We start from the raw sequence: 69,146 nt of genomic DNA, 5'->3' as shown, positions 1-69,146 counted from the left end.
CGTACCGCGACCCTTGTGAGTTTCTGAGACGGTTACTCGTGACAAGAGTAGAGAACCTCCTCTTTCTCCCCAAGAGCAGCTGTTGGTTTGGAACTGCCGACCTTGAGGTTAGCAGCCCAACCCATAACCACCCCCCAGGGCTCCCTGCTCTGTCCTCTGTTGGTGGGGCCATCGAGTTGGCTCCGACTCACAGCACCCCGGCCCTGTGCCGTCCTCACCAGTGCCCGGTGTGTGACCCATGGTCGCAGCCACTGTGTCCATCATCTTCTCAAAAGCCTTCCTCTTTCTCGCCTCTTTTTCTTTACGAAGCACGAGGTCCTTCTTCTGGGACTGGTCCCTCCTGACAACACGCCCAAAGTATGAGATGAAGTCTCCCCATCCTGGCCTCTAAGGAGCAATCAGCTGTCCTTCTCCTAAGACAGGTCTGTTGGTCCTTTGGGTAGTCCGTGGCAATCTCACGAGTCTCCACCAGCACCAGCATCCAAATGCGTGGATTCTTTTTCAGGCTTCCTTGTTCAACATTCAACTTTCACCTGCATGGGAGGGGATTGAAAATAGCCTTGTTAATGGGTCCGACGGGGCATGAGAGAGGAAGAGCGATGAGGCAATAACAACAGGAACAGGGAAACAGCAAGGGATCTAAAATTGATGGTGAGGGTGGAGCGTTCCTGGTGATATTTGATTAATCAAAATGTATCCGAGAGGAATTACTGAGAGGTGAATAATGGGTAAACATGATTATGGGGCAGGAGGAAAGTAAAAAGAAAAAGAGGAAAGAACAGGAAAGTAAAAATTATATATATGTAATATATATATAAAGATAAGTGTGTTTGTCTATGTTCAGATATATAGAAATACAATAAGAAAGCAGACGGACTTTGGGCCTCTACTTAAATCTTACATCAGTACATGAACAGTAATATGCTAATGTATGATACTCACCTTCCTGACACGATTGCGGAAGACAAAATGTGGGGAAGAAAGCTGGTGGTGCTCAGCTATTAAAAGATATAGTGTGTGGGTCTGAAAGGCTTGAAGATAAACATCTAGCTGGGAAGCAACAAAGCCCACACGGAAGAAGCACACCAGCGTATGTGGTCATGAGGTGTTGGTAGCAATAAGTACCAGAAATTCCAAAACAAGCTACCAAACTGAAGTGAAGAAGTATAGGCAAAGTGGAGACCCAAAAACTATCTTCAAGATAATTGGACAGTCCCTCACAGAAGGGCCACGTGGAAGGGATGATATGTCCAGGGTGAAGTAGAGCACTGATGAGCCACATAACTATCCTCTGGTTCTTTAATATTTCCTCCCCTACTATTAAGGTCTGAGCTTTATGTCATTAATCTTGTTAGACCTGTGTATATTCATTTGTATGATTAAGTTCGTTCAATGCATGAAATCCAAGATAGTAAACCCTTCAGAAATAAAAATGGGAGTAATGATTCCCTGAGGGTATGGGAAGAGGGGAGGGGAAGGGGGGGACAGGGAGCTGACAGCAGTGATGACTGTATAACCCCACTGGAGGGGAACAAATAACAGAATTGCAGGTGAACGGATACATTAGATGGTGTAAGAAACAGCAATAATAATATATAATATAATAATGATAAGGGTTCCTGGGAGTAGGGTGGGAGAGGGAGGGGATAAAGGGGAGCTGATCTCAAAGAGTTCAAGAAGAAGGAAAATGTTTTGAAAATGACGGTGGCAGCAATTGTACAATTATGCATGATCTAGCAATGGATTGTTATACTAGCTGTATAAAATGATGGAGAAGAAAAAAAGAAAGACAGGAAAGGAAAATAGGCTGGCTTGGGTCAAGGAAAACAGCACCTCCGGGAATGCATTTTAAGCTGCTGAATGAATGATCCCTCACAGCTGACATGAAACCAGGATTTGCAGAGAAGCTGCTCAGGCTGCCCCTCAAGCGGGGTCCCAGGCAGCTATCTGAGGGGGAGTGGGCTCAATTGACAGGACTTCACACAGGGCGTCCTGGGGTGTAGTGGTCGTTCTCAACCACCAGGAGAAAGACTGGATTTCTAGTCCCATAAACAGTTACAGTCTCCGAAACCCACAGGGGGTCTCAGTGAGTTGTGAATTACCCCACAGGAGATGGGTACGCTGCAATACCTGATTCAGCCAGCAGGGCGGCAGCCTCTGAGGCATGGCTCCATCAGAGGGTCCCAGGGCAGGAGAGCTCCATGGGGGCTGCTATGAGGCTGCCCGGAGACGAGAAGCCCTGCCCAATCCTGCCTCTACCACTCGGAGGGGCACAGCTCAGAAACTGTGGCTTTTTACCTGGACACGTGGTGCTTCCTGGCCAGGCCACAGGCAGGTCCATGGAACGGGTGGGGGCTGCAGGTTCTCCCCGCGGCCTCTGGGGGCGCTGGCGTGGCCACTCATCACCTACTTGCTGTGCGCAGGTGACTGAACCTCTCTGGGTCCAGCTCTCTGAAATGGGGACCACTAGTCCACATCTTAGCGCACAAGGTTCCCGAGGCTGACCGGTGCCGGCCCCAGAGGCCTGGCACGCAGCCTGGCACAAATTAAGCCTGCTTCCCGGGGTATGGAGGGCCCACCCAGCTGTGGGCTGGGGAGACTGAAACTCTGAACTGTCTTCCCTCCCAGGAGACCCCATTGCTCCAGGGCCCCCAGCCCAGGCTGCATGTGAGTCTAAACCCCTGATCGTCTGAGCCGCACCCTCAGGCCGACCCTGCCCCCATCACCCTCCTCACCCGAGCCCTGCCCCTGAGGCTGACCCTGCCTCTCACTCTCCTCACGTCCCGCCCTCGGCATCCTAGGGCCACTCAGACCGGTGTGCTAGTGACCAAGGTCGCACAGGCATGAGGCACTGTGACGCGGGGCCCACAGCAAGTGCACAGCACACCTTGGCTCCTAAAGCCACGTGGGGGATGGCCGCTTTCACCTGGATGGGAGGGATTTCAATGGTGTGTGACTGTGTGTGAGTGTGTGTAACTGTGTTCTGATGTGTGTGACTGGGTGTGACTGTGAATCACTACAGGAATGCACGTGTGGTGGCATGAGTCTGTGATGTGACTGTGTGGTTGTGTGTGACGGTGTGTGGTTGTGATGGTGTGTGGCTGTGTGTGACGGTGTGTGACTGTGTGTGGCTTTGTGTGACTGTGTGTGACTGTAGTTGTGTGTGTCTATAGTTGTGTGTGGCTGTGTGGTTGTGTGTGGCTGTGTGTGACTGTAGTTGTGTGTGGCTGTGTAGTTGTGTGTGGTTGTGTGTGGCTGTGTGTGGCTTTGTGTGACTGTGTGTGGCTGTAGTTGTGTGTGACGGTGTGTGGTTGTGTGTGGTTGTGTGTGACGGTGTGTGGCTGTGTGTGGTTTTGTGTGACGGTGTGTGACTGTGTGTGACTGTGTGTGGCTGTGTGTGACGGTGTGTGGCTGTGTGTGGCTGTGTGTGGCTGTGTGTGGCTATGTGTGACTGTGTGTGGTTGTGTGTGACTGTGTAGCTGTGTGTGGCTGTGTGTGGCTGTGTGTGGCTGTGTGTGACTGTGTGCGGTTGTGTGTGACTGTAGTTGTGTGTGGCTGTGTGCGGTTGTGTGCGACTGTAGTTGTGTGAGACTGTAGTTGTGTGTGGCTGTATGTGACTGTGTGTGGTTGTGTGTGGCTGTGTGTGGTTGTGTGTGACTGTAGTTGTGTGTGGTCGTGTGTGGCTGTGTGTGGTTGTGTGTGGCTGTGTGTGGCTGTGAATGTCACTGAGTATATAACTGTGGGGGGGGGTGTAACAGTGGGACTAGGGTGTGACTAATTGTGTGACTGTGAGGTAGCCGGACAGGGAGTTGTTCCTCTCCATGACTAAGGTCCCCTAGAGCAGTGGTTCTCCACCTTCCTCATGCCGCCACCCTTTCAGACAGTTCCTCATGTGGTGGTGACCCCCCAACCATAACATTATTTTGGTTGCTACTTCATCACTGTCATTTTGCTACTGTGATGAATCAGGCAACCCTGTGAAAGGGTCGGTCAACCCCTCCCCCAAAAGGGGTCATGACTTACAGGATGCTCGAAGCCTCCAAAGCATAAAGGGCGTGGGCCAAGTCAGGCTCTGAGCCAGGAAGGGGAAATACACGTAGGTGGGCCCCAATCTGGGCCAGGTGGGCTTAATTCAGCCAGTGTTGACCACACCTCCCAGCAGAGGGCCCTGAAAAAGTCAGGACCGGGAGGGAGCCCACCACCCTCTTGTCCAGGTGCCCCTCGGCTGTGCTGCGGTTTCTCTGGGCTCAGGTCGCTGCGTGTGGGCGTGAAGTGCCCTTAGGGTAAGGTGACCAGATTTTAACGTTGGTAAAGCGGGACACCATTGATAAAACTCATATCCTGGCGAAATAGCCACATGGCAGCTGAAAACTTATACCCTAGCTTGTCGTGCATTCTTTCCAAAAATCGGGACTTTTTAAAAACGCCGTGTGGGACGTGGGAAACATTGTTAGAAATCGGGACATGTGGTCACTTTACCTTAGGGGGCCTGTGTCGAATCTGAAGCCTCTTCTGCCTTTCATAAAAACGCACTGGGACCACAAACCAGGCTTCAGCGTGGCTTCTTGTGGGAAGCCACGGACCGAGGTGTTTCCACCCGATAAACCTCACATGACAGTAACTGCGTTATTTTGTGTGACTGTGTATGACTGTGTGTGGCTGTCTATGTGACTGAGTGTGACTGTGTAGCTGAATGGCTGTGTGTGACTGTGTTACTGTGACTATGTGTGATTCTGTGTGTGGCTGTGTCTGCGTGTGACATGGGGTGATGCTGTGTGACTGTGTGTGCCTCTGTGTGACTGTATGCAGCTATGTGGCTGTGTGTGACACTGTGGCCGCATGTGTGACTGTGTGCGTGACTCTGAGTGGCTGTGCACTGAGTGGGGAGAGTCCTTCCACAGAACTCCGGCCTGTGCAGAAAGCTGCCGGCCCAGGATGCTCATTAGGGACTGAGTGCCCAGGGCTTTTACTGGGGCCCAGTTGGTCACTTGGTACCCCTGCCTAGCATCTCCCAGCAGGCCCATGGGGGGTTCCACACAGGCTGCTGCATTGGTGCTCACAGTGTGGCTCTGTGGGGAGCAAGGGCAGCCCCTCCTGAAGTCCAAGTTCCCAGCCATAAGCCCAGCCCTCTGCCTCTGGCCTGCGTGAGACTTGCTGGGTGCGGGTGGGAGACCAAGAGGCTGGAGGGGCCGAGAGGCCACATCCCTGGGGGCCTCTCGGCCAGGCTTGGACTTGATGGCCAGGGTGATAGGACACGTTGTAGTGGAAGCAGAGGTATAGGTCCAACTGGTACTGAAGGGAAACCCCCATGGGGAGCTCTGTGGAGGTAGGGCCCAGGGGAGGCTGGAAGCAGCCAGCTGGAAAACGTGGGGGAAATCACCCAGAGTCATCTTCTGGAACTGGGATGATTGCAGGCAACAACACTTACTGAGAAGACCCTGAGGGGAAAGAGGTCGGGGCAGCCAGGAGGGCGGAAGCGGCCCTGCTCTGAAAGGGTCCCTAGGGAACCGTTTCCGTTGAGGGAGGGAGGGTGGCTCAGAGGTGGTCCAGGGGTCCCAGTCTCACCTTCCCCGCAGCAGACCTGGGTGCAATTCTAGCCCATGGCCCTCCGGCTGCCCACACCTGTCATGGAGGTGGCACCCAGCGTGAGGCAGAACAGGCCTCCGCGGGGCTTCCAGATGAGGAGGGGCTCTGAAGAAAGGCCTGGCAACTGACTCGGGAAAACCTACCAGTGAAAACTCCGGGCATCCCAACGGCCCCCTCCACCACCTGGGGAGCTGCCTGTCACTCTGCACGGTACGAAGGGCCTTTGTGAGCTGATGGCAGCCGAGAGATGGTGGGAGTCAGGGTGGCCGTGACGCGCGTGTGTGTGTGAGTGTGAGTGTGTGTGTGTGTGTGTGTGTGTGTGTGTGTGTGTTCTGGAGAGGGGGAGGTGCGGGCTTGGGAAGGCCCAACTGTCTGGATAAGGAACAGCCGGGGCCACTTTCACCGTAGAGCCGAGCTGCCCGAATTAAGGAGGGCAGGAAGAGGGTGGTCCGCGCAGCACAGGAGGAGAAACAGAGGGTGTGAAGAACAGGAAGACCCGGGCAGCCTGTGTGAGCAGCGTCTGCTTAACCAGCCCGGGACAGACGCCGCTGGTAAGAGACAGGCCGCTCGGTGCCACCTGCAGGCTCACACGCAGGCAGAAACACAGGCACACTCAGACGTACAACTACACAGACACACACGCAGGCACAGACATTGAAATACAGAGATATGCACATACAGCCAGACACGTCTGTACAGACGTCTAGACACGCACACATAGATCTCCATGCACAGATACGCACGCACATACACAGGCAGACACGCACAGGCATTCAGACGCACAGACACACAACACATACAGAGGCAGGGACACAGGTACACAAACACACAGAGACACACACAGGCAGACTGGCACCCAGGGATACACACAGAGACTGACACATACACAGAAGCACACAGACCCAGACATACAGGCACACAGAGACACAGAAGCCCACGCTCTCCCACTGAGTAGCCCCTGTGCTGAGCCCCCAGACTGGCGGTACAGTCATTAAGCACCCAATCGCTCCCCACAATCCTGGGGGCTGAGCAGGCCGGGGAGCAACACCCAGAGTGAAACAGGGGCCGCCTCCTCCAGTGGGAGGGGCCCTGGAGGCCCTTCACTCACCCCAGCTGGGCGGGCAGGCCACTGAGACTCAGAGAGGCAGTGATTCTCAAGGCAACCCAAGCCAAGACCACGGTCTGTCTGCGCAGTCTGCTGTGTGCGCACAGCCTGGACATGGCTGGGCCAACTGTACAGCCAGGGGAGGGATGGACGCTGTGGACTGGGCTGGACTGGGCAAGGGGCTAGCCCAGGGGACCAGGGCCAGCAAAGGCTCCAGAGACAAGACTGGCCGGCCCTGCCCCCAGGTTCTCCCCCACGGGCCGGCGAGTTCTGGCAAGTTCACCATGAGCAGTTCACTGCCCCTGCTCTTCCCCGTCTCGGTCTCTGGGCACGCCTTCAGGCCACTTTCTCCGGCAGCTTCCCAGACTCCCACGTCTGGGAAAGGAATCCAGTGTCCTGAATGGACGGTGCCCCCACAAGAGGTCTGGGGGGCCCTACCCTCTCCCCGAATACCTGGGAAGGCGAGCTTGTTTCAATTTGATCACAGGAGGCCACACTGGAGCTGTGGACCCCAATCCAGTACCAAGGGCGCCCGGATAGCCATGGAGGAGCACCCAGAGAGATTCAGAGAGAAGACAGCGCTAACATGGAGATGGAGGTGGAGTGATGGGGGCCCAGGGACACCAGAGGGTTACCAAGGACAAGCCAAGGCCCACCAGAGACCTCCGAGCATCACCAGGAGCCAGAAAGCAGGTCTGGACCAGATCCTGACCCCTGGATGGGACTTCCTGGCTCTGCCATTGGTCTCTGTGCACGTCTGTTCAAGACACTTGCTTTGTGTCCTGGGTCACAGCAGGCACAGGAAGCGCCACCCACACGGCCAGGCTGCCTTCTCCTGGGGCACGTGGACACAGCGTCAGGCCCTTGGCCTTTTTAAATAATCATTTTAGATATTAAGGGCTCAAGTAGAAAGCAAATGTTTTGAGCATGATGATGGCAACAATTGTACAGATGTGCTTGACATGATGGATGGATGGATGGATGATGATAAGAATTGTATGTGCCCCCAATAAAATGAATTTTAAAAAATCATTTTATTGGGGGCTCAAACAGTTCTTATCGCCATCCATCCATCCATTGTGTCAAGCACATCTGTACATAGGTTGTCATCATCGTTTTCAACACATTTGCTTTCTACCTGAGCTCTTGGAATCAGCTCCTTGTTTTCCTTCCCTCCCTGCCCTCCCTCCTTCATGAACCCTTGATAATTTATATATTTTTTTATGTCTTACACTGACTGATGTGCTCCCTTCACCCACTTTTCTGTTAGCCATCCTTTTCATTAAAAACTTAAAAAGTCATTCTGGAGTCCACTCATCTTTAAACCAAGAGCAAAAACAACTACTCCCGGCCCTCAAGTGGGTGCCGACTCAGGGACACCCAGCAGGACAGGGTGGAACTGCCCCTGTAGGGTCTCTTTTCGGGGAAGGAAGCCTCATCTTCCTGAGAAGCACCTGGCAGGGCAGCCTGGCATGGAGGCCACGAGGTCACTGGTACTCCCTGTCTTGACCAGTGGTCAAAATGGGATTTCTGAGATTTGTTTTCATGGGGGAGGGGCCCCTGAAAGCAAAAGTGACGGAGACATAGGAGAATCAGACGGAGGCCTTGGTACTGGGAGCCTAGAGCCCTGTGTCACCCTCCTGGGACCATGTGCTGGGCACTTACTCTGTGTGAGGACTCGAACTGAGCACCTATGGAATAGATGGGTGAGTAGGACGCCCCTTTCACAGAGAAGGAAACCGAGGCTAAACCCATGCCCGTGGCCAGCCAGCCAATCCTTCCTCAAAGCAGCCCTCCAGGACAGAGCAGAGCGCCCCACCAGGATGGCCAAAGCTCTCGTCGTTCTCCCTGGGAGCCTCTGGTGGGTTTGAACCAAGGACCTTTGGTCAGCAGCCCAGCACTCAGCAGGGTCCCACCAGGGCTCCTTCCGTCCAGGCTGAGAGACATGAACTCACTTGCCCAACTGTCAGCCCAAGTGGATCTAGATGGCAAATGTGGCCCCAGGCCATGTACTCCCTGGCCCCAATGTCCCCACAGGAGGTGGGAGCGGCAGAAGGGGGGGTGGAGGGGTCAAGAGAGCCGACCTCACCGAGGTATCTGACAAGCCTCCTCATGTCAGCTTACAATAGCTGACCCATGGACAGTGCCCAAGAAGGCCCTGGCCTCCCTTCCAAGTGCACAACAGGTCAGGCCATTCCTCAATGCCATCAGCAGACCCTGGCTAGCCCCACGCTGAGCTAGGGCCGAGGCAAGGGGTGAGTGCCAGGCCCAGCTACTAGGTCCTGCGGCACTCAGTCTCTGCAGTGTGACCTTAAGTTAGCTAGAGGTCCTATAGACCTCAGTCTCCTGCAGTGTGACCCCATGCTAACTAGAGGTCCTACGGACGTCAGTCTACCGCTGTGTGACCCCACATTAAGGTGATGAGTGGGGTCCGATGGCTCCTTAGCTATCCCTGTTCTAGGAATTCTGCACATCACCACAGTCCGGTTGGCACCCCATTGTGGGGATGGCAGACCAGGCAGCATCTCCTTCCGTGGTACACGGCCTTGCCACACACCCCATGTCAGAAGGCAACTCCACAACAGCTAACCCCAACAACAGAGCTAGAGAAAGTCGGGCAGGGAGGCTCAGCGCCCCCTCCCCTAAGCCCTGGGTCTGTCAGTGGAGCTGGGCAGAATCTCTGTCTTCTCAGGTGGCTAAGTTCCAGGTGAGGGTGCCCTGCAGACCCTGCTTACAGAGGGAGAAATGAGTATCCAGACACAGGTGCAGTGAGGGGGGTGGTGGTGGAGCAGGTAGGGATCAGGGGAGCATGGTGCAGGAAACATTCCTTCTGTCCCCTGGAAACTGGAGACCTTCAGGGAAGACATGAGCCACCCTTGAAAGATGCCTGGGATTTCCTCAGGCACCGGAACCAAACAGGGCGCTCCAGGCCGAGGGCTCGGGGCTGGTGAGGGCACAGGAGTAACGAGGATACGGGTAGGCGCAGTGGAAGAGCAAAGCTCAGCTCTAGAGAGCACCCTGGAGGCCCCGTGGGGCTGAGGCAGGAGGGCTTAGAAGTCACTCCCAGGAGTCTGGCTTCTGAAGGTCTAGAAGCTAAAGCAGATGGTTGATGTGGGGTGAAGATGTTTTGGGGGGAGCCTGTGATGACTCTGACCAAGCTGGCCCCCAAGGCCCCTAGGAGTCAGGGAAAATCCCCACCTCCCACTGGGTGTGCCCATCAGAGATGCTCGCTCTGTCCAGCGCCCCAGCTGGCCCACTTAGTAACCCGGATCCAGCCCGAGCCCCTATGTGGCCGGTCCAGTTCCTCCCGTAAAATGCCTTTGCTGCGCCTGCCAGGGTGAGGATGCTCTTTGAGCTCAGGGATGAAAGGCTCAAAACGGGGAGCTCAGGGGTGGGGTAGGGAGTGACCTCCCATCAGTCCGTGAGGACTGACTGTGGGCGCCAAGCTCCTCTGAGGTGGCTGGCCCCTCAGGCCTCACAGCTGCCAAACTTGTTCCTGCATCAGGGAACCCTGACATTAACGTGCCCTCCCCACGCCCCCGCCACGGCTGCCTGGCCTGTGAGGGACCAAAGGCAGACTCAGCCGTCGCCAATACCCTGGACACAGACAGCAGGGAGCAGAGGAGGCAACTGGATGGTTCCCCCTGCCCTTACTGGACACTGGACACAGGCCCCTGGGACAGGTGTCCAGAGGACATGGGGAAGTCCACCGGAGGAAAGCCCAAGGAGCCACCCGGTGCCCACTGTCTGGGACAAGAACCCCCTGGGACTGAACAACCCTTGGGGGGTCTCCTGCATATGTATTTGAGGGAACAGAGGCCAGGGAGCCCAGTGACTTGTCCCAAACCACACCAGCAGTCAGTATGGTGGGAAGACCCCCTTCTTTGCTTCCTTCTTCCTGGACTTTGAACCTGACCCGGAGGAAATGGTTTCCAGAGATCCAGTGGCTGGCTCGGATTCAAGGTCACAGTACAGTTTCAAAGTCAAACCCCGTTTGTCTTCAGTGATCATATCAGGAAGGTGGGCACCCACTGATGTGATTTTTAGTTCTTTGATGTCTAATAACTGGTCCCTTCTACACCTCGTGGTCAGCCAAGCTGGTGTGCTTCTTCCAGGTGGGCTTTGATGCTTCTCAGCTAGATGACTGCTTGTTTATCTTCAAGCCTTTAACACCCCAGATGCTATATCTTTTGATATCCGGTCACCATCAGCTTTCTTCACCACATTTGCTTATGCACACATTTTTTTTCAGCAATCATGTCAGGAAGGTGTGCATCCTGGAATGCCAATTTAATAGAACAAAGTGTTCTTGCATTGAGTAAGTGCTTGAGTGGAGACCCAATGTCCATCTGCTGCCTTAGTACTTAATCTATAAATATATGTACATAAATCTGTTTCCCTACACTCTTATATAAATACATTTACATATGTACATTCCAGTCTTTGAACCTCTGTAAACACCCTTTGTCACCTAGTTCTTTCCTCTATTTCCTTACACTTTCCTCTTGTCCCACTATCATATTCAGCCTTCATTTGGGTTTCAGTAATTTCTCTCAGTTACCTTGCCCTTGCTGAATCGCTACCAGGCCTCTCACACCCTCCTTGCTACTGATTTTGGGTCACTTGTTGCTCCCCTGTCCCTGGGTTGGTCAGCACCACCCCCTTACCTCCTCCTCCCCCTCTCCCGTGTCCCCCCGGAACCATTGGTCCCGTTGTTTTCTCCTCCAGACTATTCATCTAGTCTATCTTATCTAGATAGATCTGTAGAGATAATAATATGCACCAAAAATCAAGTCATAGTAAGATAGGCGATGAGTGAGAACATAGCTATGACAACAAAAGGGAAACCAATTACCCATAGAAAAATAAACTAAAAGAAAAAAATTTTAAAAAGAAAGACAAACCAAAAAGAAAGAAAGAAAGAAAAGCCTGTAAATAGATCAAGGTCTGGTTTTTAATCTCTAGGCGTGTCCTTCAGTCAGGTCCAATGGGTGACCATGCTCTGGCCCCAGAGTCTGTCCTTTGTACTCCCTCAGGGACTCCTTGCTCTGCTCCCATGGTTGCTCTGCCGCACACTTTTAGTGGTTTGCCTCGGTGTCACAGGGTCAGTCTGGGCCAGTCCCAGCCCTGAGTCTCCAATGTTGTCCCTCTTAGGGCCCTGAGCCATCAAGGGATGGTGTGTCTCATAGTAGGTTCAGCCATATTGTCCACTCTGTCCATTGGCTCTTCAAAGCGGGGATATCGTCCTCCAGGCCTGATGGGCCAGGATGTGCTCCACTCTCTCTCCCCCCACTTCTTTACTCCCCTTTGCTCTGATCAGACATGCCCCTCTCCCCCAGCTGCAGCTTCCGTGCCGTCCTCTCAAGTAAATTCTTCTGGGGTGAGGGGCAGTTGTCCACGTGGCCGGTATGGGGGCCGAGCCCTTAGGTCCCTCCACTGGCTCCCCACTCCTTGCTGGTACACTGCATTTGTCTGGCATGGCTATATCTGGTCCCTCTTTCCCTGTGGAGACACAAACAATACCCTCCCCTTGGGTGGGTCAGTGCCCTATTCCCCCATCACACATCTTTTTTCCTTTCCCCTTTCCCTCCACCCCCGTTTTAGTTGGCTACCATATGAAGACAAATGTGTGCATAAGCAAATGTAATGAAGAAAGCTAATGGTGCCCAGCTATCAAAAGATATAGCATCTGGGGACTTAAAGGCTTGAAGACAAACAAGCGGCCATCTAGCTGAGAAGCATCAAAGCCCACATGGAAGAACACACCAGACTGTCTGACCACAAGGTGCAGAAGGGACCGGTTATCAGACATGAAAGAGCTAAAAATCATATCAATGGGTGCCCACCTGCCTGATACGATCCATGAAGACAAATGTGTGCATAAGCAAATGTGATGAAGAAAGCTGATGGTGCCCAGCTATCAAAAGATAGAGCACCTGGGGTCTTAAATGCTCAAAGATAAACAAGTGCACATCTAGCTCAGAAGCAACAAAGCCCACATGGAAACAACACACCAGCCTGTGTGACCACAAGCTGTCGAAGGGATCAGGTATCAAGCATCCAGGAACAAAAAATCATATCATTGAAAATGTGGGTGAGTGCAGAGTGGAGACTCAAAGCCTGCCCCTCCATCTGCACCAATTTCCAATGCCAGGTCTTGAACTCAGGGAGTCTCCATCCAACCCTGGGATCAAAATGGTGACATTGCTGTCTCCCAAGAGCCCTGATGGTGTAGTGGTTCCGCATTGGGCTGCTAACCATAAGGTCAGTGGTTGGAAACTACCAGCCTCCCCGAGGGAGAACGATGAGGCTTCCTTCTCCCATAAAGAATTACAATCTCAGAAACCCACAGGAGCAGCTCTACACTGTCCTGCAGGGTTGCTACGAGTCACAATCGACTGGATGAAGTGTTCGGTGCTTTGGGGTTTGGCTGTCTTCAGGACAATAGAGGCGAGGCCCCTCTACTCCAGGGCAATGAAGACCTCGGAAGGGGGTGGGGGACAATGCTGTCTAGACACAGGGTGAAGTAGACAGCATGAAGGCTTCAGGCACATGAGCACGCGCACACACACACACACACACACACACACCGGTATCTTTCTGTGCCTGCTCAGTGGTTTTGTTATTACTTGTCCCCTTCCTTCTTGAGGGCCCTGGTGGCAGAATGGCTATGCGTTGGACTGCAAAACAACGTCAGCAGTTTGAAGTCATCAGCTGCTCCTTGAAAGACAGGGCTTTCTACTCCCATAGTTCCATGTCTGGGAAGCCCACAGGGGAGTGCCGCCCTGGCCTGTAGGGTTGCTGTCAGTCGCCATCAACTCGATGGCACTGAGTTCTTGGCACTTCAAAAGTGAAGGAACAACACTCTCAACCTTCCTTCTGGAGAAGGCACAGGAAACGACCCCTCCCGCCTTGTACCCTAGTAGTCATAAAACTGGCCCTGGGCAGCCAGGAACAAGGCCCCCAGTCCAGATTCCACAGGGCTGCCCTCTCTCATCACGAGCTGTGCTTCTGCGGAGAACCTCCTGGAACCCCAGTCAACCCCAAGAGGCAAAGGACTGGGGCCTGGAAGAACATCTTCCAAGCTCTGACTGTGCCAGTCTCCTAAATCCTCTATGCACCTGCTTCCTGGCCTGCATCGCAGTTGTAGAAATGCCTGGTTACAAGGACAATTGTGTAAGCGCCAAGCATTTAGCAAGCCTTCAGCAGTCCTTTACTGAGTTGCCTGAGAGTCAAATGCCACCCTCCTCCACTAGGGTCTCGGTACCGCGTCTTGTACGTGCCCTACCGCCCTTTTCCACGACCATCCTCAGGAAGGCTGTGTCCCCAAGACCTTTAAGGCTCTAACATCCGCGCCTTTTTAGTTTGCTGGTGGGAGCTGGGATGCTCAAAGGGCGCCTGGGGGCGCGCGCGCCCTCCGGTCGGGGGGGGGGGGGAGGGACGAAAGGGGGGCGCGATGAACACGAGCAGGTGCTCAGGACAATGTGCCAGGTGTTTGATGCACAGATTGGGGTCAAGTGCGCAGCCCGGCCCGGCGGCGCCCGCACGGCAAACCTCCCACGCTCGGGCCCCCGGGGCGGGGCGCGCCGAGCCGAAGCCCAGGCCCACGCGGCGGGCGGGGCGAGCCGGGGCCTTTGTGTTCAAACCAGCCAATGGGCGGCGGCGGTGGGCGGGGGCGGCGGGCGGGGCCTGGCCAATGGGCCGCGGCCTGTCAGCGTTGACTGACAGGCGCACACATACACACTCGGCCACGCGCGCGCCGCCTGGCCCCACTCGTGCCTCGCGGGTCTCGCGGGCCGCATTGTCCGCCGTCCCGCTCCGCGCAGCCCGCCGCCCGCGCCCCGGCCCGCCCCGCCCCCCGCTGCCTCGGCCCCGCGCGCATTCCGGCCCAGGAAGGGGGCGCGCCCGGCCGCTGCCGCCCGCAGCCTGATCAGAGGAACCGCGCAGCAGGTACCAGGGCGCCCGCCGGGGGTCACCGGGGGCGGACGTGGGGGGCAGGGGTGCTGGCCCTGCGCGCGCTCGCCTCCCGCGGGCCTCGGGCCCAGCCTGACTCCGGGGTCATCGTCGGGCCGCTCCGGCCAGGGTCGAGCTGCCCTGGGCCTGGCTTTTCCTCTCGGGCCAGGCCGGGCCGGGCTCCAGCCCGCCGGGCGCACTCCGCTGGGCCCGGTGGTCAGGGCGGAGCGGTGCCCAGGCCGGCCGCCCTGACTCATCCCCGGGGCGCCCCACTGGTCAGCTCCGAGGGCAGCCATCTCCAGGCGGGACTTCCCCGGCTGAGCCTCCGGGAGGCGGGGAGCAGCCCCCGGGCTGTGCCTGCGCGCGTTGCCCGTGCCAGGCGGGCAGTTGCAGGGACAGGCAGTTCTCTGGCCTCTGGGGACCCGGCTGCCGGAGGAAGGTCCGTTTTGTTCCACTCTTAAAAACCCAAACAAATGGGCGGAGCGCCGGCGTTTGTGACTTAGGGCGGAGAGCTTTGGGTAAAAACCTCCACTGCTTCAGCCGGCTCCCTGGACTGGAGTGAACGGGAAGTTGGCACCCCGAGGCGTTGCAGGCCCCACGGGCGGGCGAGTGTAGCGTGGAAATGTCACTTGGAACCGACCCCAGATCGGGCTGAGGTGAAGGCTGGATGGGCCCTAGTGCCCGTGATGTGGGCATGGAATGGGGAGGGAAGGGCAGTGTGAGTTGAGAAACAGAAATCCCTCCAATGAGTGGTTTTATTCGAGAGTTTCCGTGTGTGTGTGTGTGTGTGTGTGTGTGTGTGTGTGTGTGTGTTTTGGAGGGCGGGTCTTTTCTGACTTGCAAAATATGTGAGCTGCTAGAAACTTTTTTCTTGTTGGAAGATGGAATCAACCTTGACCTCTTTTCACTGGTGAAGCCCAGACTGCAGGGTGGAGATTCGGGTGTGTGGCTTTGTGACTTGTGGTTCCCAGGACCCTAGAGGAAGGAGCCTTGAGGGCCCAGTGGTTGGGGCCTTGAGCTGCTCTCCTCAGGGGCAGCAGTTCAAAACCCCCAGCCCCTGCAAAGAGGGGGCGTTCTGTTCCCATACCGAGTCAGGATCTCCGACACTCGCAGGGGCAGGTCTCCCCTGGCCTGTTGCAGGTGCTTCTTGTTGGACTGGACTGGATGACAGCAAGTTTGGGTTTTTGTCTTTTTTTTTTTTTTTTAAGGGAGAGACTAAGCGGCTTCCCCCAGAGGGTGGAGGCGGGCGCTGACAGTTCTTAGAGCCCCCCCCCCCCCACCTCTTCCAGGATATTTAGAGCAGCCCTCAGCAGCTGGGACACTGCTGCTTTGTTTCTGCCCCAGGGGAGGGTGGCATCTACTTCAGCAGGGCAGGGGTTCAGAAGAGCCCCGGGTGGGGGCATCTGGGCGGTGCTTCTTTAGGGATAGTGGGAGTAGGAAGCCAGGGGCGCAACCATTAAGTGCTGAGCTGCTAGGCTCCTGGGGGAGGGAGGCCCCTGTGGGAATGACACCCTAGAAAAACTGGAGGCAGTTGTGCTGCACCACCAGGGTGGCTCCTTGGCCATAGCTGACACTATCAGAAGGGGGTGGGGTTTCCGTATAAGGAATGGAATATGGGAATGGAACGAGGCCCACTTCCAGGGGGGCCGTGAGCAGCAATCCTATCTGTCCCTCTACATCACTGGCCAAACCCAGGCAGGGCAGCCCCGTGGGCAGCGTCCCTGGGAAGAGAGTTGTGAGGCCAGGGCATGTAGCTGCTTGTTTTTCTAGAACTCTCTAGCTGGACTAACCAGACCTTCTGGTTTCTCAGTCTGGGTTGGGATGCCCACCACACAGCCCAGAGAGATCCAAAGTCACCTCACTGATGCCAGGAAGCTTAGTGGAGTCCAGGCCTCCTCAGTGGGTTGGTGACAGGGGCAGACTGAGGTGGTGAGTTCAGGTCTCTGGAATGGGAAGGCTTATTCATCACCCTCCGAGTGATGGGAGAAGGACGTTGGCTGCCAGTTCTGTCCGTGCCTATCTGTCTCCTCAGGATCCACATTATCGGTCTAGGAGGCTTGGTTTCCCGCCCTGTTAGCATTGGCCGGGCTGCACACGGGCTGTAATTTCACCCTGGCTGTCCCATCTTTGCTTGGTTAGTTTGTTAACAAATCTCTGCTGTGTAACTCCCCAGTCTACAGACCATTTGGGCTTATAGTGGGATACATTCCTGAGGCAACGTGACAACTTCCTAGTAGTATTTTAAGGTCCAGGACGGGTGGGGGGGGGGATGTTGGGTTGCTGTGAGATCCTAGCTCAAGCCCTGGCTTTGTCACTGACAGGCTGGGGGACCAAGCTGCGGTCATCTCCCCGGCTCAGGCTCCTCCTTTGTAAAAACCTACCTTGCTCACTCACTCTTGAGCAGGGAGTAGCTGGTAGGCATGTATCACAGGAACGCCCCCCAATCGTCATCATCATAGCGAGAAGTCTGGACTGCTGAAGTACAGTATCCAAGCAGTGTCCGGTGGAGACAGGCTAACCAGGGGAAGGTTCTCAGGGGCGAAGGTTTGATAGAGGCCCGAGGAAGCTGTAGCCTGTCTCTGGGCAGTGGCCTAAGTTAACAGAAACCCAGCTGAGGGAGTGGGCAATGTGGAGGACGGTTGGCCTGCAGGGCCCTGGCAGGGTGGTTCACTCACTAAGCATACACTCGGGTGCCCACTGCATGCCAGCTTCTCTGCTGAATGTCCAAGGCATACAGCCAAAGGAGGCCCGGTTTGGCTCTCTAGAAGCTGTGCTCCAAGGAGGACAAAGACGAGTCGACACAAGATGACAGAGCCTTGTAGAAGGCACCATGAACACACTGCTGGTGGCTGCTGACTGCCTCCCAGGAAAGCCCGTGCACCGAGGATTGAGATGCCCCCCTCTCGGGCCTGCCCCATCTGCCAGATCATTTAAGGATCAGACCCCTGCGGCCCACAGGGTTTTCAGTGACTTGATTTTGTTGGAAGTAGATTGCCAGGCCTTTCTTCTTCATCTAGATGCAGTGGTTCTCAACCTGTGGGTCGCGACCCCCTTAGGGTCAAACGACCCTTTCACAGGGGTCGTCCGATTCATCACAGTAGCAAAATGACAGTAATGAAGTAGCAACGAAAATAATGTTCTGGTTGGGGGGGGGTCCCCACCACATGAGGAACTGTATGTAAGGGTCAAGGCTTGAGGAAGGTGGAAAACCCCTGGTCTAAAGAACCTCTGCCCCCTGTTCAGCACCATAGCCACACTGACGGACAGGCAGTGACAGGACACACTCCCGGTGGGAAACTGGACCAGCATTATGCCCGGGAAGTGGCCACATGGTGCTGAGCAGGCAGGGGAGTCAGATTGTGGGTATTCAGGTGGTGGGTAGAGGGTGCTGAGCAAGGGCTGTTTGGGGTTAAGCCAGTAGGGGTGCCCCGTTGTTCCTTGCTGCAGGGAGCTCCTTCCCCCTCTCTCTATCCCCTGGATGGACTGGGGACCAGCCCCCCTCATTCCCACTCTCGCCTGTCTGTTTTCGTCTCTAGCCTCTCCTCCCTCGTTATGTCTCGACGAAGCCAGCGCCTGTCTCGCTACTCACAGGGGGACGATGACGGGGGCAGCAGCAGCAGCGGCGGGAGCTCCGTCATGGGGAGCCAGAGCAGCCTGTTTAAGGACAGTCCTCTCAGGTAGGGGACCGAGAGAGCCCTGCAGACTCAGCCTAGCCCGCAGCCTCCCACAGCCGGATGCACGTTTCCTGCTGCCGCCTCTGGTGGGCAGGCAGGAGGCCCTAGCCAAAGCTGGTTCAGGGACCTTTCCTGTGTTCACACCTAGCTGGCTTTCAGGACCCAGTTTCTCTCCCCGCCCCCCAAGCGGTCACGAGGGCTGCCCTCCTGTGCAGAGAACAGGAAGTGGGGAAAGGCAGGCCGGAAACCCTGAGAGGCACGGCTGGGCTCCCAGATCCTGCATTGCTGTGGGTGGCTGTACCCTCTAACCCTGCCGGCCTGCAAGAGCTCGCTGGGCTGGCTGGGTCCTCTGCAGCTGAGGAGAGAAGCAAGTTGGCCCACCCACTGGGACAGGGAGGTCTAGGGTGGCCACCTCCTGGGTCGCCCCGCCCCCCAACCTGGGCAGATGTGGGGACCAGATAGGAGCCTGGGGCTGTGCTCGCTCCTTGGGCTGTGGACAGGCCTGCTCGATTCGATTAGGGAGCATGGTGGGAATGAATGCCTGAGAGTTGAAGGGAGAGAAGGGAGCCTGGACCAGACCAGACCTGCCCTCAGGAGACACTCAGAACTCAGCAGCGCCCCCTCCCCCTCCCCCCCCTCCCGCTGCTGGTTGCCTGGCAACAAGACTCCTGTACTAAGTTGGCTGGTGACACCAAGAATAAGAACTCATGGTACCATCACCCCTCCCCATCACTCGCCCCCCTCCCCATCACTCGCCCCCCTCCCCCAGCTCAGCTCGCCCCGCCCTGCCTGCCCCCGCCCCTCGGGCTGGAGTGAGACAGGGTGATGATGAATGTCCTGCCCTGGGTGTCCGGTGGCCCCTCCCCTTTCATTATCGCCCCTCCCCTGCTGCCCCTCCCCTCCCTCACGGTGGGCCTCCCCAGGACCTTGAAGAGGAAGTCCAGCGTGAAGCGCCTCTCCCCAGCGCCGCAGCTGGGCCCCGCCGCGGACACGCACACCTCCTACTACAGCGAGTCGGTGGTCCGGGAGTCGTACATCGGCAGCCCGCGGGCCGCCGCGCTGGCCAGGAGCGCCCTGCTGGGCCGCAGCTCAGCCCTGGACGCGAGCTCCGCCCTGGACGGCCAGCTGCACAGCGACACCTGCTGGAGTGAGTGCCTGCCCACGCTGCCCCGCGCGGCGCGGCCTGCCTTTGCCCGAAGCGGGCTGGGCCGCCATCCTCGGGTACCCGGGTTCGAAGCCACCAGGCAGTCCGAGGGAGAAAGGCGAGGCTCCAAGTCCCGTAAAGAGCTACAGGCTCGGAAACCCACAGTGGCAGTTCCACCTTGTCCAACAGGGTTGCTATGGGTCAGAATTGACTCCATAGTGGTGAGTTTGGTGTTTGGGGTTTTTTTTCCTGGCTCCCTTTGAAGGTGGAGCTTTCTCAGAAACCCACTCCTACCAGGGTTGTTATGAGTCCGCATCAAGTCCATGCAGGCGGTTTGGTTTGGATTTTGCCGCCTTCAGGCCTCAGGTGGTGTGAACCGTTTGCTCAGGACTACTAACTGGTGGTTGGTTCTAAACCAGCCAGCAGCACTGGCGGAAACAAGGCCTGGCCTTCTGCTTTCCAAAATATCTCAGCTACCCATGGGCTGCCAGGAATTGGAGGCAGGAGACTTGCCGGCAGCAGGCTTGGTGGCCTGAGTGGGCTTCCTGTATTTCCTGATCGGCCACAGTGTCCCACAGAGGGGCTCCCCGACCATCACTGGGCCTGAGGGACAGAGTGCTCACCCCGGGTCCCTTTCGGTGACAAAGCAGCCACAGAGCCCTGTCCCAGCTCAGATCCCTGCCAGCCCCAGGGTCAGGGAGGTCCTGGTGTCCCTCGCCTCCAAGCAGCTCTTTGCCCCTCCCCCAGGTGAGGAACTGCGGGTGCGGAGGAGGAGGGGCACCGGTGGCACCGAGAGCAGCAAGATCAACGGGCTCACGGAGGGCAAGGGCTCTGAGGACTTCCTAGCTTCCTCGTCTGGCTACTCCTCAGAGGACGACTTTATAGGTACCGGGGTCCCCTCCCCTTCCCTCCCTTCTCCCCAGTAAGGTCCTGGGGACCCTGGGGAAGAAGCTGGGGAAGCTGATGGGGATGCTGGGTCAGATGAGCACCTCGCAGACTGGTGGAGACTCCCTCCTGTGCCCACCAAGGTCTCCTGGTCCCAAGCAGTGCCATGACTAGTCACTTCTTTGTGCCCCCACTCTCCCACCACACTTGCCTACGCACATGCATCTGCACATATGCACCCACAGAAACATACACGCCCATCTGTGGCAGTCACCTTGGGTGACAGCACTGTGGGGTGGCTCAGTTTCATCCCAGCCTTTCACATACAGCAAGGGGCCTGACGATCGCATGTTAATGTCCAGTGCTTCCCGGGGGTGGGGTGGGAGCGCACGCTAACGATCCGGGGCATTGCACAAGCAGACACCTACACTTGATCCTAATGATGGGCTAGAGCACAGGAGTTTTTCATTTCCAGGGCTGGCAGTTGGGTGGGTGCGTAGGTGGGGCTGAGCCTTTTTTTTCTCTCTCTGAGAAGGGGCTGGTGGGCACAGCCTCTGGCCACAGCTCTCCTAAAGTCAGGGCTTCCCTGGGCTTTCCTGCAGGCTACTCCGCAGGGCTAGACCAGCGGGCTTCAGGCTCGGGACTGAGGGGTGCTGCCTCGCGAGTGGGCTCTTTTCTCTGGACGGTGGTCACTTCTCCAGGTGAGTGCTCCAGCTCCCCACCGTGGGCACCCAGGCCTCCTGAGAGGAGGACAGTGACCAAGGGCCACTGGAGGACCTCACCCAGGAGGAGAGGCGCCACTGCAGAGCAGGATGGGTAGAGGTGGTGGGACTGGGTGCCTCGGGGCCGGATGGCACTGGCAGGTTAGTGGCGGAGTGGAGACAGGGAGGCCTGGGTGCAGGGTGGAAGCTGAGGCTGAGTTGTGGGGAGGAGGACGGGGAGGACTGATGGGCCCAGGGCTGGCACAGGGAGGAGTCTGAAGATGTGCTGTCCCTTTGCAGGCAGGCTCCTTGGGCTTCTCTACTGGTGGGTGGGTACCACCTGGTACCGCCTGACCACAGCCGCCTCCCTCCTCGACGTCTTCGTGCTGACCAGGTCAGTGGGACGCCCGCCCTCCCAAGGAACTGAAAAGCCGGGATGGAGGAGCCGGCTAATGTGCCTGCGGCCGGGCCACAGGGGGTCGTTCCCACACTGGCTCCATCCCAGCCCGGCTCACAGCAGTCATTAGGGGGCACCTGGGCTGGACCCAGAGTTGGGGTCACTTCTGCTCCTCAGAGGGCCCTGCATCTAGGACTCCTGGCACGGGGAGAGTTGCATATCGAGCACTTGACCCTGAGCCCCTAGCCAGCCTGGCCACTTTCTAGCTCTAGGGCCAACCTGCTGGTCTTGAGCCTGCTGGTTAGGCCTCTGGTCCCAGGGGGGAAGTGGGGTTTCCTAGAAGTTACGCTTCCCTGTGGCCTGGGCCAGGCTGGGCCCCTGCAGTCAGAAGGGCAGCAGGGTTTGGGAGCCTGCCTCCTGGGCAAGGATGACTGAGCCAGGAAATCAGTCCCTTTGGCAGTCACCTGGATCAAGGTAGGCACCAGCTAGGCCCTGAAGTGGGGTAAACATGCAAATGTGTCACCAAAAATGAGCCCCTTTAAAAAAAAAAAGCAAGTATTAAGTTTCTTGAAGGCGTTACTCATGTTTACAATGTATTTGTCTGCCCACCGAACCAAGCGAAACCCAGCCAGTCGCTCTGCCTTCCTGCTCTCGGAGTCTGCCTGAGCAAAGCTCTGCTCCGGCGGTTTGCAGGGACTGGTTTTCCTAGGGTAGCCAGGCCTTGCTCCCTAGTCTCCCCAATCCAACTGGGTGGCCCCAGCGCCACCTGTTCAGTCAGCAGTAGTGCCTTGGCCCTTTACAGCACTCCGGGCTTCCATGTTTGCCTCCTTCAGGAATGGCGGCTCTGAGGCCAGGTTTTTCAAGGATCGTGCAACATTTCCGAGAGCATCACACCATTCAGAGCTCAGCGGTCCCCGCCACTTTAAGTCCTACAGCTTGGGAGTGCCCCCGAGGGAGGGCCGGGGGCACCAGGCACTTGGCTCTCTTCAGCAGGGAGTCCTGGGGACTGACAGTGGTGGCTGGTTCTGGAACATTCCTCTCACCCCACTCTCCCCTGTGTCCAGGCGTGTCTCATCCCCCAGAACCTTCTTCTGGTTCCTGTTGCTGCTGCTGCTGCTCAGCTGCCTGACTTATGGTGAGCATGGCCCACCCAGGGGCGGGGGCGGGCAAGGGCTGGTGCTGGGCAGGACTGGGACACCAGCAGGAGTGTGCTGGAGAAAGCAGTCGCTGAACAAGCGGGCCAGATGCGCCCACAGAGCACTGGCCCTCCCTGACTGCAGCTGAGGGGTCGCACGGGCCCAGGGAGGCCCCGCTGCTCTGTCCTCGGTGTGAGGGGCCACGGGGCAGGCCCGCAGCCTAGTGCAGGAGGGTTCGGGTACGATGCAGGCACTCTGGCCGCTTTCTGAATGGAATGGCAGTAGCCTTTGCTCCGCCCCAGAGCCTGGTGAGTGCAGTGGGGCCTGCTTTCCCAGCGACTCCAGGACAGGCGCACTGCCCCACAGGGTGGCCCACAGGGTGGCCCACAGGGTGGCCCACAGGGTGTATGTCTTTACCAAAGCAGGCTGCCCCGTCTTTCCCCCTGGGGAGCAGCTGGTGGATTGACCTTTCCATTAGCGGCTGAGCGCTTAACCCCAGCACCACCAGGATTTCTCAAAAGAGAAATCAATACCACCCCCCCAGCATGGACCCTGAAGGGACCCTGGAAGCCGAGTGGTCACGTGCCCAGCCGCTCCCTCCGAGGGAGAGGACCGGGCTCTCTGCTCCTGTAGAGAGTTGCCGTCACAGAGCCCCGCAGCGGCAGTGCTGCCCTGTCCTGCAGGGTCCCGGGGTCAGCAGGCAGTGACAAGCCTCCCTTCGGGTCTCACTGGGCTTTCCGAGGGTGCACGCCGTCACACCCATGACGCTGGCAGACCGATGGTGTGCTTGACCTTCACGTGCCAGTCTCACACGGAGTTTCCTACCCGTGGACACGGGCCACTGTCAGGACAACACCCGTGTATCCTGAGAGGTCATGCTTTGATTTCTAGGGAGCCACCAGACTTAGCACTTAGTCAGCCCTTTCCTTCTGGAATTGCAAAGTGGAAACATCCCCCGCCCGGATGCCCCTCCCCGTGGATTTTCGTTTGTCCTTTGCGGGTTTGCTCTTCCAAGAGCTGGTCTTGCCAGGGGAAACTGGGCTTGGCCTTCAAATGACAGGGGTGTGTTCACCTGCCCTTTGCAGTTGAGCGGGAGAGGGAGGCCAGGGTCGCTTGGGCAGCACACGGCTGTCTGCTGACCCCCGCCTGCCCCAGAGTGACCTCACAGCTGAGTGGGCTCCAAGGGATTCGGATGGGCTGCCAGGGCTGACCGTGGAAGCAAGTGGGGCCGTGAGAGATGAGCGTCATTGTCCCCTCACGTGGACGGACCTGTGGACAGGCGGGGTGGCGTGACGAGCAGCCGGTGCTGCCTCTGATGGAGGGCCTGACTCCCCACACGTCTTCTCTCTAGTTCAGTAGGAAAGGCTCCATGTCCTCGTCCCCTGGAGTCATCACGGCATGGGGGGGGGGCGATGCATCTGAGCCGCCAGACCGTGCACTATCAGGCTCCACACAGTCCCTGGCTCCACTCGTCCATCTGTGTCTCCCCTCCTGCCCCTGAACTCATACCCCCCAGACCCACGGCCATCGTCAAGGCCCTGCTCATTCAGCAACCCTGCAGGACAGGGAGAACTAACTGCCCGGAGGTTCTCCGGAGCTGTGACTCTTCCCATCTTTGTCCCAAGTGACTGAGCGCCCACCTGCCCACTGTGCCACCAGGCCCGCGTGCATCACGCACCAAGCCCGAGGGGCCCGCTGCCAGTGTGTGAGCGCATCCTACTGTCACGCAGTTGCTTCCAGCTCACGGCCACCCTCCAGGGCAGGGTAAACCGCCCCCGTTGGGTTCCAAGCGGAGACTCTTCACAGCAGTAGAATGCCTCGTCTTTCCCCCTCGGAGTGCCTAGTGGTTTTGAACCGCCGTCCTTGTGGTTAGCAGCCCCTAAAGCTTCAAGGGTCAACACAGGCACTTACAATGCGTGGTACTAAGCCCCTGCTCTCCCCCACCCTCCGAGCTCCCTGAGGGAGGCCAGGTTTTAAAAGCTCCCCAGGTGCCTACTTGTCACCTGGGCTGAGGATGTGTGTCCCACCCCAACATCACCCCTAAGTTCTTAAGGCTCATCTTGTGTCCCAAGTTTTGCTACTTCCTGGAAGTAAATAACTTCCTCAGGAATGTAGGACACCCCCCACCCCAAACTCCCAGCAGAAGCTGGGCCTTTCAGGAGACCGGAAGGCACACCCTCCCTCAGGCCTCTTCAAGTAAGCAGCCTCTCCCATGAACAGGTGCCTGGCACTTCTACCCCTTCGGGCTCCAGATGGTCCAGCCTGCCTTGGTGTCTTGGTGGGCAGCCCGGGGCCACAGCAAGCCGCGGGAAGTCTGGGAGTCCAGGGACTCGGCCCTGCATTTCCAGGTGAGTGCCTCAGGTGCCGAGAGGCCACCAGCAATCCTGTGATGGAGTCACTGCCCCCTGCCCCCGCTCTCCCTGTGGTCGGCGGTCCCCACACACAGAGCTCGCTGCCCTCTGGTTTTAACCGCTTGGTCTTGGCCTGCCTCCCGCTGAACTGAGTGTGCTCTCACCTGGTCAGCATTTACCTGTGTAGACACTGTTGCGTGGAGCTGAGCTTACACGGTCGTTCGTAATGTGCGTTTACAAGAAGACGCTCTCGGGACTAGGTGCCTTGTCTGGGAGGGGCAGAGAGAGGAGCAGGACGTTTTTAGGCTTGGTTGGGTCTGCAGAAGTATAGCCAGTCAAAAAAAGCTAGCAGAGCCCCACCCCCACCTGCCCTCTGACCGACAGACGGCAGACAGACTGCGTGCTTGCCTCTCTTCTTGGCCAAGCGTCTGGTTAGGTCAACGAGGTTCTCAGAAGTCATGGTGCTCCTATTGCATGCCACCTCCCATCCGGATGACTTGTCTCCCACCTTCTGGTGGGGGGGGTCTGTGGGGGGGCAAGAAGAGGGGAGAGGCATCCAATTAAAAAGGAAAGAAAGTCCCTTTAAGGACCCCGTGGTTCAAGGGCCCAGCTAACAGCCACAGAGGTTAAAGCCCCCCATAGATCCACGGGAGGAAGACGTGGCAGGCTGCTGCTTTTGTAAAACTTGACCGACCTGGACACCCAATGGGGCAGCCCGGCTCTGTCCTGTAGGCTCACTGGGAGTCAGGAGTCACCGGGGCAGCAGGGGTCGGGGGCGGGTCACAGGAGCAGTGATGGTTTGACAGCAAGCCACTCTGCCGTTCTCTCTGCACCTGCACAGGTGGGTAGGGGAGGGGAGACGGGCTTTAGCAAGCAGGTCCCTGCAGGTCCCAGCTCTTTGAGAACTGCCCCTCCCTTGGTCCACACTCACTTCCCCATCAGACCCGGGGACCCTGCTTGGTACAGGGGACCCTCCCCACCTCTGCAGGCCCCTGGGCTTCCCTCTTCAGGATGTCCACTTCTGCACATCTATCTGCCACCAGGGTGGTGGACACGTGTTAACATTCCTGATGTGTGTTACCATTTGGGTGTTCAGCCTCTCCTCCGTCTCTGGTCTGTCCCCTCACCTGCCTGACGTTTCCCAATCCCCCCCTCCCCCAGACTGAGCAGCGCATCCTGTCCCGGGTGCACTCCCTGGAGCGGCGCCTGGAAGCCCTGGCCTCCGAGTTTTCCTCAACCTGGCAGAAAGAGGCCCTGAGGCTGGAGCGCCTGGAGTTGCGGCAGGGGTCAGCCGGCCAGGGTGGCGGCCTGAGCCACGAGGACACACTGAGACTCCTGGAGGGCATTGTGAACCGCCGCGAGGCTGCACTGAAGGAAGACTTCCGCAGGGACATGGCCACCCACATCCAGGTGGGCCTGGGCAAGGGACTGCATGCCTGGTGTGGGTGGCACCCTGGGGGCTCCTGTCAGTGTGGGTGAGACAGTACTGCCCGCCGGTTGCTCAGTCAGCTTGCCACAGCCTCTCTCAACCTTAGTCTCTTCGACGTCTTTGAAACACCTAGCCCACGCAGTGTGAGACCCTAAGTAAGGTGCCACGCAGGTGTGGGCCACGGCCAGGTGGGAGGCCTGCAAGGTTCAGAGACATGCGCTGGTGCCAGGAAAGCGCTCGGGCTCTGAGCTGGGCAGCATGAGCCTGCACAGTGCCAAACCTCTGCTCCACGTTCCACAGGAAGAGCTGGCCGCCCTGAGAGCAGAGTCCCAACAGGACGTGGAAGACCTCTTCAAAAAGATCGTCCAGGCGTCCCAGGTCTGGCGGGTCTGGGGGCACCCACTCCAGGCCCTACCTGGGGTCCTGAGCCAGTTCCACCTGTGTCTGGGGATGGAACAGGCCACCCTGCATCGTCCTTGGCTTACTTAGAAGCAGAGTGGGGGGTGGGGGACGGCAGAGTGGTTGCTTTGACTGGGCTCAGCTCAGCAGGAGCACTGCCAGGGCACTGCTGGGGAGGGTGTTGTCAGGGAGGGCTGCTTTCGAAGGGCCTGCTGGGAACACAGGAGCCAGGATGAGAGCCTAGGGGAGTGGGAGTGGCATGGGGGGTTTGGACACTCATGTGACCATTTGGAAATAGACTGCAGGAGTCAGGGGGGATACCAGGCTGGAAGGGATGTGATCAACAAACCCCCCTCCAGCATAGGACAAACGTCTCCCTGGGTGACTGATTTCTCTGAGCTGGCCATCTCTTATGTTTGTCCGCCCCCCCCCCCCACTTCCTGCATCCAGGAATCTGAGGGCCGTCTCCAGCAACTCAAGTCAGAGTGGCAAAGGTACTGCCCCCTCCCCCTGGCCCCATCTGCTCCCTTTCCCCTCACCCCTTTCCTGGGCAAGACTGAGGGTGGTGCCTCAGAGCAGAGGAGGGGACTGTTGAAACCTAGCTCAGGCCCTCCACCCCACCCCCTGCCCTGTCCAGGCTGCCTCTCCACCCCCACGTGCCCCGGGACATCGTAACTATCTAGGAGATTCGAGGGGAGGGATTCAGGCTCAGACTTTTCCCAGGGGGGCTGAGGGGCCAGTGTGCCCTTGAACAAACATGCCAATGCCAAGAGCCGACCCAGGACCTCTGGGTTTCCTCAGCGTAGCCTCACTGCCTCGGTAAAAAGGCCCCAGCCAAGGCTTCCTCCTTGCTCTCTGGCACCAGGACGACCCAGGAATCCTTTCGAGAGAACGCTGTGAAGGAGCTGGGACAGCTGGAGGACCAGCTGGCAGGTCTCCGGCAGGAACTGGCCGCCCTGGCCCAGAAGCAGGACTCCCTGGAGGGCCGCATGGTCCTGCTACCCCAGCAGATCCAGGCCATGCGTGATGATGTGAGTTGGAACCACGCATGCCACGCATGCAGAGGTGCTGGGCCCTGGCCGGGCTCTCCCCACCCCGGGAACCTACACAGTCCACAGTGACAGAGGCTCTTCCTGTTTTCCCACCTGTGTCTGGGGCGCGGGTGTGGCATCCGGTGGGCTTGTGCTAGCCCTCCCTGCAGGCCTCCCTCCCTGGCCCTCGCCCAGCTGGGCCCTGGCCCTGCCAGTCAGCTCCCGCCCCAGGGAGGGCTCCCTGACTGAGGCTGCTCCTGCTCCCCAGGTGGAGTCGCAGTTCCCTGCCTGGGTGACTCAGTTCCTTGTCCGAGGTGGGGGCACCCGCTCGGGGCTCCTGCAGCGAGAGGAGATAGACGCACGCCTGCAGCAGCTGGAGGCTAGGATCATGGCCCACGTGGCGGAGACACAGGGCAAGTCGGTGAAGGAGGCAGCAGCCAGCCTGGGGCTGGCACTGCAGAAGGAAGGCATGATTGGAGTGACGGAGGAGGTAAGTGCATGTGGGCACGCATGCATGCATACATGCATTGTGCAGCCCTGCAGGCATACACGTGCACTTGCACATGCACGCACATACACTGTGCAGCCCTGGAGACACATGCACGTGCACACACACGTACACACACTGTGCAGACCTGGAGACACACACGTGTGTGCACATGCACACACATATACTGCCGACCTGGAGATGCACACACATGTACATGCACATGCACGCACACACACTGTGCAGCCCTGGACACACACACACACATGCACGTGCACATGCGCACACATACACTGCAGACCTGGAGGCACACGCACACTGTGCAGCCCCGGGCATGCTGCAGCTCCTTGGAATGTTCTAGCACACTGGTGACAGGCAGAGGCCCTGCTACCTGCTTTGGAGCTGGCACGGGTTGAAGGTGGGTGGGTAACTTGGTGCAGGTGCCCTGAGATAAGTGGAATGGGTACCCCAACACCCAGCTTTGGTGGCACCTGTGTGGTGTGAGCATGTGGGGGCACCTTGCTGGATGGAGGGGTGGGTGGGGCCGGGGCAGCCTCGCTGAGCCGGTCCCCGGGTGCCGAGACAGCAGGTGCAGCGCATCGTCGCCCGGGCCCTGAAGCGCTACAGTGAGGACCGCATTGGCATGGTGGACTACGCCCTGGAATCCGGAGGTAGGCCTCCTTCCTCTCCGTGCCCGCTCATCTCCGGCACGAGCAGTGGGCAGACATGCTGGGCAGGCAAGACTGGAGGCCGGAGGGGATTGGCCAGTCCAGACCTGACCACCAAGCCACAGCTGGCCTGGGAGGGGTTCTCAGAACAGCACCAGGGGATGGGAAGTGCTGGCGTCTGCAGGTTGCTCTGTGGGGCAGCGGGGGTGCCGGAGAGGCACTGAGAGGGCACTGGCCTTTGGCATCAGTCCCCTCTGGCCAAGGAGCCGGGCTGGCTGCCAGGCCTCCCTCCTCTGGGGCTGGTGCCCAGGCCCCAAGGTCCCCTGGGCCTCTGCTCCCATTTCAGGGGCCAGCGTCATTAGCACCCGCTGCTCTGAGACCTACGAGACCAAGACGGCCCTCCTCAGCCTCTTCGGCATCCCCCTGTGGTACCACTCCCAGTCGCCCCGGGTCATTCTCCAGGTAGGCCTCACCAGGGGTGCCCGGGCCCCCCACTCACAGCACCCTGGATGCGTGAGGGCTGCATGGGTGGGCAGGGTCCTTCTTCCTGACCAGCCTCTCACCCACTCCAGCCCGACGTGCACCCAGGCAACTGCTGGGCCTTCCAGGGCCCCCAGGGCTTCGCCGTGGTCCGCCTCTCTGCCCGCATCCATCCCACGGCCGTCACCTTGGAGCATGTGCCCAAGTCCTTGTCACCCAACAGCACCATCTCCAGTGCCCCCAAGGACTTCGCCGTCTTTGTGAGTCCCTGAGGGGCTGTGGGAGGGGGATGGACTAATACTGGAGGAGGAGGTGTGTTCAGAAGGCAGAGCCAAGAGCAGACAGACGGGAGCGCCTCTGGTCCCAGCTCTCGGGCTCCTGGGGAAGTGGCTCAGGCAGGCAGGAGCCGATGAAGCGACTGGTCACTGGCCACATGACACTCAAGCCCCTCAGTGCCACGGAGGAAGGCCGGAGGGGGCAGTCGTGCGTTTGGGAAGGGGGTGGGGGGGGATCAAGAACACCTCATTGCAGGTGCACACAGGTGCTCTCCCCCTAACATCCCCCAGCCGTGCCCTCCTCGTGGCTGGCAGCACAAGCCAGCCCGCCCCCAGTGACCCTTCGCTGCCTCTCCAGGGCTTCGACGAGGACCTGCAGCAGGAGGGTACGCTGCTCGGAAAGTTCACCTACGACCAGGACGGGGAGCCCATCCAAACCTTCTACTTACAGGTGCGGAGGCCCCAGGCTGCATCTTACTGGCTGGCCAGGCACGGCTGGATGAGGCTTCCCACAGCTCAAGGGATGGGCGCCATTGAGGCAGGGTTCAGGGGACCTGGAAGGGAGGCCTGGCCGTGCCCTGGGAGAGGCCCTTGTTAGACACGTGGGTTCCTGGGCTCCACTCCAGGGGGCCCTGATCCCCAGGGCTTCGGGAACTGCATCTTACAGTTCATTGGGGTCTGGGGCAGATGGCTGCTTAGAGGAGGCCCTGCTGGGAGGGCTTGGGTGGAGAAGCCATGGGCGGACTGGGGAGAGGCAGGTTGGGCCTCAATTCAATCGTATGGGACAGGGATAGGGGGCGGGGGGCGGTGGATATTTTAGGTAGAGAATTGGCCATATGCTGGCACTTGGAAAGGTCTGTGACCCTGTGGATTGAAGGGGCCCCGCCTGGAGGCAGGCAGGCTGGTGCAGACGGAGGTCAGGGTGAGGGGCCTGGGAAGGGGGTGTTAGGACCCTGTACCTCAGAGTCACAGCCTCGGGGCAGTTCTACTCTGTCCCCTGGGTTGCTGTGGGCCAGAGTGGCCCTGGCGACAGTGAGCTTGGGGTTCTGGTCTTCCACAGTGGGCAGTCCTGTAGTGGGTCCAAAGGCAGTGACTTTGGAAGCCCCCTTCTCTGGAGATCCAGGGAACCTCCACCTCCCACCTCTGTCCGTGGGCTCCCCTGAAGCCTGTCTTCTCCACCCAGGACCCCAAGCTGGCCGCGTTCCAGGTGGTGGAGCTGCGGATCCTGACCAACTGGGGCCACCCCGAGTACACCTGCATCTACCGCTTCCGGGTGCACGGGGAGCCCACCCACTAGCCTTCCTGCAGCCAGCCGCCGGGAGGCCACCCATGGCCCCTCTTCTGGGCTGGATGAGCAGTCCCGCCGCCACCACTTCCCCACATGCTTGACAAGCACCCCAACTCCCAAGAGCAACACAGGATTGGCCTGATGGATATGAGAGGACCCCTAGGGCTGACTGGATGGGAGTGGGCTGGTGGCTGCTCCCTCCCAGAAGGCTGTATATATGTACCATATCACCGTGGGGACGGCAGTGAGCAAGCCTGTTCTGAGAAGGCTGGGGCAGCCGTGGGGCTTGGTGGTGGGGCTGGCACCTGGAGCTTGGGCAAAGCAAGGGCCGCACCGGTGGGTGGGACACACCGGGCAGTGAGTGGTTCGGAGTGAGTGGGGTTGCCGGTGGGTGAGGGAGGCCAAGGCCCAGGCTGCCCGCAGTCCTAGCATTTTCAGCGGCACCCCCCACCCCCATTCAGAGGGGCAGGTATGCACTGTCTGTCCTAGGGCTGCTTGTGCCCTAGAGGGCGGCTGTCCTGCGTGGCTGAGTACCCGGAGCCTGTCTGCAGGACTCCTGCCCCCACACCTGACCAGATGTTGGAGGCCTGAACAGCAGGGGTAGCAAGCCCTGGTGGTGCCACGATTGAGTGCTTGACTGCCACAGCAGCCACTCCTCAGGAGAACGCTGTGCTTCTGTCCAGGCCAGAGCCTGGGAGACCCTGTGGCCGGTGCTCCTCTGTCCTTCAGGGTCACTGAGCTGGGCATCTGGGACAGCAGAGCGCGGGGAGCAGCAACCCCCCGGCTCCCGCGGGGTGGTGTTCAGGGCGTCGTAGGGGCCCTGCCGCAGGACTCTCACTCTCACCCAGGCTACCTGGGCCTCCTTCAGCTCTTGCTTGAATTGTCTTTTCTGGCTCGCTGACCATGGGGAAGTCGGGGCAGGGGCTGGAGCGCTGGCATTCACATTGGGGCAGGGAGTGGGGAGGGGACTTCTGAACCCAGCAGAACCTACTGTATTATGTACATATTTTTCCAGGTCTGTTTTTAAATGGAAAGAAAAGCTAAGGGCTTGACTCCTGGCCCCGTTCTGGGGGGCTCTGGGCACCTGGTTGCCGTGGGCTGGGGGCAGTGGCTCAGGCCATATCATTGGTTCTGGTCGGAAGAGGGGCAGGCCCGGGAACCCGGAGCCCCACAGGCCGAGCCCAGGGCCCAGCCCTGGCCCGAGACAACCAGGTTTGGTTTTCTGCTCTCCTGTCACAAATGCTGCACTGTTGGTTCGGAATTCTCTATCTCCAGATTCTAATGTATGCCTATGCAAAAATAAATAAATAAATGCCGCCCAGCATGTGGAGTGTGTGGCGGCTGCTGGATAAACTGCTCCTGGCCAAGAGGAGCAAAGGAGAGTGGAGTGGGGGCCAAAGTCCTGCCCCGGGCTTGCTAATAGGCAGCCACAGCCCTGCCCCTCAGCTGAACCCCAAGCCTGGCAGGGATGGGGCGGGCGGGCCTAGGGCTTGGAGTTGGCTGGTGAAGAGGGAAGAGGGGAATGAATGTGAGCTGTGGCTGGCTGCCCACTAGGAAGCAGGAGGCACTTCCTGCTTTCTTCAGGATGACAAAGTTCACTCTTAAAGGAATTAGGTATTTGCCCATGCCCTTTGGATGGGGCAAGGAAGTATCACACTGTGGGTCTTCTTAGAGCCAGGATCTACCAACAGGGAGGATTTGGGTCTTGAGCCTTCCTTGCAAACATGTCCGGAGTCCCCAGACCTGGACCCAAGAACCTGCTCCCGGGCTCAGGCAGCTCCCCAATGGGTCTTGTGGCCTGACCGCAGCACCTGGCCCTGGGCGGGTCACTGTAACAGTTGAGAACACAGGAAGTCAGCCTGAGGGCACACAGACACGGGCGAGGGGGCTGGGCAGGGTGCTCCCAGGCGGCCCACCTCAGCATGCAGACCCACTCTCTGGCCTGGCCCAGGCCAGCCCTAGGTGTCCTCACGGCCCAGCCCCCACCACCTTCCCCCAGGAAGTCCCACCACACTCCCTGCCCCCTCCCCCACCGGGGCCACCGCACACTCCTGGCCCCACCCTCCCTCTCCTGTGCCCAGTGGTTGAGAAGCAGGGCAGCCGGGCCTGACTTGGACCTGCCCCATGACAAGAAGGGTCGCCCAGGTCTAGGCCATCTCTGTCCTGTACACACACATGACAGACTACAGAAGGGCCAAGGCCTGCCAGTAGGTTTGGATCAAGAACTTTATTCTTCGTCAACTACAAAAGGGCTGGTGTCTTGTTCCAAATGGAGGTTGGTTGGCTGCAGCCTTTGTGGTCTCGCGGACGACGGTGAAACAGTCCACTAAGCCGCCTGCCAGCGGGCACGCACTGGCGACCTCAGCCCACACAGCCCTCGGAGCTGGAGGCCAGGATAGTGGCCGTGGCATCTGGATACAGCATGGTTACTGCAACCCCACCCTCCCAGGGCCCAGGGAGTTCCCACCAAAGGTTCTGTCTGCTCTGGGAGCAGAGACTAGAGCCTGTGGGGGCAGGCGGTCCACAGCAGCGACCCAGGGCCAGAGGGTGCCCGCAGGGGGACAGTTCCCAGAAGGCTGGGCCAGGGGCAGTTCTCTCAGGAGCCCAGCAGCAGGGATGGCAGGGCTTGAACGAGAAAGACCAAGCTGCTGACAGAAGAACCGAGGGGGCAGGGGCCATTGCTGGGGGCACGTCTCTGAGATGCAGCTTCCTCTAGAGAAGCCCAACCGCCAGCACCTCCCTCCAAGCAGCAGGCCAGCGCACAGTCCCAGCCACACAGCATGTTTCCTGGCGTCTGAGCTCAGCGCGTGGCCTCCGTCAGCACGGGTGGCAGAGGGTGGGCATCATTTATAGGCTCCCGCCCCAGGTCAGAGCACCCGTGCCAGCCCTCACTAACCCCTGGCCTCCCCAGGGTTGCTTCGAGCTGGCAGCTCAGAGACGGCTGGGGGAGAAGCTGTGCCTGCCTGGCAGGAGCTGTCCCCCACGGCCCCTACCCGGCCTGCTCCGGAGGCTCTGGGCACTCGCTCATGGGAAGACAGCCACAGCGCTGCCCCTGGTCTGCACCTGCCTGGAGGGGCCAGGCAGGGACCAGGACACCAGTGACTTGGAACAGTTTTATTGTGTATGCTGGTCTGAGTCGCTCACGGCCACAGGGAACTAAGGGAGGGGGAGAAGGGGAAGGGTCCAGAAATGGGGGGAAGATGGGTGTGGGTGTCTGTCCCGGCTGGAAAGGGGACAGCTCTCAGCCCATCAATCCACCCTACACTGGGATCAGGCCGAGTCACCACCCCTGGCCTTGCCCTGGCAACCTCCTCAAGGGGTGATTCTGCCAGGGCCCTTGGGCCCTGTGTGTTTCTTCCACGCCCCCCCATCCCTGCCCGGCCAACCGGGGCTCCCAAACCTGACCCAGGCCCAAATCAGGGCACCCGCCACCAAACCCAGTGTGGACCTGGCCCTGTCAGGTTGGGGCGCGAGCATCAGCCGCAGCAGCTGTATTGGGGCAGGGAGGGGCGAGGCTGGTCCACCTCCACCCCACCGCTCCAGGGGCTATAAAATGTGACCCCGAGCAGGCCCAGGCCCAGCACAGTTCAGAGCCGCTGCCAAGCAGGAGGTGGCACGGCTCCGGCTGGTGGGGCGTGGCAGGGCCTGAGGACCCGGCAAATAGGATTGTCTCCAAGAGAAACCCACCCTTGGTCTTTGGGTCGGAGTTGGGGTCCCCTCCTGCTAACACCTCCACAGGCTGACACTTAGCAGCTTTTGGCATGCCCTGTTCTTGGGCTTTCAGGGTCAGAGGTGACTGCAGCAGAGGACGGGACAAGAAGCTCCCCGCGCTGACAGCAGCAGCCCTGCGCCGAGAGCCGGCTGCACAGATGCCCGAGTGCAGAGGTGCGCGGGGCAGGGCGGTGGAGGCAGGGAAGGTGAGGCACCCCCTCTGCTCCCTGACCGCTCCTACAGGCCCTGAGGGTCTTCACAGAGATGGACACACGGACGGAAGGGCAGAGGGGGGCTATTCCTGGAGGTTGGTGGCCAGCCAGGGAGGGAGGTGACAGGGCCCCGAGTGGCCACACTGGCCACCTCACACGCGCACATACACGCTGCATGAGATCAAGATCTATAATAAAAAGGATAGAAACGAAGGGCCGGATGTACAAAACGCGTGGGTGGCAGGAAGGTGGGAGGGAGTGGCGGTCAGTCCTCAGGAAGTCTAGCCACGTGTGTCAGCTTATAAATTATAGCCCCCTGGAAAGCGGGGCTGGGGGGGACAGGACGGGACGGCTCTGCCGTGGCCAGAGTGAGGCTCCCTCGGTGCTGGAGGTGGGCTGGCTGAGTCAGTAGCCGCTGGCAGGCGTCACACAGGCTCCCTGGGACTTGACCTTGTGCCGCTGGCCACCCCGTCGCCGGCCCCCACTGCTGGGCTTGGGCTGGAGGGGAGAGAGAGGAGGTGGGAAGCAAGGGCCTCAGGGCTGGACCAGGCAGCAGGGGCCTGGGAGTCTCTCTGTCCCTGGCAGGGAGGCGAGTCCTGAGTGGTAATGGTTAGGGGTGCATCCAGAGCAGCACCAGGAAAGCAGGACTCGCCACTGGTGCTGCCCGCGGGCGGAAGGAGGGCCTGAGACCCCTGAGGGAAGGGGGGAGAGCAGAAAAGCCAGACCCGGCAGAAGCTGCCCTCCCAAGGAGAGAGGAGGGCACGCTGGAAAGAGAACGGATGGACGGACAGACGGAGAGAGCACCGAGCTCCACAAGTTCACACATTCCGGCAGCGTGCTCTGTGGAGGGACACAGGGACCCCTGAGAGGGCCTCTGCACACCTTCTGGGCAGCAGTGTCCCTCCCACTTTGTTTCCTCGAAACTAAGTGCCAGGCAGAACCACATCAATGGACTCACCGTGCAAAGGGCACAGCTATCAGGGCAAACAGCCCTGGTGGTAGTGTGGGCAGTTCAAAGCCACCTGTCGTTCTGCGGGAGGATGAGGAGGCTGTGTGCTCCGGGAGGGTCACTACTGGTACTGGTCAGCTAGAGGAGGACTCGGCCAAGGCTGCCCCACTGGTGTCTACTCAGCCAGTTCCGCCACAGCATGTGCCCACGGCCCGGGCCAGGACGCACACCCACCTGTGATTGGAGACCGCTGGCTGCAGCTGGCTGCATGGCCCCTGGAGAGGCAGCCTCGTCCCCAGGTGGGGGGACCCCAACTGCTGGCCCGCCACAGGCGCCTCCCTCTTCTCGTTTGCTCAGGGGGCCCTTTTTCGTCGACTGCATTTTAATCTGCTGGGGCTTGGAGTTCATCGGAGAGTTGTTGGTGGTCTGCAGGAGCTTCAGGAGCCGGGGAGGGGGGTGAGCGTGAGGGTGAGGCAGGCACAGGGCAGAGCTCTCTGCTCAGCTGCCCACTCCCCAACCCAGGACTTACGGAGCACCCTCATCCCTTACCCCCTTCAGTACCACTCCGGGCAAGGCTCACCCTACTAGAGCACATAGCCCCCATTCTCCCCTCCACCCAGGGTACCACCCATCCCCCACCCCAGGGCCCCACCACCCTGCCATGGGTCTGGGGCAATTCTCTCATCCGCTGACAGCGTTGGAGTCTGGCTATCAGAAACCTACAGGGGCACCTGACCCAGAAACTTCCTTTGTGGCCTCAGTCCCAAGGGCAGAAGGAGGCAGCCCAGCTGAGCCCGAGTTGCCACTGCCCAGCTCTCAGCCAGCCCCGGAGATGACCTTCCTTAAGCCCAAATGCACAGGGTGAAGTCCCAAGCTCACCGTCTTAGGAAGAGCATACTGGAAGCAAGGCAGAGGCCAGCCTGAAGCTGCCCTACACGAGGCTGTGAGTGGGGTCTAGGGGCACAGGGAAGGCACGCCAGTGCCCCGATGCTGCCCAGCACTCACTGCCCGCAGGCAGCCCTGGGGGATGGGTCTCTCCCTGGGGAGGCAGGGTTCTTATGGAGAGGCCCCAGGAGGTGGGCAGCAGTACCTTGGTAATGGTGCCCACAGCCTTGGTGCGGCCTTCCCGGAAGACCAGTCGCTGGTCGATGTGCAGATACTCAGGGGTCTTGATGAAGCGGAAGTGTACTGTGGCCTTGTCCCCAGTGCGCAGGCAGTCCTTGTCCATGCTCAGGATGGTGGCCGTCTGCCGGATGCTCCCGCAGTGCACTGGTGCGAGGCCGGGGATAAGGGGGAGGCCCAGCCTGGCAAGGGAGCTACAAGCCTTCTCTGCTCCGAGTCTGCCCACCCTGCCACCTATCTGTCATCCCCACCCCCCACCCACGCCCTGACCAGACACTGCCTGCTCCCTCACCCTGGGAATCCTCCCCCCACCCGGAAGACCCTTCCCTCAGTCTGCAAGGCGTCCAACACCCTGATGAGTCCACTTGGCACCCAGTGTGTCAAGGCTGCCCAGAGAGGGCCCTTCAGACCCAGCCCTGAGCAGCAGCTGCCAGTCAGGGTGAGGACAGGGTGCTCCCTAGCTGGGTGGGATGGCTGGAGCCCACACTGGGGGCTCGGGTGGTTGGAGCACCTAGGGGTGGCCAAGGGCCCCAGACACCTACCCATTGCCTGGTACCGAGGGCTGATCGTGGTGGGGTGGTGCAGAACGAGGATCTCCGCCTCAAACTCCCAGGAGGCTTGGGGGTTCAGGCGCGGGGAGACCATCACCATGCCCTTCCGGATGGACGAGCGCTTGATCTGCAGGGATGGGGAAAGGGGGCGCCTCGCCCATCAGTGCTGTGTCACCACATCCCGGACCACCAGAGCCCCTGACTCAGGACCCACCCCACTTGACCTGTCCCTGGGTCACAGGGTGAGCAGCGCAGGGCACAGGCTGGGTCACAGCGGCAGCGCAGACAGAGACGAGGTCGCCAGCTGGGCCTGGCAGACCCGGGAGAGGTGGCTGCATGGGCAGGACTGGGGGAGGGAATGAAGGCCTGTTTATCAGGGTTCTTTTGGTTGGAGGGGCATATAAGTGACCCTACAGTTAGGACTCACCCAGTCACTGGGGAGTGGGTGGGAGGGTGAGCAGGAAGAGACACCGAAAGGTTCTAACCACCACCTGTGGAGGGACCCCTGTACAGCAGGGCCCCCATCTGCCCTCAGCCTGGTCTTCCGCTGCAGGGTGGGGAACAGAGTGAGCTGCAGGCTGTCCTGGGCTCCAGTCCTGCCGAGCACCCATCGTGTGCAGCTCACTGGCTGCTCAGGGCCAGCTGCAGCCCACTCACCTTCTTGAGCGCGAAGGAGGCCGTCTGGCCGCCCCGCACCTCCTTGACAGGCATGCGCTTGCGATGGATGGACTTCACGGCGATGGACAGGAAGCTGCCCAGGGGGTCCGGGCCCAGCAGCAGGGTGTCGTTCAGTTTGATCAGACCCCTCAAGGTTGTCCCCGACACCACTGTCCCTACACCCTGCAGGGGAGAAGACCTCGGCCCTTTAAGTTTACCCTACGCCAGGCCTGCCCCTCCACCACCCCCATCCGCCCACCGCTCCACTGCAGACACCTCTGTGCCGCCATCCCCACGCCCTCATGGGGTAGGTGTCCACCCCCCACCGGCCTCTGTCGGAAGTGCTTCCAAACCCTGCCCAGCTGAGCCGCACCGGGACGGAGTAGGTGTCGTCGATCTGGAACTCAGCGGGCTCCTCCTCTCGGTAGCTGGTGCGCGGGGACAGCAGGTTGAGGAACATCTTCAGCAGGTCCAGGTTCTCACCAGTGACGTTGGAGATCTGGAATATCGGGCACATCCTAAGCAGAGGGCGAGGAGAAAGGGAGAGAGACAGGCACTCAGCCGGCTGGCTCCTACCCCGGCACAGTGGGGGCAGCCATGGCCATGGATGGTGCCACCCCTTCCGCCCCCCACCCAGCTGTGCCTTCCCGCCCCTCCCTCCTCCAGGGCACACAGGGCCCTTCCCGCCTCCCAGTGGCAGAGGGGCCTTGTGAACCCTTCGGCACGTGGGCACTAGAGTCATTTCTCTCACACCTCCTTGGATCTTCCAGCCAGACCAGAGCATTCTTTTTCCAAATCCTTCTAGCTGAATTGCTTCCCCCTTACCCAGTGGCCCCACCCTTCTCACATGCCCCTTCCCCCAGGAAGCCCTTCGGGATGGCTCTCCCAGTTCTCAGAGCTACACCTGCCCGGCAGTCATCTCATGGCCCGTAGCCACAAGCTAGATGGTAAAGCGTGAGACCAGCATGGCAGACCACAGGCGGCCGCCCTCCAGGGTTTCCAAGGCTGCAATCTGTACAGAAGGTGGCGGCCAAGCTTTCTCCCGGGATCAGCCGAGGGATTTGAACCACACAGGTAGCCGCTGCGTGCTTGACCACTGGGCGTGCGGGGCACCCCAGACACCCAAGAAAATTAACTGGAGTGGGGCTGGCTCTCAGACCTAGGAGCCCTGGTGGCATCATGGTTACAGAAACTTCAAAGTCTGGAGTTTGAAACCACTAGCTGCTCCAAGGGGTAATTAGGAGGCTTTGTATTCCTGTGAGTTCAGTCATGGAAACCCACGAGGGCAGTTCTATGCTGTCCTACAGGTCACTATGCATCCTGATAGCCTCGCTCGATCCCAGTGCTTGCTGGGATGGCTGCTGAAAGGCACCCCCTCTGCTGGCCGACTGGTGGAACTACAGCATTAGCTAGCACCCCGGGCTGCTCAGGCAAGGGAGTGTGCCCAGCACTGCAGAGCCTGGCCCTCACCTCTCAGAGCTGAAGTTGGAGGCCATGACAATCACGTCGTCCTTGCTCTGCACCAGCACGGGGATCTTGCGGCACCCCGGCGACTTCAGCAGGCGTTGCAGCAACTTCAGCGTTTCTGAAAGGGTGAGATGGAGCAGAGCTCAGGGGACAGACACCGCTGTTTTGCCAGGCGCGCAGAGTAAGATGGGGCCAGTCCTCCACGGTGCAGGCAAAAGACAGACAGACAGGCAGGTGAGTTAGTGTGACGTGGCAGGTGGGGAGCACAAGGGCCTGCGTCTGAGGGTCTGCAAGTTCACAGCGCGGACCTGCAGCCAGCAGCACAGCATGTAGACCTCAGTACCACCCCACGAGCTCCGGAGCTGGCGGGGTGCCCGAGAAGGGGAACTCTCTTCCTGGGGTGCTGTTTCCCCGGAAAAGGCTCTCCACAGAACAGTTGACATGGGGCCCCAGAGCCTCCAGAGGGACCCTGCTCCGCTACAACCCCAGCCGGCAGGAGAAACTCATAAAGGCCGGCCCCCGCCACCCAGAGCTGAACCCTTTAGTGGTAGAAGGTCACTAGACCCTCTGCCCCCATGCCCTTACAGGAGTCCCTCCACTCTAGTGGGTAGGACCCAGCCCTCTCTGCTGGGGGGCAGATACCAGCTCAGGCATGTCAACAGTGCCTGTCACCAGCAGGGCTCACTCCAGGCTGTGCTACCAGCTCGGGCTGACCACCGAGGAGTCCCAGGGGAGAGGCGGCAGCTAGCCGGGGACGCCCTTACCTTGCAGGATGTTGGCAGGACACATGTCGATCTTGGTGACCACCACAAAGACGGGCACATTGAGAGCCAAGGCCAGGCCCAGGTGCTCCTTGGTCATCCCCACGATGCCGGCATTACTGCCCACCTGTCCCGACACAGAAGGGAGATGTCAGGGCCTGGGGAGTTGGGTGGGCACGGGGCTCAAGGGCAGTGGGGTGAGAGTGCCCATCTCAGAGGCGTCCGTCAGAGCAGGGCACAGGGACACGTGTCTTAAGGCAGGAACAATATGGCTGTCCATGCAAGCTGGGCCAGACACGGACCACTGACTTCTGACGACGTGGCGTGGGCTATCAAACTCCAAGGAGACTTGGCAAACATACAGAAGAAGCACAGTTCAGGCCGTCAAAGTGGACTTGGCCTGTCCCACCATCACGGAGAGGGCCACTAGCTGTGCCATGGCAGGATGTCCGTGCAGGACCTGGGTTGATGAGCTGAAACTGCTATTCAAGGACGGCAGTTGGGCTGACAGGTGTCCCCCTCTCCCCCACCGCCGCCCTCACAGGATGGCTTCTGGAAGCATCACTCTACAGACCGGTCCCACACAAAGCGAGCCATGAACAAGACACAAAGAGGAAGCTCGCATATCTACTGACGGGGCTACCGACCGAGTCAGGGTGTGTGAGAAAGTAAGCCAGGAGCGTAACCGCGCGCATCGTCTGCGACGCCTGGATTAAAAGCCACAGGCGAGTGGGAGCAGAACACACATGCACCCACAGGCCACCGAGTGGGGTCTGAGTCACAGCGCCCCGACAGGGCAGGCGCGCTGTGCTCTGAGGGGCTCCGAGACTGCCAGTCTCGACAGCGGCATCTCTTCCCGGAGGGCGTGCAGGCCAGCGCTTGGTCCTCTGTGCCCCACAGTCAAGTTCCTTTGCAGACCCGAAGGGAGGTGCCAGGAAAGACCTACTGGGCATCTTCTCCATTCATAATGGGAGAAAACGCATCTTTCCCTCGGGAGCTGCGTGCTGAAGCCTTTGGGATGAAGACGCACCCTACAGTCGACTTTCCGAGGGAGCAGATACACACGCGCACGCGGTTGCCGCACCTCCGACGGGGAGTCGGAGAGCGTAGCTCCCCGGGGCCCAGCTCCCGAGACGGCTTACAATAGACAACTGCCGTCTTCACAGGTGCCTGTGCTCAGTGGACGGTACTGGCAAATTCTCCATGGAAAGTATTTGCCTGAGTCTGGATAGGGGGCGGCCGTGACCAAAAAACCCCAAAATAATCGATATTAAGGTTGGGAAAATATAAATTGGGTCCAAATGACGAGAATGCTGCCCCACCCAACAAACAGCTGTTAGATGGATTAAGGCCTTAAACAGGTTCAGGGAGCGTCCAGCCACCTAAGATCCTAGAGATCATCGGTACTTGCTGACATCCTGGGCCGCACCAAAGGGAACCAGGTCCGACCCATTGCATTAGTCTGACTCACAGCAGCCCGGGCAGAACAACAGACAGAAACTCGCTCGGTCCGGCGCTGTCCTCACATCGGTGCTTCTGTCCCAGCCACTGTTGCAGCCACCGGGTCAACCCACCTTGTCGGGGTCTCCCTTTGCTCGCTGCTCCTCTCCTTGAGCAGGCAGGCGGTCCTTGCCCAGGGACTGGCCTCTCCTGACAACACGGCCAGAGTAGGTGAGCCAAGTCTCGCCACCCTCGCCTCCAAGGAGCACGCTGGCTGGGCTTCTTCCAGGACAGATGGGTTTGTCCTGTGAGCAGTCCATGCCACTTTCAACCTTCCTTGCCAGCACCACAAGTTAAATGACTCTTCTCTTTCTTTGGTCTTCCTTGCCCAATGTCTAACTGTCCCATGCATGTGAGGCAACTGACGGTATCATGGCTCGAGTCATGTGCACATCGGTCCTCAAAGTAACACCCTGGCTTTCCAACACTTTAAAGGTCTTGTGCAGACTGACCCAATGCAGTGTGCCCTCTGACCTCTTGAGTGCTGCTTCCGTGAGAACGGACTGTGGACTCAAGCAAGAGGAACCCCTTGACAACTCCACCTTTTCTCAGGATGCTACCTATTGGTCCCGCTGTAAGCACTTCAGTGGTCTTTACAGTGAGTTGTAATCCCCACTGAAGGCTGCAGTCCTTGATCTTCATCAGCAAGGGCTTCAAATCCTCACTTTCCGGCAAGCGATGCTGAGTCATCTGCATGGCGCAGGTTGTTAATAAAGTCTTCCTCCAATCCTGGTGCCACATTCTCCTTCGTATGACCCAGGGACTGAATCAGTAGAGAGACGCTTCCCTGATTTGAAGCCAGGCAGTATTCCTTTGTTCTGTTCCCACACTGTGCTTGGTCCGTGAACAGGTTACCCCGTGGGTGTGAGTTATTGTTGACCTGACTCCGCTATTGTCGGGCTAATTTCTAAGTTGCTACGTTCTAGGGCTCTTGCGTGGTGTTTTAAGTACCCGCATGGCCCTTAGTAGGAAAAACAGCTCCCTAACCCTGCTCTAAAGGAAGACCAGGGAGCCTTAAAGTCGGATTCCAGGTGCAGAGGGCAGCTCAGAGGGCTACGGCAACCATTTGGGGCCATTCCCCAGGGTACCCGTGACAGACTTCCTTGAAGAACACAACACAATTACGGGAGCTTGTAGAGAAGAAGTTTTAAAACAACGAAAACTACACTGTGTGAGAGAAAAGTCAGGAAAATGGACCCAAGAATTTGTTTACCCCAAACAACAACGCTTGCTCTTCAAGGGCACGAAGGGCGAGCATTTCCTTGGGGAACCTTATCCTGCCCACCCTTCAGCTTTAATCTTGCCTCGCCCCAAACTTTTGGTCCCCAAACTCAAAGAACATTTCAAAGAAACGTGACTGATGTCTCCTGGAGTACACGGAAGAGCATCTCTTTAGAGAGATGAAGTCACCACCTTCCAAAGTGTGCACACCTGGATGGAAGGCCGGTGAGACACGCCAGCTTCACACCCGGGTACCTGTGCTTAACCCAAGTGTCTGCAATTAAGTACGGGGAAACGTTAGTGACCGTGGGGCCTCCGTGGCCCGAGTCTCTCAGAACATTCTCTGGATATTCAAATTGGAGGGAAAGACTATGGAGGCGTGGCCTGGGCTGAGAGGAGAAACGGGAAATGGCCGCCGACGGCCTGGGAGACCGCTCACTACAGACCGCTGGCGTGGTCTGTCTCACTTTTCTACCGCACACGCGTTATTGCGCACTCAGGGGAAATTCAAAGACAAGTGGCCAGGGCTTGTTTCCAGCGTGTCTCATAGTCTCTCACTCGATCAAAGCTGACAGGTAAGTCCACGCCCCGCTGGCACAGCCCCACACCACACCCATCGGGGTTCTCCTCTTCCTGCACCTGGACACCTCCCTGTCTTCCTCTTCTGGTTCCCTCTGCCCTGCGCTCTTCCGATCCCACCAAGACTTGATTTTGCTTTCCCAGCCTGGCTCTGAGGGGAATGCGTGGTGGTGCCTTTGTACCCCTGTGAACGACCCCCCCACCCAGGTACTGCGTGCCATGGAATGATAAGGGGTTTCATCTGGTACAACAGCGATTTCTTTTTATGTGTATGTGTGCGTGTAGAGAAACATGATTACTATTTAAATTTATTTAAATATAGTCACTATTTTGAGTCATGGAGTAATAATAGCGATTTCTAACGCTGCTGCTGCTGTCGCAGGACGCTGGTGAGCCCGCTCCTCCTCACAGCACCCCACCACTGTCATGCTTACGGCCAACGTTGTGGCCACTGTGTCAATCAGCTCGCGAGAGTCCTCCTCTATTTCATGAACCCTCTACTTGACCAAGAATTACATCCCTTTCCTGGGAGCGGGGTCCCCTGCAAACAAGCTCAAGTACAGGACATGAAACGAAGGTTCCCGCCCTGGCTAAGGGCATTCCAGCTGTACTTTCGCCACAACCGACTCGTTTGTTCTTTCGGCAGCCCACGGTACCACCAGGCTCAAAGGCGTACTCCAGCGTTAACACGCACGCGAGGCAGCCAGAAAGCCCAGGCCTTGGCTCAGGCACCCCTTAGCCCTCAAAGTGCCAAGAGCATGTGTGCTGATTGGGCCTGATGGGCAACACCGTTTGATTTCCTTCCTGGGGTTCGATGGCACTGAGTGTGGCTCCAAGTCAAACGAATCCTTGACGACGTCAGTCTTTTCTCTGTGTATCATGACGCTGTCTATCGGTCCCGTTGTGAGGATCCGGTTTTCTTTACACTGAGTTGTCATTCATACTGAAGGACTGTGCTCTTGGGTCATCATCAGTAGCAGCTTCAAGTCCTCTTGATTTTCAGCCAGCAAAGCCCCGTCACCTGAATCTCACAGGTGCTAAAGGAAGCTTCCCCCAATCCCGATGCTGCGTTTTCAGCCAGTGCAGTTTCTCAGCGTATTTGCTCAGCATACACACTCAGTACGGTGCCAGGGCACAACCCTGATGCACAGACTCCCGGATTCTAAACCACTCGTGGTCGGTGTGCTCTGGCATCCCCTTCTCTGCCGTGCGGTCTCTAGCTAGTATGCTCCACCGAGTCGAAAGCCTCGGCACAGTCGGCAGGACACAAGTCAGTAAACATCTGCCTGGTGTTCTCTGCCTTCAGCCAAGACCCCTCTGACCCCAGTCAGGGCAGCCCTCATTCCACGTTCTCTTCTGAGCCTGGACTGCTTCTCTGGCTGCTGCTCCCTGTTCAGCACGGCAGCAACCATTGCTTTGAGTCGTCTTCAGCAAAATGTTACTTGGCATGGGATACGAATGGTGTCGTCCAATAATGTCCACAGTCTGCCACCTTTCTTTGGCCTGGGCGCAAACAGGGATCTCGGCCAAGTCAGTTGGCCAGGTAACTGTCTTCCAAATCAATTCCTTGGCAAAGACCAGTGAGTGCTCCAGCGGCGCTACATTAGCTTGTGGCCACAACGTAATTCCTCCATCAATGTCTAATCTTTAACGTCTCATCAGGGGTGGCAGCTATTTCCACGTGTTGGTCTTGATTGCTGTAGTTCGAGTAGAAAAACACTTATTTTAAAACCCAACAACTCCCCCCAATATTCCCAGGAGTTTCCACGAAGACCCCTTGGCAAGGCACAAGGAGACGAGAGAAGAGGTTTGGTGAGGTCCGGAGAACCCCAGGCAGCACGCTGACCAGCGTGTCCACACAGATGCTCCTCTGCCTCGCTCTTCTCTCCCACGGGGGGGAGTGCGCCGAGAAGCTGTGTCTGTGGAGCAACTCGCTCGAGTGTGCTTACGACGCCCATCGACGCAGGCCGCTGGAGGACTGGGGCTGGGAAGGGGTTGGGGCCAGGACTTGCCAAAGCAAAGTGTTGGTTGCTCTTTCTGTGGAAGCCACGTGCCAGGTTGGGGACCCAAGGGGCTCCTAGTGTCTTTGCTGAGAGGAAGAGATGCCAGACACGAGGCAAGCTTGAAGCATGGGCCAGTGCAGAAGCCCTCCGGCCCCGCTGCCTATCTGCATGGGGAGCTGCTTCAAAGACAGATTCGCTAATAGTCTGTCAGCTCCAGGCACCCAAGGGCAGCCCTGCCCACCACTGGGCCAGGGCCCCCAGGCCTTTCACAGTACCTATGCGCTGGCAGACACGCCCCCTCGCTGGTCCCCCAGAACACTGCTCGTGTCCTTTAAGGCATTCTCCCCAATGCCTCCCAGCCGCCTGTCTCTTCTCTGTGGTCAGTGACGAGCCACAGGCTTCCTGCCCAGCCTCACCTACAGGAGAGCTCCAGGTCCACCCTTATAACAGACCGCGGGCCCACAGGACTGGCCGCTCGCACAAAACTTGTCATCTTGCCCCAACGTCACCGCCGCCAGCCAAGAGGCCTCATCTGGGTCCAATTTCAAACAGTGACATGGAAGGGCCCCACCCCCTCCCTGGCCCCCGGGTGGCCTACCACCTCGGGAGCTCCTCACTCACTCACCATGAGCATGCAGAAGTCCGGTAAGTGGCCGGTCATGCCAAACACCGTCGTCTTGAGGTATTTCTCATGGCCAGCCAAGTCGATGAAGGTAATGACCTTGGTGGACTTCTCGCAGATCTTGGTCCACTCCAGGCTGCCCCCGTGGCTGTCCGGCTTGTTCACCACATTGCCTTCGCTGTCGAAGCCCAGGATGTCGTTGCCCACACTGCTGGTGCGTCCCGACTCGATCTCGTGCTTGTGGCGAAAAAGCTTCTGGCGGGCAAAGCCCCGGCCGTTGTCCAGCTCCCCGTGCGTCAGGACCCCCAGCAGCGTGCTTTTGCCGGCGTCCACGTTGCCCACTACTGCTACCCTGCATGCACACAGACCCAGAGGGCCATGTGAGGGCGGATGAGTGAGCCCCGTGAAGAGGCTGCCAGTGTGTGCCCAAGAGGCCCAGACAGGGCCCTGGGAAGCACCTGGGGCTGGAGCCAGGGAGTCAACAGAGGAATTCTGGAAGAATTAGGACCCATGCCCTCCCCCGCCCCCCCGCAAAGGTTACCTCCCTTTACTTCCCCCAGCGTGCCCAAAACTGCCAGGAAGGAAGCCCCAGACCCGAGAGAGGCACAGATGTTAGCTGGACTGCCCTTCAGGGGTTCGCCTCTAGCCCCCCTGGCTTTCCAACCTCCCAGGCTGGTGGAAGCCCACAGAATAGTCCTAGCATGGGGGCTGGACACTTCCCTTTCTTCCCAAACACAAGTCTCCCTTCCTCCTGTGGGAAGGGCAGCAGGGAGGGGGTGGGGCTGACACCAGGTGCCTGAGGCTCAGTGGAGTGAAGCCCTCACCCCAGGGTCATGCTAAAGGGAAGGGGGCTGAGGCCATCTCACCTGACCTCCAGGAAGTCATTGTCTGCCACGTGCTTCCGCACCAGGTAGTCCCGCACTCGGCCGCCGGCTTCCTGCCGCTCCCGCAGGAGGATGACGTCCGCCTCGATCTGCTCGGCCATGCTTTTCACGGTGGCGTAGGAGGCCTCCATGTCGGCCTCGCTGAGTCCGTACTCAGTCCCATCTGGAGCAAGAGCCAGAGTGTAGCCAGCGGGCACCCCACACCCCCTCACAGAGGGCCCCAAGCCACTGGCGGCTTCCCCGATTACCCAGGGCATCTGGGAATTCGCTCACCAACAACTACAGAGACATCTAGATTTTCGGCCAAGCCTGGGAATACAGGTGTCCTTAGCTCGCCCCCCCACCCCGCCCGGCCCCCTGGGGGAGCGCCTGTGAACAGGAGCAAGTGGCCTTGTTGGGGGAAGGGAGGCAGATCCGCAGATGTCCATGCCACCCTGGGGCTGCAGGTGTGAGAAAAAAGGAGGGGCACTGCAGGCCCAGGAGTGAAGTGTGGAGCTGGCAGGACACGGCAGGTGGCAGACCCACAAGACCAGGATGCTAGGGCTGGCAGGTGACACAGGGCCCAGAGGCTGCTAGAGTGATGGGGAACTGAAGAGACAGTGCCAGCAGAAAGCGGCAAACACCCTGTGGACTGGGCAGAGGGCAGTCTGGGCGGGGGGGGGGGGTTCAGGCAGGGGAGTCGGGATCAGAGGCTGTAGGTTACAAAGAGCTGCCAGGCAGTGGCTGCAGACCAGGAGGGCAGGTCCCCTTAGGACGGGATTCTTTAACAATGCAGGTTACAAGGTGGAGGAACATGGACAAGAGAGGTTTTTAGCAGGGACAGCTCAGGGCAAATGTCTGTCCAGCAGACAGACGGCTGGGAAGGCGGCTCTGTGCTCGGGATCAGACAGGGAGCCCGACAAACAAGCACCATCATCAACCATCCTGTTCACAGCATCTGCTGCTCACTTCAACGACAACCACGCGGGGGCTTTCTCCTGGGCATTGCACTTCATTCTCCCACCACCTCCCTCAGCGTGGCCTGCTGCCTGGCTGGCTCGGCGAGTACCTTGCCCCTTCTCCGTGATTCTGCCACCATCCTCTTTTCCCGCCTCAGCGTCATGGTCACACACGGCAATGGTAACGGCAAGGTCAGCAGTGTGAAACCACCAGCAGCTCCACGGGAGAAAGAGGCTTTCTCCTCCCATGTAGATTTAGTCTTAGAGACCCATGGTAGTTGGCACCGGCCGGACGGCGAGTATTGTTGGTTAGAGAGATCGCTCAGCAGCTAGCTGCTCTCCACTCCCCTTTCCTCCCCCTCCACGGGGCTGACAAGACGTCCCTCTTACAGGAGAAGACAGCCTTACCTTGGTCCCGTGGAGAGGTAGTGGGTTCGCACGGCTGGCCTTTCAGTTAGCAGCTCAGTGCGACGCGCCAGGGCTTCTCAAACACTAAGGGAAGGAACGCCTTCCCTCTGCTGCTCATCTGCACCCCACGCCCTGCGTTTCCGTCCACTGGGCTGCCATGGCTCATCTGTTTTAGCAACAAGCTTCTCAGAAGTGCTGACAGTTACTGACCGTACTTTCTCAGTACATACTCTTTAAACTGGACAGCTCTCAAAGAAACTGCCTTTATATTTTTAAAAAAAACCAAACTAAACAAAATCCCCCCCCCCCCCGCCCAACTATTTTGAATTAGGTGGGGAGTGGGAAGTGACATTTCATCATGTTTTGGTTTCAAACCTCCATAGCTAGCCCCGTCCCAACTTTTTAAAACCTCTCCTTCTTGTAGAAGACTCTCTCCCTGACGAGCCAACATCCGTCTGTCTGTCCTCTAGGCCAGGGGTCGGCAGCTTTCGGGCCATAGGCAGCACGTGCGGCTCTGAATTAAAAATTGACATTTTTAAAGGATGTCACCCATATCGGGGTGATGCCCTTTGTTTGTAAAAATACATTCGTGGCTCTTGCATAATTTTTAACTGTTGTGAGGGACAGGATCGGCTCTTCTGGCTCAAGAGTTTGCCAATTCCCGATCCAGCCCAAAAAGGTTTCCAACCTTGATTGGCCTACAGACCCATTTTCAGGGGAAAAAACAAATTACTCAGCGCCCAGTGGTAACTGAGTCATCTGTGGAGCCCTGATGGCAGAGTGGTTACACAGTTACACTTCCAGCCCCCAGCTCCTTGGGAGAAAGATGAGGCTCGCTACTCCTAGAAGAGCTACACTCTGGGAAACCCCGGGGCAGGACTCTGTCCTGTAGGGTCGCCATGAGTCGGCCTGGGCACAATGCCTGTGAGCTGGAGTTTTCCTAGATCGCCCACAGTCCCAGATGAAGTGGACGTGGGTGGCCTAGCAGGCCCCCTGGACCACTGCTATGCCCCTGGTAGGGCAGTACGCTCACACTGGGAAATACGTCTCTAGCCTATTGCTTCCCCTGCCCTCCCTTTCCCTCCTACCTCAGGCAACAACCAAAGTCTGTTTCTTTTAACATGAAAACCTTTGTCTTGATTTTTCTTTTACAATATTTGTCCTGTTGGGATTGACTAACTTCACTCCAAACTGTGTCCTCCAAGTCCACGCGTGTCCTGAGGTGTTCCACAGAGAATCTGCACTTTCTGGGAAAAGTCATCGAAGACCTCCTAACCCCTCTATTCCACGTCCTCTGCTTGACCCCTACAAAACTGGACCCTGCGGGTCACCTTCTTTTCCTTGGGGAAGCCCAATCCTCCCTCCCAACTTGCCTATGCCCTGAACCCTCTGGGTTGGCCTCCTCCCTGCCCTGCTCCCTCATTCGCCTTCTCCAGCACAGCGGTAGAGGCCAGTCCTCTACAAGACTCTGCCCAGTGGTCCTCTTTCCTCTCAACTTTCCTCCCTTCTTCTATGGCTTCAATGCTCATTGTCAAAGCTCTGAAAATATTCATCTCCAGCACCACCGTCTTCCCAGGGCTCTAGGCTGAATTCCCAATGGCCTGGGAGATAACTTCTGGATGTCCACTGTCCAAACTCGGCACCTTCCTCTTTCTGAGCAATAGTAACAAGAGCCCTGCCAGTGGTCCTATGAGGCAACCCTGACAGGGCCTCTAAAGTGCAGCAGGACAGAGCTGGGAGGGGCAGAGTGGCCAAGTTCCAGACCTAGAGCATTGCCCTGTACCCAGGGTGCGCCTGAAGCAATTGGCCAGCTCCTCAGCTTGCCTTCTGACGACGACAGCACGAGCCATCCGGTCACCCAAACTGACCCTTCTCAGCATCCCACCCTACTGACTCCAGCTGTGGTACCTCCCCTCCCTCTCTGCCTCTGTCAATCCCAGTGCCACACCAGCCTCGGTCCACTAGCATCGCCACACGGACTCTCAAGTGACCCTAACAGCCCTGGTGTCACACAGGCACTGTCCACCTCCTAAGCACAGCACTGCTCCAGGCTGTCACACCAGACATAGAGCCCCGAATGGCTCCCCAAGGCCAGCAGTGCTCAATCTCATCCCCAAGGGTCTCTTCTCCTTTACTGCACACCTCCCCGAGCTCTCCCCATGGGTGGGCTGCGCTCCCAGCTCTGCGCCTCATCCCCGTGTGTCCATGTTTCCACTTCCAGAGCACCATCAGCCCACATCTCCACCTGCCAAGCTCCTACCATCTGCTCAGAACCCCCAGAAATGTTTCTCTCCCGCCTGGCATGTATCACCTACTCCCTTGAGGACTCCCTTGGTGGTGGTAGTCTGCAAGTGGCTCATGTGCTTGGCTGCTAACCAAAAGGTTGGAGATTCAAAACCACCCAAAGGCACCTTGGACAAAACCAGCCATTAAAAATCCTATGGCGGGCAGTCCTACTCTTGACACGCGTGTGGCATGCCGCCCCGAGTTGGACATACGCCCCGACGCAGACTCAAACTACACAGAAGCATCTGGAGGCAGAGGACCAGCGCTCTAACCACCCTGAACGTGCCTTCCCTACAGTCTGTCCTCAACTGCCAAACAGGCGAATCAAGAGAGAACAGTTGGGCTGAGTTCCTAAGGGCCCGGCCAGCTCAGCCCTGGAAACCTTCGGGGTTAGAGAAGGACGTGGTGGAGTGTCCCTAAGAGACAGTCTGCTAACCTGCCACTCTCGTCAGCCCCCATTCCCATCGGATCTCACTGCTTCTGCTAAACGAAGAGCAGTGCCTCGGCTCCTGTCCACATTAAGGGACCATCACCACCGTCCCCCGTCTACCCAGGGCTCCCAGAAGATGCCTTCCAGCAGATTCCCTTCTCCAGCATGTGTCACATGCCTCACTTAGGTGCAGGGAGACCGAGGCCAGTGGAAAAGCTTTTCCTGACACCCCCCCACCCCCCACTCCGCCGAGGACTCAACACTCTTCCTGCTTCTTGTAGGCGCTTTAAAAGGACACAATTTAGGGACTGAACAAGGATCTTTTGGAAAGAGATCCCATAGTAAATCATCTATAACTTGGCATCTTTAAAAATGACTACCACAACTGTTAATACTAGCTAACATTCTTGTAGTGCTCACTATGTGCCAGGGGCTTTCCTTGAGTTGTCCTTTGGTTTTCCCTGCACTAGACACGAATGACCAAAGGCCAGACCAGTTGTGGAATGACATCAAGAGTGCCACCCATGAAGAAAGCAAAAAGCCCTAATAAAAAGACAGAGGGGGAAAACCCACCAACCTAAACAGACCAAAGTGCATGCAGAAGAGACTCTGAAACTTGCTCTTGAATGTAGAGCAGCTAAAGCAAAGGAGCGGATGATAACGCAAGAGTTCAACAGAACATCTCACAGGGTAGCCTGAGGACAAGCGAAAGCATGACAACGAAACGTGCAAATACCTCGAAACAAAAACAAAACGGAAGAACTTGTTCAGCATTTCTCAAACTGGAAAAAGAAAAATATTCAAGCCCCTACTTACAACAGTGCAGGATTTTATAGGCAAAATCTTGGATGATGCAGAAAGCATCAAAGGAAAATGGGAGGAATACATCAGCATCGCTGTACAAACAAAACAAAACTGGTCAACCTTCAACCATGTCAAGAGGAAGCATATGATCAAGAAATGATGGTATTGAAGGAAAAACCCAAGTTGTACTGGAGACATCAGCTAGAAACAACTTAGCTAATTGTTTAGCTGAAGAACTTAGCTCTAAGAATTGACAGAGTATCGGCTGAAATGTTTCAGCAAACACATAGAGCACTGAAAACACACACTAGTCTCTGCCAAGAGACGTGGGAGAAAGCTGCGTGGTCAACCACTGGGCAGAGGTCCATATTTGTGCCCATTCCAAAGAACGGCGACAGTCTGCAGAAATATCAAACGATCATTAATACCATATGCAAGTCAGATCTTGCTGTACATCACTCAACAACGGCTCAGCGGTACATCTACAGGAAGCTGCCAGAAATTCAATCCGATTCACAAGAGGACGCGGCATGAAGACCTATCGTTGCTGACATCAGATGCATCTTGGCTGAAAGCAGAGAAGAGCAGAAAGATGTTTACTTGTGTTTTATTGACTGTGCAAAGGGATTCGACTGTATAGATCATAACAAACTGTGTAACACTGTGGAGAAAGGAAATTCTTAATTGTGCTTATGCAGAACCTGTACAAAACGAACACCTGAGAACCGCATGACCCCAGAGGATGGATTCCATTACTATTCCCACTTCATGACGCGGGAAAGAGCCAATGGGCAAACGCAGAGCTGCCAGGCTCTAGAGTCCCAACTACTTACCATATCAGATGGCTTATTTTTAAATTGTCAATCCTAATTTAAGAATGAAATCGTAAAGAACACATTCTTCTGCACTGCGCTTTTTAATGTCTAGTTTATCCAAATCAAGTGTCTCTGGGCTAGGGTGGGGAAGCATGTCATGATCCCCATTTACAGGTGAAGGAAGTGAGGAACAGAGGCGAAGCACCCAGGAGACACAGGAAGACAGGGTGGAAGCTGACCCCTGGAGGCCGTCTGCTTTAGACCTCTGAGGTTGAACTTGTTTAACCAGTTGTAGTCAGTCTTCTGTTCCTCTAAAGAATTCCAGCAGGAAAGAGTCACTGCCAATCTCATAGCTTCCAATTGGTAGATGCAAGACAAACGCTTGGGTGTGGAGGCTGTGTGTTAATGAATGCTTGGCATATTCTCATGGTTTGCCACAGAGGGTTAATTAGTGGTCACTTGCCAAGGCATGGTAAAATTCACCAGCAGGTCACAGTAAAGGGCAGGAAGGAAGAGAGGGCCTCAAGAATCTAATCTGGGTCTTCAAAGAACACTTATTACATGCATCTGTTGGTGATCCTTATATTCTACACATTAAGACTATCAAATAAATTTAGAGTCTATACACACTAAGCGAAAACCAGTGAACCACAGACTTCCATAAGAACAGAGACATCTGTCCCAGAGGGAGTACAGCCAGAATGCTCCTTGGAAAAGCAAGGACAGCGAGCCTTTTCTCACCTACTTGGGAAGTGCTATCAAAGGGACCAGACCCTGGAGAAGGACATCACACTTGGTAAGTAGAGGACCAACCAAAAAGATGACCCCCAACAAGAGAAGACTGACCAAGTGGCTGCAGCAGTGGGCTCACACTTAAACAGCTGTGAGGATGGAGCGAGACCGGGTGCTGTTTCAGTGCCGTCATACGAGAGTTGCTATGAGTCGGGGCTACTAGCATGAGATGATGCGATTACAGCACAACAGATGGGAACCGGAATGGGAGGCTTGCAAAGCCCATCAGCAATTGAATTATTGGAGTGTATGATTTCTGAATGATATGCCAGTGAAATTGTTAAATTTTTTTTTAAAAGCGGGGGGGGGGGGGGTCGGCACACCAGTGATCTCCCAATCCCCAGAGAATGGCTTTTCTTACACTGACCTTGAATGGCTTCTGGAAGCATTTGCTCATTGGCTGGTGTGGACCTAATCCCTCCTGCTGCCTATCCTGGAAGAGCTATCTCTCTGACCATGCCTTCTTTTCGTGGTAAGACTCTACTCTGGGGGGAGGTAGCAAGTGGAAAGGACAGATATATTTCAGACGAAGGCACGGCACTTTTTAGGAGCTCTAATCTCTCTTGCTGTGTCACTCATAGCACTTCAAGTGTGTGTGTGTGTGTGTGTGTGCGCGCGCATGCGCGCGCGCGCGACTGTCGTCCTTGAGGCAGGGATCAGGCCTTAAGTATCCAAAAGTGCTTTGTAACAGTAACCAGCTCGTAGAAGATACTTAATAGGTCTCTGTCCCATGGCTTGAGAAATTATTTAGAGATCATCCCTCTGAAACTCAGAATAAAGGAGGCTACCACCTGCCTTTGCAAAACCTCCATTAAGCAGAGGAAAGTGGTCCTTTTGTGATGCCTCCAGGCCCATCCTGGGTGGCTTGCAAAGATGATGGACAAGTACCAGCTTAGGGTGGGTTGATGGCCAGGCGTTATCAATCCTGGCTGCCATTCCAGCCAAGGTCATGCCACAATGAGGGCAGGGCCACGCAGACCTGTGTAGAGGGGTACACTGGGAGCGAACAGAAAAAGAGCCCACAAGGTAAACAAGTGGCCATCTAGCTTAGAAGCAACAAAGCCCATATGGAAGAAGCACACCAGCCTGTGTGATCACGAGGTGCTGAAGGGATCAGTTGAACCCAAAACCATATCATTGTGTGCTCACCTCCATGATACAATCACTGAAGACAAATGGGCACATAAGCAAATGTGGCGAAGAAAGCTGATGGTGCCTGGTTATCAAAAGATATAGCGTCCGGGGTCTTAAAGGCTTGAAGGTAAACAAGCGGCCATCTAGCTCAGAAGCAACAAAGCCCACATGAAAGAAGCACACCAGCCTGTGCAATCACAGGTGTTGAAGGGATCAGGTATCAGGCATCATATCAGAACAAAAAATCATATCATAGTGAATGAAGGGGAGAGTGTGGAGTGGAGACCCAAAGCCCATTTGTAGGCCACTGGACATCCCTTTACAGAAGGGTCTCAGGGAGGAGACGAGCCAGTCGGTGTGATGTAGCAACAATGAAACATACAACTTTCCTCTAGTTCCTAAATGCTTCCTCCCCCATCATGATCCCAATTCTACCTTACAAATCTGGCTGGACCAGAGGATGTACACTGGTACAGATGGGAACTAGAAAGACAGGGAATCCAGGGTGGATGATTTCTTCGGGACCAGTGGTATGAGCAGCGATGGTGGGAGGGTGGGTTGGAAAAGGGGAACCGATTACAAGGATCTACATGTGATCTCCTCCCTGGGGACGGACAACAGAAAAGTGGGTGAAGGGAGATGTCGGACAGGGCAAGATATGACAAAATAATTTATAAATTGTCAAGGGTTCATGAGGGAGTGGGGAGTGGGGAGGGAGGGGAAAAATTAAGAACTAATGCCAGGGACTTAGGTAGAGAGCAAATGTTTTGAGAATGATGAGGGCAATGAATGTACAAATGTGCTTTACACAATTGATGTATGTATGGATTGTGATGAGTTGTATGAGCCCCTAATAAAAAGAATGACTGAACTACAAAAAAAAAAAAGAAAGAAAGAAAGAAAAAGAGCCCACAATAAAACAGGGATTATGTCAAGGGGGCAGCCTACTGGGACCAGACAAAGGAAATAAGCTGCCTGGAGGAGAATAGTGAGCCCTTCAGAAGGGCTGGAAGCCTGAACGTCTGACTAGCTCAATGAGGAGAGAAGAACAGCTCTGCTGTCCCAGCTGGCCACCTGCTGGTAGGTGTGGCCTGGGACAGGGCTGGCAGAATGAGGACTCTGCCCTCCTGTCCTTGCTGTCATGAAGACAACTTGCAGGGGGTCCCAAGCTGGAGAAGCCCAAAGCAGGCTCCGTTCCAGACCTGATATAACTGGCTCTTACCCTGGCTAAGAAGGGTCCTTGCTTGCGAGGTGCTGTAGCTCCCTGAACGCAAGTAGAGAGGAAGGGGCAGTGCCTGTAGAACCACTGGGCACGGGAGTCTTTAACGAGGAGCCCCTCAGGGCCACCATGTCCACTTCCCAACTACCCATCCTGCCTCTTTGTTTCCAACTTTCAAATTCCAATCTTCAATAATTATCAATGCATCTTGACTGCATGTGTGAACTGTGGTGCTGGAGAAGAACAGTGACCATACCATGGACTGCTAACAGGACACACTGCTCAAAAGACTGCTGAAAGGATCAGTCTTGGAAGAAGAAAGGCCAGAATACTTCTTAGAGGCCAGGAAGGCCAGACTTTGTCTTACAGCCTTTGGACATGTTGTCTGGAGACCCGTCCCTGGAGGACACCATGTGTGGTAAAGTAGAGGAGCAGCGACAAAGAGGAAGGGTCTCAATGGGATGGATAGGCGTCGTGCTCCAGCAATGGGCTCAGGCAGAGGAACAAGTGTGAGGATGGAGGGTGCCTGGGTGTTGTTTCCTTCTGTTGTGTACCAGGTGGCTATGGGTCAGAACCCACAGGAGGGCATCTAACAACAACAACAACAACAGGAAGGCTCCAGTGGAACTGAGGGCCGGGCACTTCTCTGCACTCCCCAGCAGCTCTGCAGCCGCGAAAGACATGAGGGCTGGGGGCTGGTGGTTCAGAAAGCTGGGAGGTGCGTGCGCTCCCCAGGACGGTTGAACAAAGTGAAAGGAAAGCTATGCTCACCTGATCCCTGCCCAATGACATATATGGTCTCTCCGCATCCCTCGTCCATCCTCTCCCACATCTGCCGAAGGAGGCTGTCATACTGCTCTGATGTAGGGCTCACTAGGACCAGCTAGAAGAGAAATCAACAGCCTTAAGAACCACGCTCACTACAAGAGTGCCACAACCACCAGGCTGACAAATGGCCTAGCCAACGACCCTGCATGAGACCCACAGCCCCACCCCCCTCACCCCATTCTACCGCAGACACGGCTACCCCTGAAATAGCCTGGGAACTGGGAGCCTTCTGTGAGCTCTCAGATGGACTAAAAGGAGCACTGCCTGAGGCCAGCCCACAGAGAAGAGGGCGGGAGCAGCCTGCAGCCTGGCGATTAACATATCAAGGGGCAGGAGCCAGGGCGACAGGGAAGCCGGCCTTGCGGGCAGACATTGATGGGCACTGTTTGACTCTTAGGTCTGTGATCTGTGGCTTGCTGCTGGAGATGCACACACTGCCCTGCCCTCTACCCACAGGCCAACCACTCTGGCAATAGGCATCCCTGCCATCTGGCCGTGGCCATCTTGTGTATCTGGGCATACATCTGGGACAACTTAGTTTAGTGAGATTTCTCTTCAACCCTACTCCCTACATGCTCTCAAGTCCATTCTAACTCACAGCAACCCTACAGGACAGGGCCAACAGGCCTCTGTGGGTTTCCGAGACAGTAGCTCCTGACGGAAGGAGAACACCCCGTCTTTCTCCTTTGGAGTGGCTGGTGGTTTTGAATTCTGACCTCGAGGTCAGCAGCCCACTCACTGGTAACCACTACTCCACCAGGGCTCCTCTTCAGCTCCATTCTTTTCCCCACAAAGTGGGCATCAGAAATTTTGCAAATGTTGACCAATCTTAGTAACTGGCTTTACCCACTTCTTGGGTGGGGTGGGGATAGGGACATTTACTAAGAGGCATGTGAAATTTCCCTTCTCCAACCACTCTGGTGTGCTCCCGGAGGGAGAGTTGACCCTCTCTGAGGCCAGGGCTTTTCAATCTATGGAAAAAGACTACCCCCTGCTAAGGAAAAGGTAAGAGATTGAACCAGGTAATTTGAAAAGCACCTTGTCCGCAGCCCAGTGATTGTACATCCCTGCCTAGAAAAACTCACCCACCTTTCTGGGATGAGGCTAACCACCCCTGTTGCCAGTCTCTCCCTTTGAAAGCTCTCCCGGTCTTAGAGGCCCACAGTTCATTGCAGCAATTAAGGCAACGGCAGAGTCTCATCTTTTCCTTTGGAAGGCACCTTTCCCCACTGTCCTGAGTCCACTGCAACTCATCTGGACCTGAGCGGGCAGAGTGGAAAGCGGAGGGCAGCCGGCTGGTAGATTCAAACCATCAACCTTGCCGTTTGCAGCCGAGCGCTTACCCTTGTGCCACCAATGTTCCATATACAAAGGAGCTTCCAAAAGTTCACCGAAACATTGAAGGAAACAGTCGTGGAATTTTCCCACTAACTTTCTGAAGGCCCCCCTCCCCACCCTTTGATATATAGCACCGTTCAACTGTATTACCAATTTAAAAAGAACAGTGAGACTTCCACAGCTAGGTGGTAAAGTAACCCTTGCCCAGCCTGGAGCATTCCATCAGCTGGTCTGGAAACAACCTCTGTCCCAGCAACTATCCCCTGTGTTTTTTGGGTTTCTTCAGTGCCCTGACCACGTACAGGACCCAACTCACCTGCCTCTGAGTGAGGTGCCATGTCTGGGAACATCCACAGCAGGCTCATTGGCACCTGTACCTGGATGCTGCCCGGTCATCCGAGTCCTGTCACCCTGCCTCACACTCCCTGAGAAGCCATCCCTCTAAGTGTGGACACCCTCCAGATGGCCTTGAAGGCACCACACGGGACCACTGTGAGGAGGCTGAAGCAGCAGCTTGCTGGTTTCCACATGCTCCGCTGGGGACTAGCTGAGAACTTGCTTGCTTAGGCTGCGGGGAGGGTTCCCTCCGATTAGATGCAAGTCTCCTGCAATTTCACAACAGGCTGTGCAAAGTCACAAACTTTTTGGGGGTGTGATACACATCTGGAGGTACTGACAGTAAGCTGTCCCCACCCCACAGCAGGGACGCAGTGCGATATTCAACCTGCATCGGGACCCCGAGTTTACTCGGCTGCTTGCCAACACTCACAGAGGGTCTACCGGGGATCGCGCTGGTTCCAGGGTGTCCTGCACCTTTCCCAGTGCTCCTGTACCTTCTTAAGTGGTGTCACCCGGGCGCCTAAAGCTTAAGACACCTGTCCAAGGTCACAGCGCCTCTGCCCCTGGCGGGGCAGGGAAGCGACTCGCGTCTGACTCCCGTTCATCCCTTGCCAACGTTCAGCGACCTCAAAACCCGACCCCTCTCCCACAGAACCAAGCAGACCGTGGGTCCGGCGAGCTGCCCACCTTGCCCCGCTTCCACTCGGCCCTCGGTCGTTACTCCGGCCCCGCCAGCGGCGGGATGCGGTCACGCCCATCTCCCAGTTTGGGTTGGGGCGACCCTCCTCCCTCGAGGCAGGGGACTACTTTCTGTTTCCATTCCGGACACCAGAAAGAGCCCGCGGCCGCCACCCTCCAGCCCCCCCGCCGTGCCCGCTGGCCAGCCCCCTCCGCTGTCCAGGACCCTCCGGGCGAGGTCCGCACTCAGTCCTCACGGAGGGGACCCGGGGAGCCAGGGGGGGTCGGGAGGCGGGGCCGCGCGGGGACGGCGACCGGCCGGGAGCCCCTGGTTCCACGTGGCGGATCCCGGGGTCGTGATCGCAGTGGGTGGCCGGCCAGATGGGCGCCTCCGGGGCCCTCGAGCGACCGCGGGAGACCCCGGGTGCCGGGGAGTGGCGGCGCCCCGGCAGGTGGGCGGGCTCTGCGGCTGCGGCCTCTTCCCGGCTGTGACAGGACCCGGGCGCCCAGGTCTCCCGCGCTCCTGGGCCGCCAGCCGTTGCCACGGAGATGGCTGGGACCCCGCCGCCCGCCGGGCGCCCGTCCCCTCAGCGCCGCCGCCGTCCGGGCCTACCTTGCTGGTGAGGTCCAGCTCCGGCTCGCCGTTGAGCGCCTCGCCGTCCTCGCTGCAGTCCGAGTCGAAGCCGCCGTGGAGCCGGCCGCCGGCCGCCGCGGCCCGCGCCGCCCCCGGGAAGCTGGGCTCGGGGGCGAACATCGAGGCTGGGACCGGAGAGTCCATCGGGGAGCGACTCCGCTCCGCCGCCATCTTTAATAACTTAGGCTAATTCGTCGCCAGCTTTCCCTCCTTCTCTTGTCTCATTTGCCTAATCTATGCGAGGCCCCGCCCCTGACCACCTTCGGAATAATTTATGCAAAACTTCCCCGGCAGCGTTGAGAGCAACACGTATCAGTAGCGAACAAACAATCGACCAGGCCTCTCAGCCACCAATCGCTGCAGCCCTTTCGATGGATAATGAATAATTAATGAGGCCCAAACCCCAACAACAAATGTCGGAAACGTCACGCGCCTTTCTCCCTTCTTGGGAGGGGCAGTGCGAGGTCCACGCCAGCGGCCTGGAGCTTTCCTGCCAACGGGGGTGGAGGAGAGATGACTGACAAATAATCCAGCCAATGAAGAGAGAGCTAGAGGCAACGTCCCTCCCCACCGCCCCTTCACGCTTCCAGAGGCGGAGCTCTGCTTCCAAATGTTGCTGCAAAACAGTAGGGGTGAGAGCCTTCTAATGATGGACACAGGCAAGGCCCAATAAAACCATCGCGAGTAGGTCCCGCTCCCCGAGATTGTAAACTGCAGAATGAGCCTCACCCGCCACTTATTGACTCTGGGCGGTCACTGGAAGGCGGATGTCCGACTGGCTGGCAATCGCCAAGTCAATGTGAAGAGTAGGATCGATGCCATATATTCCACAAGGTGTCATGCTATAGCAGCCAGCGCGAGGCAATTAATTAATCACTAGCCTTAGGGAGAATTCTCTATTCACTGCCCTTGCGGCGAGCGCAGTGACAAAAATTACAACAAAAACTGAAGGCATCCAGCTAAATAAAGCAGAAGTCAAAAGCACTTGACATTTGTGCTGGCATTTATGTCGAGATCTAGGGACTGAGAGGGCAGTTCCCTGTGGATGATTCTCATTACCCATGGAAAGTCCCAATCAGAAACACCATCGGCACAAATTCATTGCTCTTTCAATAGTGTGAGAAGCCTACACCTTCAATACTTGGTGAAGTTAGTGGTTAGCCAAGGTCTGATAATACTGTCCTTGGACTCTGGTCCCAGGCAGCAAGCAAGCAAAAGCAAGACTTTGAGAAGGCTAACACACCTGTGGAAAACTTAGGACCTGGACGAGAGGGTACGCGGCCTAATCTCTGCCACAGGGCTTGGCAGACTGGCTCTGGTTGGAGAAAGATCTCCACAGTTCCGAGAGAGAGAGAGATGACATCAAGATGTCTCATCCTTGTGCCCGGCTGCTCCCTAGGTACCCAGAGGCTACCTGTCTAAACGCAAGCAGATTCCTTTGTCCGTCCCACCCAAAGCACTGCTGACTCCCTTCTGACATCTCCTTCTGATACCGACCACAGATTGTTCCCCCGGGGAGAGCTCAGGGACAGACAAGGTGAAACCCCAACTCACTCTATTACCTGCCCACTCTATTAAATGCGTGCCTGCTGGAGGCTGGCCAGCCTCATGATGATAAAAATCCACTGAGGAATACATTAGCTCTCTTGATTCCACCTATGCCCCACTGTTTACCATCCTTTTCTTCCATAATAGCACAGGCCCGCCCTTAAGGACCCGTTCAGCCATGCATACCGGAGAAGATTTAGAGTTTGGATTATAGGATTAGAGAGCAAGAGGAAGAAGAGTTTAAAATAACCTGTGGTTTTAAGGATCTGGTGGTGTAGTGTTTCCACCTTGGACTGCCGACCACAAGGTCAGCAGTTTGAATCCTTGGGAGAAACACTTGGCTTTCTGTAAAGAGTTGAAACCCCAGAAACCCACAGGGGCAGTTCTAGTCCGTCCTAGAAGGTTGCTAGGAGTCATAATTGACTTAATGGCAGTGCGTTTGGTTTTTTGATCTAGAAGAAAATAAGCTATTTCTTCTTGCTTTTCTTTTTCATTGCAATATGACCTAACATACACAGAGTTGGGATTTGGGGACAAGAAGGCACCCTACTCTTGTGGTCTATATAAGCACTTTATGCCCTCAACTCAGTTGTCTGCCACCATCCTCTATTTAAGGAGCCCTGATGGCACAGTGATTAGAGCACTCGGTTGCTGCTCTAACCTAGATAGTTCAAACTTGCCGGTTCTTCTGCAAGATAAAGATGTGACCATCTGTTTCCATAAAGATTGACAGCCTTAGAAACCTTATGGGGCAGTTCTACTCTGTCCTATAGTGTCAATATGAGTCAAAATTGGCTAGATGGCAGGAGGTTGTACCATCTCCATAGGATCCCTGGTGGCACAAAAGTTAAGCATTTGGCTGCTAACCAAATGGCCAGCAGTTGGCCATTCCTGGCCAGCCATCAGGAAAAAGATGGAGCAGTCTGCTGACAACCTTGGGAGAGATGAAAAGCTACCAACTGGAAAAAATCTCTTTGCAAAACATATATCTGATAAGAACAATTAGTGTGATCGCTTCGGCAGCACATATACTAAAAAACAAACAAACAAAAAACAATTAGTCCAGAGGATGAATGGACCACAGCAAACCTTAGCCTCCACGGCCCTGAGAACAGAAGAACTAGATGGTGCCTAGCCTCCACTGCTAATTACTCTGAAAGGGATTATCACAAAGAGGGTCCTGAGTACAGTGGGAAGACAAAGTGGAACAAAACCTAAAATCATAAAACAGACCAGGTTTCCTGGCCTTGCGGAGACGTGGAATCCCAAGACTTCGGCCCTGAGCAACTCTTCACTCTTGGAACTATACTCACTCCTCTGACTCAGCTGTCGGCCAAAAGATATACAGGCATGAAGGGGAAGAATAACATGAGGTACACATGCCTTAGAATAATCAATCGTACAAAAGCAAAAGGACACGGTTTGCTAATGGATAAAAACTCTGGAAAGCAAGAAAAGGCATTAAAGAAGGATGAACAATAATAGTAAAATGCAGGGAGGGCAGAAGTGGGATGCATGCTGGTACATCTTGGGGACCGCAATCAAATGTATGAATTGTTGAATGGAAAACAAATTTACTCTGTAAAATTTTAAATCATAATAAAACTCTTAAAATGAAAAAAAAAGAACAAAGTGCCAGTTTCCAAAAAATGAAAAAAAAACCCAACAACAACGTAATCACCAAAATATACCTAAAACTTCCACAACATAACCACCTAAAGACAAAGAATCCAGTCATGAAATGGGCAAATGACTTGAACAGACATTTCACCAAAGGGGCTGTTGACAAGGCCACCAAACACAGGAGAAGATACTCAGCATCGTTCCCCATCAGAGAGATGCAAGTCAAAGCCCCCACGAGATAGCATTTCACCCCCAGGAGCAGCATTAAAAGAGGAGGCTGTCTACTCCCGGCGAGCCTTACTGTCGCAGAAACCCACAGGGGCAGTTCTCCCCTGCCCTGGAGGGTGGCTGTGAGTTAGTTCGGCTGGTTACGATTTAAAAGAGCACATGTTGGGGGAGGATGTGGGGAAACTGGAGCCCTCATCAGGATGGCTGGGGAGGTTACAAAACCCAACAGCTCTTATGGAAAACGGTGCAGTTCCTCAAATTAGAAGTGCCATGGGACCCAGCAGTGGCATTCCTGGGTACATGCCAAGAAGATCTGAAAGCAGACCCCCCTACACAGACCCGTGCGGTCGTCTTCATTGCAGCACTGTTCACAACAGTGAAAATGCCCACCAGCAGATGAGTGGATAGCCGCATGTGATACATGCCACCAGGGAAAACTGCTGCATGCAAGGCAACACTGCTCGGCCAGAAAGAAGACTGAAGCCTTAGTTCATGCTCCAGTGTGGATGGAGCTGAAAGACATTCTACTGAGGGACATAAGTCAACCACAAAGGAACACATTGACATGATGTGACTCCTATGAAAAGATAAGAGCTGGCAAAGGTAGAAAGACCAGAGTTCACGCCTGCTTGCAAGGGCCAAGGGGCAGGAAACGGTTGTGGGATCAGCAGTGCTGGAACCATAGCACTGTGTGTAGGGATGCATAGAGGATGGACCATAATCGCTGTCACTCAGTTGTCCGCTGATAAAAAGCAGAATTGGCGAGTGTTGCACAATGTGTATTTACAACAATGCCGCACACACAAAGAGTAGCCGCTGAAGCTGCTTGTGTACAAATATCTCGGATGATTTGTGAGTTTGAAGGGTTAGTCACAGTTTCATGGAATGTCCGAGTCAATTGGTGTAATGACATATTTAACACTTGTGTCTTATCTCCAAGTATCCCTGGTGGCGCTGTGGGCTAAGCACTGGGCTGTAAACTACAGAGCTGGTGGTTCAAAGCCAGAAGTCACTCCCTGGGAGAAAGATGAGGCTGCCTGCCGCCTACAGATTCACATTCTCACATTGTGAACACCTGGTTTGCAGAAGGCTCTGGATGCCAGCGGAAGCCCAAAATCCCTCTGCAGGGTCCATGCCTGGATTAAGTCTCTGGCGACTCCCCTCTGACCTTAGGAAGGATGTGAATAGTCCTGTTAGCAGATAGAGAGAAATGTTTAGCTCCGTTTGGCCCACCCTAAAGTTGTTTCAGTTGAACAAAAAAAGTGAAGGGAAATACATGTAGATGAAGCCCCTGGTGAATCCCCGCTGGCCCTGACCAGGGACGGGAACAGCCTTGCTATGGTGCAGAATGCAGCGGGAAGTGGAGGATTTTTTGTCTTACTTTGCTATCGTTGTTAGTTTTCTACCCACTTTTAAAATGGCTTTGTGTGTATGTATATGAAACCCCGGGAAGGTGAATCTCTAGAGACGGTAACTGGATGAGTGGTCTGTCATGGAATGGCAGGCGAGGCGGGGGTGGGGTGGGGGGGGTGGGGCGGGGCATGGATTGCTAACAACCATGAGTATAAGAAGGGAGAAAATGTTCCGAAATTGGTTACAGTGATGATTGTACAACTCTTCTGAATATGATTTAACTACGGAACGATGATTTATGAAGTATATACCAATATAACTTTTGGCATATACTTTAAATATAAATATATATTTTTTACAGTCTCAAATATATTTTTTTAATTTTTAAAATTTCCCAAAATATACATATTTTTTATAATCTCAGAAACCCCAGGAGCTGTTCGACTCTGTCCTAGAGGATTCTTTATGAGTCATAAGAGACTTGACAAAGAAGGTTTTTTTCCAGTTCCTAGTTCATTGAGTAATCAGCATTGTGTCTCCAAGGCTTGCAAGTGGACATACTAGGCACAAAACTTGGTCTCTGGAGCGACAGAGGAGCCAGAGTTCGCAATAGGAGGACAAGGGAAGGGCTCAAACATGGACATTGCAAGGATGGGGCAGGATCAGGCAGGGGTTCGTTCTGCTGTATGTGGATCACCATGACTCAGAGCCCACTGGATGGCCCTGAACTCCACCATGGAATGTGTGACGAATTATGTTCACGAGTGTGGTAGGGCCGGTTGACTAGAGAAAAGTCCAGAGACACTCATACAGGTGAAAGAAAGAGATTTAGATCAAGAAGTAATCGTTGATAAGGAAAACATCCCAGCCCAGTCCAACTCAAGTTCAGAAGTCCAATGATAGTCCATAAATCCCTCTCCAGATTCACACAGCCACACGCAATAAAGATGCAGGATGCAGGAAGACCACAGGCCGGTGGGTGCAGAGCCTTGTGGACCCAGTGGCAGGGGAAGCATCACAGGGCTCTCACAGGTTCCCTCGTGGAAGGTGAAGGCACAGAGAGGAAGTTCCCAGGATCCTCCTTCTGAGGCCACGCCCACCAGGAGGTATCAACAGGCCGTGACCTGATTGACAGGCTAGGCTCCACCCTATGCTTTCCTATCTTCAAGTTGACACGAAAATTATGTAACGACCACAATGAGCCACCGTCACATTTACCATGAAAGGAGAACTGGATGGTACCTCAAAATCAAACACAGTATGAATCTGAGGTGTGTCTGGCGGGACTTGTAGCAAATTTCTCAGGCAAAAAGGAGGGAGAGTGGAAAAAGTTTAAGAAGCCCGGCTAGAGAGGAATCACGATCAAAAGGGGGGAAATGCAGAACAGAACTTCAAATTCTCACCGACGCCAGACTTGTTGGAATCATGTGAAGGCTAGATAAAATCCCTGAAGTGATTGCCCTAAGATAACCTTTAAGCCTTAAACTAGAAATTTTCTTTGAAGTTTTCTCAACCAAACAATAGTTTACAATAGTAGCAATAGTTTAACGTGCAAACATTACTGAGCTTGAGGATTATTCTCTTTTAAGACGATCTAGATAGGATCAGATAGACAGAGGAAACGTCAAGACTAGGGAGGTGTTTTAGGGAGCAGGGGAGGTGTCTTAGGGAGCAGGGAGTTGATTTCCATGAGGGAGGAACAAGTCAGAAGAGGGCAAGAATGGTGGTACACCTTGAAGAGCATCATCAATGCCACTGGATGGTACCTGTAGAAGCTGCTCCTGGTGGTTTAATTTCATGTCAACTTGAAGATATAACCATGTAGGGGTGGAGTCTAGCCTGTCAATCAGGTCACAGCCTGATACTTCCTGGTGGGCATGGCCTCATAAGGAGGATCCTGGGAACCTCTCTCTCTCTCTCTCTCTGCCTTCACCTTCCTGTTGACAAGCCGTGTGGGGACCTGAGAGAGCCCTGTGATGCTTTCCCTGCCACTGGATCCATCCACAAGACTGCACCCTCCGGCCTGTGATCTTCCTGCATTCTGCATCTTTGCATGGAGTTGTATGAGTCTGAATAGGGACTGATGGACTTGAGTTGGACTGGGCTGAGAGGATACTCCTTGATAAAAAGTTCTTTCTTACACATACGTGAATCTCACTGGATTTGTTTCTCTAGTCTACCTGGCCTAACACACTGCTGAATGGATATGTGTTTAAACAAACAAGATCACAGCCATGGAAGACGCTATGGGGCAATTTTCATCCAATAAGGTCAGAAGGGGGTTCGTTAGATCCTCCATCAGAAGGGACGTTCCCAGACTTATTTGGCTTACTGCTCTCTTTTCAGAAAAAAAAAAATTTACTCAGCACCCTTTGGCAACTAGAAACGTTTGTACTCTAGCCCATAATTAGTGTAGGATAAAGTGTAGGTACCGGTTTTTGCAGCCCACTTGGATCCCTGGATGGGTCCAGCACTGCCCCCCAGGACGCAGTATCACCACTTTGGAAAACCTGGCTCTAGATGAAGGGACCCTGGGTGCTCCACTGCTCACCAAGAAGTTGGAACCCAGGGTGGAGGGTGGGGTGGAAAGGGGGAACCGATGACAAGGATCTACATAGAACCTCCTCCCTGGCGGATGGACAACTGAAAAGCGGATGAAGGGAGATGTCAGACAATGTAAGATATGACAAAATAATAATAATTTGGCCATCTAGCTCAGAAGCAACAAAGTCCACACGGAAGAACACACCAGCCTGTGTGATCGAGTGGTCCCAAAGGGATCAGTTACCAGGCATCAAAGAACAAAAAATCATATCATTGACTGCACTCCTCCATGATAGGATCGCTGAAGACAAATGGGTGCATAAGCAAATGTGGTGAAGAAAGCTGATGGTGCCCGGCTATCAAAAGAGATAGTGTCTGGGGTCTTAAAGGCTTGAAGGTGAACAAGCGGCCATCTAGCTCAGAAGCAAAAAAGCCCACATGGAAGAAGCACACCGGCCAGTGCGATCACGAGGTGCCAAGGGACCAGGTATAAGGCATCATGCAAAAAAAAGATATGTGTGTGTATGTATGTGTATATATGTGTATATGTATATATGTATGTGTATATATGTATATATATATCATATTAAATGAAGGGGGAAGTGCAGAGTGGAGACCCAAGGCCCAAGTGTCGGCCAATGGAGATCCCCTCATAGAGGGGTTTAGGAGAGGAGATGGGTTAATTAGGGTGTGAGGTAGTACCGATGAAGAACACAGCTTTCCCCCAGATCCTGGATGCTTCCTCCCCCCAACTACCATGATCCGAATTCTACCTTGCAGGGCTGGATAGGACAGAAGCTGTACACTGGTACATATGAGGGCTGGAGGTACAGGGAATCCAGGGTGGATGTTACCTTCAGGACCAAGGGTGTGAGGGACGATGCTGGGAGAGTGGAGGGTGAGTGGGTTGGAAAAGGGGAACTGATTACAAGGATCCACATGTGACCTCTTCCCTGGGAGAGGGACAGCAGAGAAGGGGGGGAAGGGAGACTCCGGATAGGGCAAGATATGACAAAATAACGATGTATAAATTACCAAGGGCACATGAGGGAGTGGGGGAGAGGGGAGGGAGGGGAAAAAAAAAGAGGACCTGATGCAAGGGGCTTAAGTGGAGAGCAAATGCCTTGAGAATGATTGGGGCAGGGAATGTATGGATGTGCTTTATACAATTGATGTATGTATATGTATGGATGGTGATAAGAGTTGTATGAGTCCCTAATAAAATGTAAAAAAAGAAAAGAGGAGAAAAAAATGATTAGGGCAAAGATTGTACAGATGTGCTTTATACAATTGATGTATGTATATGTATGAACTGTGATAAGAATTGTATGAACCCCAATAAATTGTTAAAAAAATAATAATAATTTATAAATTATCAAGGGGTCATGAAGGAGCGGCAGTGGGGAGGGAGGGGGAAAACGAGGAGCTGATATCACGGGCTCAAGTAGAAAACAAATGTTTTGAGACTGATGATGGCAACAAATGTACAAATGTGCTTGACACAATAGATGGATGGATGGATTGTGATAAGAGTTGTACAAGCCACAATAAAATGATTAAAAAAAGAAAAACAATTATTAAAAAAAAAAGAGGAGGAAGAAGGTCCCTCCCATCCCCACTGAGAGTTCTGTCTGGTAAGAAAATGAAACTTGTTTAAAAAAAATCATGAAGAGGAAGATTTCCCTTCTGATACAGATTAATCACAAAAGTCAAATGTGAGGATCAGTTCAGAATTCACATGGAATTAGAAGAATAACCCAGACCAGTTCCTTGAGAATGTTTTAACTTGACTAAAAAAAGACAAGGCTCTACCCGCCAGAGACGGGGTCTACAGACTACAGCCTGGGGGCCAAATCCTGTTCACTGGTTTTGTATAGTGGGGAGCTAGAAACAAGGAGTACAAGGAAGAGGAAAATGCTCTAAAATGGATCATAGTGGTGACTGCCGATGCTTTAACATTGTATTAGGCCAAGAGCATT

At 56.1% G+C, this 69,146-nt stretch overlaps 2 protein-coding genes across 3 annotated transcripts; one reads left to right on the top strand and one right to left on the bottom strand.

Moving 5' to 3' along the window:
* The first annotated feature begins 14,439 nt into the window (after positions 1 to 14,439).
* On the top strand, positions 14,440 to 32,315 carry SUN2 (Sad1 and UNC84 domain containing 2). Of its 2 annotated transcripts, none has more exons than XM_075553574.1 (18): positions 14,440 to 14,641; positions 18,181 to 18,321; positions 19,242 to 19,465; positions 20,210 to 20,347; positions 20,950 to 21,048; positions 21,349 to 21,442; positions 22,510 to 22,580; positions 24,802 to 24,929; positions 26,094 to 26,342; positions 26,662 to 26,739; positions 27,211 to 27,254; positions 27,626 to 27,791; positions 28,060 to 28,281; positions 28,865 to 28,949; positions 29,293 to 29,408; positions 29,519 to 29,686; positions 30,060 to 30,152; positions 30,885 to 32,315. In XM_075553574.1, the coding sequence occupies exons 2-18, from the start codon at positions 18,197 to 18,199 to the stop codon at positions 30,996 to 30,998; spliced, it is 2,214 nt and encodes a 737-aa protein (XP_075409689.1). In that variant the 5' UTR covers positions 14,440 to 14,641; positions 18,181 to 18,196; the 3' UTR covers positions 30,999 to 32,315. The 2 variants fall into 2 exon arrangements, with proteins under 2 accessions (XP_075409689.1, XP_075409690.1); XM_075553575.1 differs by lacking the exon at positions 14,440 to 14,641 and adding an exon at positions 15,121 to 15,300.
* A 2,773-nt stretch (positions 32,316 to 35,088) lies between these two features.
* GTPBP1 (GTP binding protein 1) lies at positions 35,089 to 67,813 on the bottom strand. The gene is made up of 12 exons (XM_075553573.1): positions 59,851 to 67,813; positions 56,826 to 56,937; positions 47,211 to 47,391; positions 46,348 to 46,696; positions 40,423 to 40,546; positions 39,662 to 39,776; positions 38,565 to 38,709; positions 38,192 to 38,374; positions 37,526 to 37,661; positions 36,952 to 37,130; positions 36,096 to 36,296; positions 35,089 to 35,410 (listed from the first exon to the last, which is right to left on the bottom strand). Exons 1-12 carry the CDS (start codon positions 60,040 to 60,042, stop codon positions 35,318 to 35,320), a joined length of 2,010 nt encoding a protein of 669 aa, XP_075409688.1. The 5' UTR covers positions 60,043 to 67,813; the 3' UTR covers positions 35,089 to 35,317.
* Between the last annotated feature and the right edge of the window lie 1,333 nt (positions 67,814 to 69,146).

Source organism: Tenrec ecaudatus, chromosome 6 (genome assembly GCF_050624435.1).
Source record: "Tenrec ecaudatus isolate mTenEca1 chromosome 6, mTenEca1.hap1, whole genome shotgun sequence".
NCBI lineage: Eukaryota > Metazoa > Chordata > Mammalia > Afrosoricida > Tenrecidae > Tenrec > Tenrec ecaudatus.
This window is presented reverse-complemented; position numbering and strand designations above follow the sequence as displayed.

Coding starts and splice junctions, on each gene's coding strand:
- SUN2 (XM_075553574.1), top strand. CDS start 18,197: ATGTCTCGACGAAGCCAGCGCCTGTCTCGCTACTCACAGGGGGACGAT. Junction 18,322..19,241: donor TTTAAGGACAGTCCTCTCAG/GTAGGGGACCGA, acceptor GGGCCTCCCCAG/GACCTTGAAGAGGAAGTCCA. Junction 28,282..28,864: donor TGATTGGAGTGACGGAGGAG/GTAAGTGCATGT, acceptor GTGCCGAGACAG/CAGGTGCAGCGCATCGTCGC.
- GTPBP1 (XM_075553573.1), bottom strand. CDS start 60,042: ATGGCGGCGGAGCGGAGTCGCTCCCCGATGGACTCTCCGGTCCCAGCC. Junction 47,392..56,825: donor TGTCATTGGGCAGGGATCAG/GTGAGCATAGCT, acceptor CTCTTGCTCCAG/ATGGGACTGAGTACGGACTC. Junction 37,131..37,525: donor CCCTCGGTACCAGGCAATGG/GTAGGTGTCTGG, acceptor GCCTCGCACCAG/TGCACTGCGGGAGCATCCGG.